This window comes from Anoplophora glabripennis, unplaced genomic scaffold, assembly GCF_000390285.2.
Source record: "Anoplophora glabripennis isolate ALB-LARVAE unplaced genomic scaffold, Agla_2.0 scaffold65, whole genome shotgun sequence".
Lineage (NCBI taxonomy): Eukaryota > Metazoa > Arthropoda > Insecta > Coleoptera > Cerambycidae > Anoplophora > Anoplophora glabripennis.
The window spans coordinates 418,440-490,528 of NW_019417609.1; the positions used below are offsets into that span (position 1 = coordinate 418,440).

Here is a 72,089-nt window from a genome sequence, read left to right on the forward strand (position 1 = left end):
CACATATTACTTTATACTACAATAATCACAATAATTTAATAAATGAACTACAGTATAAAGAAAAATATGTCTACACCAAAACAGCGCCACAAAAATAAAAAAGTAGGTTGGGCCGTTGGACCAGACTAGCGTTTTCCATATTACTTTGACCCGTCAATCCGAATCTAAAGTAAGAATTTCCGGATTATTTCAGGAATAAGTTGAAAACAAAACATGAACTGATCCGGGAATTCTGACTTTAGATTCGAATTTAGCAGGTCGAAATACTATGAGTAGCACTTCTCTGGTCTACGGCTTAGCTCATTTTTGAAGCATTTTTTAATATAAATACAAATAAACAACAAAACACAGGTGTCTTGTAACATGAATATGTATGGGGTCATGGATCTACAGGAGCTTGCTTGCCACGTGTTACGGATTTACGAAGTTACAAGAGGACTAACAGACTCAATCCTGCAGAGTTAGAAGAAGTATAGAAGCCTTCCAACTCAGTCATGTAGTTTCGGACCCATAATGTATCCATGTTCCCACAGAGTCTCATTGTTATACACTCTCACATATTCCGGGTTATGGGGTTAAGGTGAAAGGTGGTTACGGGGCTATGAAGCTACGGGATTATGGTGCCATGAGATTATGAATTCGAATATTTTTCCAATCACTGGTTACTCAGGACAATTTGAAATTTTGAAAACCGCTTTCGAGAGAAGTGCCTTGATGTCAAAACACGAATTAATCCGGGAATTCTGACTTGGTGCACAACCCAAAACACTTTTTTTTTGTTTAATTCATACATAGGAACTACTACTATGTGTGCTGACAGAAGAAGGACAAACATCCAAATGGTTTCTGAAGGCTTTAATCGACGGAGCAGAAACTATGTGTTCCTACAAAATGTTCCAGTAATGCAAAACACGGTAGGTAGAAAAATTGTTGAAAACGTTGGTTTGTATGTTTTATAAATTACTTTTGAATGAAGTCTTTCGTTGTTACTTTGAGAAAAAATTTCTTCTCAGAAAATCTATTTGAAAGAACCTAAAACAGTAAGCCTTCCATAATAATTGAAATTAGTAATAAGTGGAATTCATTTAATTAATCTACGCTAAACACCTACTTCTTTCAGTAGCAATATATCGGCCTTTTTGAGATTTAGTGACCAAATAACAAAATCATTTTCTAGTAGTGGCTTTACATGTGGTTCGTATATCTGAAAGAATTGTCTACTAGTCAATTGAAAAGACTGAGGAGGTAGCAAACGGTGCTTTCTTTCTTATTGATCCACGACGCCGATGCAATATTGGAGTCTAGGATTGTTGACATCAATATGTAGAATTGTGTATTAACTACTCTTCACACCATTTTGTGAGTTCGTATAGATCAGATTGCAATTGTTTTGATAAGAGGATTCTGCAATCCAGAACACTTAGATAAGGAACTACAGTGTGTACGATGCGCTCTTAGTGGAAATGGATATACTAAGAGAAATATCGAACGAGTCATCAGAAAGTCACCTAAATAAAGGGAATGTATATTTGACAAGCACGTGTTTGCCCTAGATGCAATGATGTAAGAGATAAGGCTGCATCTTAAGGAAACATAATATGAATAAAATCTAAAATATCACAAAGAAGGGAACAATTTTTCCCGAAACGAGCAGCAAGGATAGTCTGTTTCAAGGCCCCAGAGTTTAAAGCATGGCAAGTATATGCGGAAAAGCATTAGACAAACAAGCAAGTTAAAGGAGCATAAGTATCACTTGAAGAAGAACAAGGTGAAAAGATCAGCAGTTACAGTACATAGGGCAGACATGCAATAGACCTAACTGATACTAGAATTCTAGTGAGAGAGTGAGAGAAAGAGAAAAGTTTGACCAAAACTCTACAGGACGGAAATAAAAATTCGGCAGATTTCATAAAGACCACGAATTAGAACTACCTAGCATATAGAAACGATCCCTAAATATTAAGGCTCTGGACGACATTGACCAATGACTAGAAGCTAAAAACCAGAATGCCATGAGCACACAATAAATACATAAGCCACCCCGAATTCCGAAATGGTCTAGTTTAAGTGCAAAGCAGTTTAGTGGAACATCATAGAACCCTCCGAGAAGCCAGATATAGAACATCAGTAGGGGCCACTTTATCCATGGATATAGGTAGATCAACTATTAAGGCAGACTAACAGGTTTGTTGTTGTTGATCCGTTTTGTAAGTATTTATGTTGTATCTTTAGAATAACATTGTGATTACCTAAGAAGGAAACTGGTTCAGCAATAATTCTCTCCATTAGTTTAGTACAATATGGCACAGGATTTATTGGCATTTGCTCGCGTCTAGTTTATTTCCTGTTTATTAAACTGCAGTAATAGTCGTTGTTAATCAGGCTTTTGAAAGTTTGGACAATATGAATCTTTTAACACTTTGAATGTGATGAAATCCGGTCCAGGAAAACTGTCAGCTTTGATCTTTTAAAATATCTAAAATTAAATCTTTTTGGAAGACATTTAATAAGAGGTAGGATTCGTGGATAAAGGTGGTTTCAAATGGTTTGCCAATATTTCAACTACCTCAGCAAAAATAGTACACATAATATACTACCACAGTTCCATCCAACTTTTGTAGTAGTGGAGTTGCTACTATAGATGACAGCTAAATATTTGAATGCATATTTGGCACTTCTGGTTAAGGAATTTTCATATTATTTTTGTTTACGATCAGTTCCATTAAATAGTTATTGGAAAAGTGACGATGCTTTTGAAAATAGTCTTCAGATAATCTTGCCGCTATAATTTCGCTAATTTTAGTTCTGGATACCTATAATAAAAGTGATCAGTTTGTGATCAAAGTGTTAACTTTAGATTCCTATCAAAATTATAGAAAATTGTTTTTGGAAAGGGTGGCTCAAAAATCAACGTCAAGCTGGCAAGGGTTGATAGCCTGGCCCACGATTAGTCAGAGAAAAATAAATTCGGCCATGGTAAGTACCTTCGTTTTCAAAATATTGACATTTCTGAAAATGGAATAAATGTTTCGCCTGCCACAGCTACAAAATTAAATATTTTGTGAACCCATTTTGGTACAATATTGTAAAGGAATTTTGTTATCAAATGCAATAAAAAAAATTATGATTTTTACTAAAACTGAATTTAGTTAGTCTGGCTAGTCATGGGCCGACCTATCACCACCTGCTGACTTGACCTTGATTTTTGATACATCCTGTATATTCTGCGTATATGATCTGAATATACCTAGTATTTATTTACGAATGTTTTTTTATTATTTTTTAATAAGTAGAATCGCGTGACTTTAAAAAGCCAAAAATTATTGGGATTGGGGATTAAATTATAAAAAAGTGTGCTATTAAAAATAAGATCAGCTGTATTTCTTGAACGAATTAAGAACGCCGTTACGGAAATATACCCAAAAATAGTACAAACTGGTCACCCTATAAATTTTAAATTTGTTTTAAGCATGTAGATGTTCTTCTATAACTGCTCCACACAATTTAAATTTCAAACATTCACTGTTTGTTTAATTCTTTCACTTCGATTATTCACTTACCTACATTACATGGTGACTATTTTAATCGACTGAGCATTTTTATAATTATTTCCTGTTTAGCCAGCAGTTACTTCAACTCTTGTTGAATCACCCAGTGCATTACAGGTAATTACAGTTTTACAAAGAATAATCATTTTAAAACAAAAGATTAACAATCCTTTTCCATTATTTTACAATATTTTTTTAGTTCACGAGACACCTTTAACTACTCTGAGGGGAAAATCTTGCTTGGAACTGGTAGGAAACGTTGGTCTTTCAAAAATTACGAAATATTTATTGTTATATACCTATTGTGTATATAATATGCCATTATTAATTTTCTAAAAATGCAAATAATTTATTTTCATCATTGGAATAGAAAAATTTAAGTCGTTACTGTTTAGCTATAGTAACAGATGTCCGCCGGGAAGGTATACTACTTTGTTTTGCCGACATTTTGGTAAACATTAGTCTTGACAGTTCATATTTGGCAGTCGTGAAGTACACACGTGGCAAATTTATTATGGAAAAATATTCGATAAACCAACGTGTTTTAAACGTTAAAACATTTTATCAAAATCAATCATCGATTACTGTGACGATGAGAAAGTTACGTGAAATTTTTGGGAGAAACAACGTGCCAGCAAAACGCACTATTTATCGTGTAGTGAATGATTTCGAAGAAAGAGGGTCTGTAGGTGATAGGCCCAAGCATGGACCACAACGTACTGCAAGATCGGCTGAAAACATTGCTGCTGCCCAAGGAAGTGTTCAAAACAATCCATCAACCTCAATTCGACGCCGTGCTCAGGAGCTTGGTCTTCAAATAACAACTTTAGCCACAATTTTGCACAAGGATTTGCATTTGTTTCCATTTAAGATTCAGTTGACACAAGAGCTTCTTCCACAAGACCATTTACGCCGCCGTACATATGCCAATAGGATATTACAGCTCGCCCATGACAACCCCGATATTCATGAAAAAATCATAATGAGTGACGAGGCACATTTTCATTTGAATGGACATGTGAATAAACAGAATAGTCGGTTCTGGGCAATGGAAAACCCGCAAATTATTCATCAGTCACCTTTGCATTCATTAAAAGTGACAGTCTGGTGTGCAATTTGGTCAGGAGGAATCGTTGGACCTTACTTCTTTGGAAATGAAAACGGCGTAACGGTAACTGTGAATGGGGAGCGATATCGTGATATGATTGAAAACTTTTTACCGCCACAACTGCATGCTTTGGGCTTGATTAACATGTAGTATCAAAAAGACGGTGCCACATCGCATACAGCCAGGATTACAATGGTATTACTGCGAGACCTCTTTCCACAACAAGTTATTTCAAGAAATGGTGATGTTGATTGGCCTCCACGGTCGCCTGATTTGACTGCTCCGGACTTCTTTTTGTGGGGATATCTGAAAAGCAAGGTTTATGCAAACAAACCAGAAACGCTTGAGCAACTCAAACAAAATATTCGTGATGAAATTAATGAAATACCGCGTGAAATGTGTGCGAATGTAATGAAAAATGTGCTCAAAAGGGCTCGCATTTGTGAGGCTAACAGAGGCGGACATTTATCTGATATTGTATTCCATACATAATTGCCGACATTAAATAAAACATTTATCAATATAAGATCCATTCTCTTTAATTTAATCAAAAATTATAAACAAACAAAGTAGTATACCTTCCCGGCGGACACCTTGTAGGTGTGATAAATACATATATACCTATATGTATATCGATATCGATAAATATACAGGGTGAGTCAGTTTTTTGTTGACAAACTTTAACAGGAGATAGAACACATGTTTTTAAAAAGAAAAGTCCCTATAAACATATGTCGTAGAAGGCTTCGTTTCCGAGATACAGGGTGTTGAATATAATTTTTTCCTCGAATTTTCATTATAACTTATAAACGAATGCTTAGATTTTTTTCATGTTTGGGGGATAATGCCCATTAATTAAGGGGCATAAAACAAGCGATAAGAATATTTAAAAACTTGCACAGTAGCGGAGTGGAGGGGGTGCTCAACCCTTTTCTTAAATAGAACTTCTACGCCAATGACTATTTAAAAAAAACTGTTTTTTTCATTATCTACATACATTTTAACAAAAATAATGTCCCTTCTTCTGTGTCGAAATTCCTGTGCGTTTCCGAGTTATTTTGATTTTTATTGTTTGATGTGGTACTAAATTAGTAAATTATTTATTGTCAATTATCTCTTTCCAACGTAATCAAAATAAATATTTGTTATATCAAGCCATACTCAAATACAAGACTTTTATATGTTGAAATCTGTTTAGTACACTAATTTTAACAATCCTTATTTATTATGTGCTGCGTAAATACTAATGTACTGCAACTAAATTACAAAAAAAAAAAAAACATTGAATGAACATTTATGTTAATGTTTATGGAGAATTTTTTTGAATTTATAACAATATTTAATTAACAACTTCTTAAAACTTTTTGGCAACTGCACAATAATGTATTGTATGTATGTAATGTAACAGATATCCACTTATAAAAGTCTTGTATTTGGGTATAGCTTGATATAACAAATATTTATTTTGACTACATTGGAGAGAGGCAAAGAATAAAATATTTCGGCTTTTTAGAATTCTTAACAAACCATATTTAGGTAGGTTTCGTTGAAAGAATTAAATATTTAGCCGGTAATTGATAATATATAATTATAATAATAATAAATAATTACTTAATTTAGTACCACATCAAACACTAAAAATCAAAATAACTCGGAAACGCACAGGAATTTCGAAACAGAAGAAGGGACATTATTTTTGTTAAACTGTATGTAGATAATGAAAATAACAGTTTTTTTATAAAATAGTCATTGGCGTAGAAGTTCTGTTTAAGAAAGGGGTTGAGCACCCCCTCCACTCCGCCACTGTGCAAGTTTTTGAACATTTTTATCGCTTGTTTTATGCCCCTTAATTAATAGGCATTATCTCCCAAACATGAAAAAAATCTAAGTATTCGTTTATAAGTTTATAATGAAAATTCGAGAAAAAAAATTATATTCAACACCCTGTATCTCGGAAACGAAGCCTTCTACGACATATGTTTATAGGAACTTTTCTTTTTAATAATATGTGTTCTATTTCCTGTTAAAGTTTGTCTACAAAAAACTGACTCACCCTGTATATACAGGGTGTTTCTTAATAACGTGCATATTTAAGTAGGTTATTCTTGGGTCCATTTTGAGAAAAAACTTCATGTGAACATATGTCCTAAAAGTTTTAACTTTTGAACTACAGGCTGCTAAAGTTTTATGAAAAAACATTTTTTTATGATAACTTTGGTATTACCCTAGATATTTTTTCAGATTAGGTACACGCCTTCTATTCATCGAGATGCATTAACTGATGTACAAACAATTTTATTATTTTTGCCAGTGGCGTCTGTACAGGTTTTGTATTGAATATTTTTGAAGAAAAATATGTTACGCCACTGTTTTTTGTTAAAGTAAAAATCGTTTTTGAAATCCTCATTCTTTTCTGAGCAAATGTGGTGTCTTGAATTATTTTCGTTTGACGTACGGTTTTCGCATAAAAAAATAAATTTTATTTTATTATGGAGTCATTTTAACAAGAAAATAAGCCTCTAAATAGCCCATTTCGAATATACAAAGTATTGATATCTGTCAATAACTTTCTACCTCGATTGTTTTATGTAAAATAAATACAGTTAAAAGTTATTTTTTTGGTGGATACTCAAATTTGATACTGCACAACGTGCTCCAATATTTTATATACCTTTTCTAGATGCTTAAATAAGCAAATTTCAAAATTGTCTTAAAATTACCGCTAAATAACTATGTAATAACAAATCAGGGAAATGTTTATTTTGGGAGCATATAATCTGAGATTAAATAGTCACGTTTTCCACCACTGATTAAATGATAACCCCGTTTTCTTTATCTGTGAGTATTTGAGAACTTTTTTTTATTAAAACCGATAACAATAAAGAGCTTGAAAGTTAATATAAGAGCGAAAGCTACGTCTCGTGAAGAAGCCCTATTGCTATAATTCTGGTACCAGCTGCACTCATGTTAGTTTTTATTTTAGTTATCTTTGATATTTGTATAGTAGGTATATCATCTTCAGTTACACGTAGTTTAGTAATATAAGATGTAATGATACCTTGGAACTTGTAATATTTCTGTGAAGAAATGTGTCTTACGAAAAGTGAAACCTACCCCATTACTCAAAAAGATCAACTTTCAGTGAGTCTGTTTCCGAATATTTTTCTGACATTTCCACTACCACACTCGAAATCGTAATCTTTAAAAGAAGATTGTGTTATTGAAAAATTTGTAGCCAACTTGGCCAAATAAAGAATATTTTTTATTTGATTTTCACAAGAATTAACAACTTATCAAATATTAATTTACAGGTTACTAGAAAAAAAATGTAAATTGTATATAAAATTTTTGTATGTATATTGAAGATTTTGCTACCACACTATTGTTAAAAATGAAAAGAAAACTTTTGTTAATGTTTTAGAAAATTTCGAGAAATTGTCTTAGTATACTGAAAAAAGTATATACCACAAATTATCGCACATAAATTTTATTTAAAGAGTGATTACATTTATTACAGTTACAAAAGCAATATAAGTATTTAAGTATGTATACCTAAGAAGAAAATAGAAATATCTTGAAATAAAACACAAACAATATTGTAGGATAATTGGCAAATGAATTTCAAAAATGCTGTTAAAGATAATTATAACTTTATATGTCTTTAGATATAGTATATTACTAACATTTTGCATTCAATGAGTGCCAGTAAATAAGAAATTTTGAGACCGTATTGATATCTTCCAGTGTTCATTCCCACATTCAACACGTCTGCATGTGATGGGACAGAGTTAAAGCTAACTGGACATACCTAGTAAACACGTACAAGCTACATGTGTAACATAGAACTTTTATTTGAGGTATAATATGTTTTAGTAAATATTTTCAAAATATAAGTTATTTTCTAATACAAACACAGAGGTAGATGTAAATTGTAGGATTCAATATATATTCAATATTATCAAATTTTACTGCAATACAAACAATACCTACCATTTTTGTGGAATTATGCAAAAATATTTTCTAATGTTACGTATTAAGATTATGACAGATCTTCTGCACAAAATCGAGAACTACAATAATATGGTGATATTTTATCAGGCACATTTTTCTGAATTTTTCTGTAAAATACACTATATTTTTACACTATGATTCCCGAAAATGTTCAGTTCCCTATTGAGTAAGACAGCGCACTGTGGATAAATGAAAATAAACAACATACGTAGACATAAAATTCACAAAGCAAATCACATACAAGCTGTTACAAATTCGTTACTCACTACAGGGATCTCGAAAACGGTAAGAGATACAAGCTAGCTTAAATGGGGGCAAAGTTGCGTAATCAGGGGAACAACATTATGCCTCTAAAAAAAAGGCTAACATGATTAGTTTTCGAAATATTTGAAAAAAATCGAAATTTTGGAAATCCGGTTTTGGTTCATTTGGCCTTGTTTGAGGTGACATTGAAAAAAGAACACTTTCTCATAGCCACTTTTTGCCCTCTATCGAATGGCATAATCAATTTTTTTTTATATGTAACGTTTCGTCTCTCCAGGACATCATCAACTTCATTTTTTTAAATACGACCCTAGAAATTTTATTACATTTTTTGCAAGCCTTCATGATCCCCAATACTGTACTGCATCAGCCCGAACCAGATTCAGACGTTTTGTCTCGAAAAATTCATCTTCAGTGTATTCGTAACAAATTTATCTTTTACTATCACTAATAACTTCAATATAAACTGCTATTATTACTTATAAGGAATCTCCCACTTTTTTTTCGAAAAGCGACCCAATTTTGAGTTATTCTTTTCAATTTATACTACTACAGTTAAACATATCTAAAATAACTGTAAAGCACAAACATTTTATTTGAGGTACTTATTACATATTTTAACTATCAAAAGTTTGGAAAAATAATTTTTATCTGAAGAATTCTCATCACATTTTTTTTAGTGTGAAACGATTAGCTTTAAATATATTTTCGAAATTTTATATTTTGTAATATGTTTCCCTGTATCTGATTAATATAATTGTATGTCAATTCAGTAATTTCTGTATTTAATTAGAAAAACCGTTAGCACAAATTTCGTCAGCCTACGTCAAGCTGAAATACTTATTTGAATAAATGTAATATTTTTTCACTTCAAACTCTATATTTTGACAACCTGTGACTTTCAATCCTTGGTTAATTGTTTTTGGGATTAAAATGAATGAAGAAGCAAACTATTGGAGTGAGAGCACTATGTAATAATTAAAAATAAACATATTTTTGCTGATGTAAGTACAACGAAAACTATTAGTTTTTTTTATGTGATATATAAAAAATCTAATCAAACACTCTATGCTCTATTTAACAAACTTTTGTTTTGCTATCAGCAGACCAAACACCCTTTATTTAACCGCAATTGCTTTCAAAATATGTAACTGTTTCACGTACGCAAAACATTACGTCACTTTTAATTAACGCAATTAAATTATAACTTATTCCACACAAAAAAAGTTATAATTACATTAATTCTAAACAGGAAAGAATACTTCCTGTATAATAATATTCGATACCGCTTACATACTACAAAAATAAAAATCACATTACACATTTCTCCCAGGTAGACGCTCTTGCAGCCCGACAATTTTTTCTTAAAACTTTATAAGGCTGTAACGCAGAAAATAGCACGAAAATGCTGTGAAAGGGAATGTTATTTCGAACCCAGGGCTTTCAAAACCCAGAAAGGTTTATGACCCAATATTAACTGTCTCCTATAATAATTTATGTTAATGGCTTTCGGGCCCAGCTTGTAGCTGAGTAGGGAACTCACAAAACGACAGTTGGTATTGGAACACTGTGAAAAGTGGTGGTGCTGTGCTCGCTTTAAACTGTTGAAATTATTTTACAATCGAAAAGCTCTTCCAAAATCACCCAAGGAAACGAATTTGCAGATCCTGAATGAAATGTGCCTGCTCTCGTAATTGGTAAGAGTTTAACGCGGTTATTAGCATGAAAATTATTATAATTAGCCACTTTAATTGGTCTTATATGCGTATTCTAAACGCACCTGGTTTGAATTACTTTTAATTCTTTTATTTTAAATGTGTGTTTGCGCAATTTCTTAATTAATACGATATATAAGTTAGATTTAAGTTAGGCTACAATCTTATTTGAAATGAAATTCGTGTTTGTAAATAGACGGTTTTAGATTTACCTAAATCATTGGAAGTAGAACAGTAATAATTTAATAGGTAGTACCTTATTTAAATATATTTTTTTGTACAGTGGAGAACATTTTGGGCAATCGATTGGCGCCATTACGTTAATGTTTATATTTTCTGACGCGCGCAAAATTGACAAAACGCATGTGCCGTGATTTCTCCAAATCAATACAAGGAATTTGCACTTGCCATTTTATTTGCTTCCATCCTAATGAACTCTCCTTGCGCACACTACATATCCATATTTTTGTTTTTATTGCACATTTTATTTTAAACGGTAAACAAGTGACGTAGCCGTCTGATTTGATAACCTTGAAGAACCTTCTGCACTTTCTCTCAGGTTGTTTTCATACTCGCACGATGCATTAAAAATAGCTGGGTTGTTTCGACTTGCACTCCTGTGTTTTGGTTTCTATAATAATTACGAAATAACAATTGTAGGTGGTGACACATTTACTGTTAAATTGTTACTTATCTTGGTGCCAAATACCACGACTATGAGGTCAGCTTTATTCTTGCTAGCGGGAGCCCGAGAGAAATATGTTTGTCTCATCTTACTATTTAATGCGGGCTTAATAACACTGGCGACAATTTCAAATTGTACATAATTCAAAAAGAATTTTAGGTCAACAGTTGAAACCACTCCGTTTATTCACAAAAATATGAAATAACCGATTGTTTAATAGGTGACGCCATGAAATTGTCGGATGAACTCGCCATTATTAAAAAAATTGATATAAAAATTTCAAACCTAAACGTAACAGAATTGTTATAAAAGTTCAAATACTTATATCTCGGTCTTTATATGTTTAAAAACATATCCGAGGTTCTGCTAAAACTCACCAGATGGCTCCATCTATTATTACTGAAAATAGTTGTGAATGTTAATTTTAAGCGAATTATGGAGCTTGATGATTAACCCCTAATAATTTTCTCAATTTTGGTTAAATAACATTATGCTTTTAGAGAAGCATCTTTATCTAATGTAATTGTGTGAATACTTTACTCGAAAATATTACTTTTATATATTTGGTATGTTTCAAATGTTATGGAACCTATGTTTCAGATAAGAATGTTTCTACCTAAATAAAAAAAGAGAAATATAGTACACGATAATTTATAACTGCATATACATACTGCATATGTCCATAATTTCATAGAGTGGAGATATCCAGGGACTTTTTCAAAATTAGGATGTACCTATTTCTATGTAAACGCTATAAAATGGATATGTTTAGTTATTGTCTGTAATAATTGAGGCTAATATGTAAAAACTATGAGTAATGTAAATGTATATCTTTGACCAACTATAATTTTTATTAGAGTACAAATTTATACACATTAAGTGACGATACAGATAACTAATATTTAAATCTAACCAAATTTTAAACAAATTGCGAAAATGTACATTGAACCATAATTATCATAGAATGTACCCATGCATGGAGAAATTGGAAAGAAGCAAAATATTTTTATTTTTCATTTTGTGGAAAGTCATTATTATTACAAAAAATGTTATGGCGTGCTTGACCTCTATAGTAAGAATTGATTAGAAATATAATAGTTGATTTAATCATTAGAAATTAATAATACCATTATGCGGCTTAAGAAAAATATAAATAGCTAGACAATTTCCAACATCTAATATACAGGATTATAACTTTTTTATAAGAAAAGGAACATTCGCTTTATAACGATGTATAACTTATGGGGTTTTCATAGATAAATAACCAAGATATTGAATATAATTATTATTTTAATAAAGAATGTCAAGTAGCCAAGTGAAACATTTGAATTTTTTCTATAAATTAATTTAATATCCCTTATTTTTAATACTTCTTAACACAACAACCTTTATTTACATAACAATAACAAGAGCAACTAATAAAACAACATATATAAAGCAAAACAAGGTTAAATGGTAAATTTAAGTGCATAACCATTACAATTTCTACATTTCTGTACTCTTTAGATAAAGGACCTTTTTCGTACAAGATATAGAAAATTTTACAAAATTAAAATTAATGGGCAAGTACTATTTAATGACGAGTGAATAAAAATATCAAGGCAGGCTGATTGTCTTAATATTGACATACACTTGATTTGCGATCTCCTAATCAATTTTTCTATAAATTTTATAAAAAAGGCACATTACATACTTCATAAAAACTACAAGTTGTTTCACATCATGTATTTCAAATACAAAAAGAAATCATTATAGTTTTTCCGTAATGTTGAAATGAAATCTACCGTGTTTTTTGTATGAAGTTGTTAGATGAATGTTTTTGCACTACCTATCGAAAACTCATACCTAACGATAAAAAACTTTATTCAGTTAGTAGCAGCACGATCTAAAACTTTCTTCATTTAACCATTTTTCCGTATCTTATAGTTTTCGGGATACCAATCTGGTTAAAATGGCCCACTTGAAATGAGAAGTACCTACACACTCTGTGTACTACCTCTGATCGAAAAGATCACACTGATGCTTCTTAAAACAGTGAAAACGTTTGTTGACGAAATAGTGAAAAAAAGAATATTTTTTCAAATGTGCCTAATGATTGGAGACATAGATGATTTACGTTCACAAAAAATATTACTATAAATCCTTACATCTGGAGTTATATTTGAAGAGTATCTTTAAGGAATTTGGTATCAGCATCATCATTTCAGTAGTCTACGACCTATACCTTCCATTTTTCAGGACAAGGTTCAGCTATCTTAACAACCAAGTTACTTTATGGCATATAAAAAATCCATAACCTCCGTTATATTCTGCACCTTTGCATTATGGCCATTACCTTTCAAGTATAAGATAGCCACTTGGTTCTTAAAATTTTACAGTGTGACGGTAAACGTATACTGTATTAAAAGGAAAATTGCTTTAAAAATAACACGTACCTACCGCTACGTAAATAATATACAGTGTGTGTCCACCGAAGCAGCTGAAGGACGAGAATACTTTTTTATTATTCATTTCATGAAAAATAGAAATTTTTGTTAAAAAATTCCGCTTGTGTTCAAAAGTAAAAAATGGTCGACCTCTATTAAGAAATAGTTAGAAATATTGTGGTTACCTAATAAATACACTAAGTTAATAAATACACAGTACACTAAATACACCAAGTTAATAAATAAACACACTAAACAACTAATACAATATAAATACACTAAATAAAAAAATAAATACAAATAATAAATAAATAATACAAGTTAATAAAATAAATACACTAAGTTAATTAAGAAACGCTTAATATCCAACATATAATATGTACAGGGTGTCCTCAGACCGTCTTAATCTTTGGTGTTAACGACAAACAATTTTTGAGCAGATAGGTATTTCACATTCTGGCAAAACGAATCTGCTTTGTTAAAAAATACTATGCAATTTATTTATAAAAAACTAAGCATGTTTTAACAATAACAAAAAAAAAAATAGTTTCTGCTTAGGCAATGTGCCTTTTTTATTTTATTAAGAAACATTAAAATTTTTCAATGTACCCATCCTTAAGTGCCTTTTTGGGTAAAAATATCGAAAAAATATTTACTAAGAATTATTTAATTTGAAGTACGGGCATAAATTTTTAATACAAATAATATTTATCCAATTTTTTTAAAAATATAATCCGTAGGTATATACAATATTTGTTGAGATAGAATCCCCTGCATCACTTTCTTGGAATTAATCGCACTCGACACCCAAGATAGAAAGACACTGGCGATATTGTAAGGAATGCACCTTACATGAAGAATTCACTACCTGCACAGAATTTTTTTGCTTCTGACAAGGCTGTAGCTTTTTACCTACCTTTTCGCCAAAATTTAAAATTTTCAATTTTTGTTGTTGATATACTTACGAATAAGATAATATAAATATATCCCGTATATATTAAATGCTGAAAAATGATTGGTCATTGATGTATTGTTTGACCGACTTAGCGTATTATTTAAAGGATAAATACGACTACATTTCAAATCATTTTTTGGCAGAGGACATCCTGTATATGGCAATCTAAAAATATATATTTTTATACATTTGAACACAATCATGAACTCTATCATAACAGCAAATATAATTTGAAATATCCTTAGAAGACAAAAGTCGGGAATTAAAATTATTCTCAGCCCCTGGAACTATGCCTCAGTATGTAAAAAATCGATACCATGTGCATACATTTGTGGATAATCATAAACTTAAATGCTAAATTTGCAAGAAATCGCTTAAACCTTTTTTCTGTACCTACATAATTAAAATCATTTTCTTTTTCCAATATCAACACCCTGTATCCCAAAAACAAAGCGTTTCTGGAATTACGTTTATAGAAACTGTTTTCTTAGTTGGAACCTGTATAAATAATCAACTTGTGTTTTCATTCACCCTGGCAGCTTGATATTTTTTAAACATAGTAAGACACATTGAATACATATTTGCAATGAATAGTCAATAAATGAGCGCGACATGTGCAGAAAAATAATTCGCGTTGACTTAATGATTACTTAATAACTTGTACAATCAACTGTTGGGTTTAAAGTAAATTTATTTGTTTGAATACGATGTCCTGAATTAACCGATACTATAATGGATGTTAATTAAGTACGTTGACAAACTCTCATTAGCAATTTTTTGAGTAATTTAGAGATAAAAAGGCTGTACTTACAGACCGTAAGACGATAGATTCATTTTCTAGAATATCCCTAAAGATGCAAAATGATAGCTTAGACTAGTGATTTATCTAATTAAAAGTCCACTAAATTTGGACATAAATATGTGTGATAGTGACAAAAATACTGGTAGTGATACTTTGATAACTATTTTAACTGACACTGATATTTTCAAGTAAAAAATGATTTTGTTCCAAAATGGAGTCATTTTTTGTTTATTGCTTTTTACTTTTCTTTATCTTTTTAAATTTTTTAGATTTTTTAGAAAAAAATGTGAAATAAACTCCATTTCTTAAATAAAGTTATTTGACATTTTTCATTATTCATTTTATGCAAATATATTTTGAAATACAACATAATCATGAATAGTCTGAATATTTTATATTTTAGTACATGCAGTAAAGTGCCAACAAAAATATAGAATAGCTTTTCCTTTACTTTTTCTCTCGTTTTCGAGATAGAAATCACAAACATGTGTAAAAAGTAACCTCGCCAGCTTGACAATACAATAACATCAATAGATGAACGTAAAATGTAACATACAGAGTATCTCCAAATTAGCCTGCAATCTTTCAACAACGTGTTCTACAACTATATAAGATAAAAAATAAAAACATAATAAATAAGATATAAGATAAATAATATGAAAATAGGTATTTATAAAATAAACATAAAAATAAAAAGTTAATGTGAATATAAGAACAAATACATAGTCCCTGTGAGCCTGCCGTTTTTTCCATATTACAACTCTTTAAAAGCGAGTCCCTAAAACTTATTTTTTCAAGGTATCTCCGAAGCAGTATACCTAAGACAAAATGATAGCTTTAGAGTTCAATGATAAAAAAATAATCAACGTTCCAAAGCAGAAACGGTGCTCTTGCGTATTTTCGATAATTTGCACAGATTGGGAGTAAAATCGATTTAAATATTATGTTACGTGCCACAAAAATATGTTTCCATTCTAAACAACTTGAAATAATAAATAAATTTAAATTAATAAATGGTAGATTACGAAAACATGAGTATCGATTATTTAAAATTGGTATGTAAAAATTTGTTAAATCAGAAAATAATAATATTGTATGAAATAAGTTACGATATCAGTGTGATTATAACGCTACAAGAAAAAAACATAATATTTTTATTTCAAAGACAGCTACTTAAAAAAAAATAAATTTAAGCGGGAGCAATAAAACAAATGTATGTGAAGGCTATACTTAATCACATAATAATAACTGATGTCCAAGAGTCAATCGTACACTCCTGGTTCGTACTTTGTATCACATAACATGCTGAAAGATACACTTTCGCAGAATCATAATCTTGAACAAAAAAAAAAAAACGACGTGAATTATTACAGATTACTAAATAAGTAAGATTAAAATACAGTAGATGTACTAGCGGTTACCTGTGACTTATGTCAGAGTTGAAAGTTTGTTTGCTTTTTAATTTTGATTTGTTCACACGCATCGTATATGTCAAAGTACAATTTATTATAATTAAAAATCTGATAGCGTAAGCTTCCTTGATCTGGTACAGTGGAAACAATGAAACAACTATTTTCTTGAATTATATTTTCTCCAAGAAAAATATCTAAAAAACGCATATGAAATACTAGAAGCAATGTGACGAATTTTTGACATCCTCTACACGAATTCCATAAACATTCATTTTCCCATATAAATTAAGATTTGGTATTAAAAATTAGGTATTGAACATATACATTATTTGATTAGAGTAGTGAATTATTCAGTACGTTTAACTAATATGCCGTTCATCATTTCTTTATAATTGTGCATGTCACTGCGGTGTACTGAATCAGTCTTTGTTATAAATAACATAAATGTTATGCACTCCAGGACCTCACATTAGTAACTACTGTATTTCTTTCTGTAATAAAACGTTTTTGACAAACTGTTTCTCTAAAAACTTACTAATAAATAGTTGATTTTAATAAAATAAAAACAACTCTCAGAGACCCACCATTAAGGGATCGTAGCCCACTCAAGAAGTATTTCACCGTTTGCATAAATATCTCTTAATATCTTATTATTATTCACTATCAAACACTTTTTTAGATACCTCTTATTTTTTATTTATTATCTTGTACCGAGGCACCTTAGAAATTATTCGTNTACGTTTAACTAATATGCCGTTCATCATTTCTTTATAATTGTGCATGTCACTGCGGTGTACTGAATCAGTCTTTGTTATAAATAACATAAATGTTATGCACTCCAGGACCTCACATTAGTAACTACTGTATTTCTTTCTGTAATAAAACGTTTTTGACAAACTGTTTCTCTAAAAACTTACTAATAAATAGTTGATTTTAATAAAATAAAAACAACTCTCAGAGACCCACCATTAAGGGATCGTAGCCCACTCAAGAAGTATTTCACCGTTTGCATAAATATCTCTTAATATCTTATTATTATTCACTATCAAACACTTTTTTAGATACCTCTTATTTTTTATTTATTATCTTGTACCGAGGCACCTTAGAAATTATTCGTTTTCTGACATTTTACAATGCCATATTTTCTTATTTATAATGATAAAATAAGCTTTTAAATTTTTTCATTTGCAAATTTTTTGTTTTATTCAAATGGATTCAAACAGACAACTTAAAATTTAAAATAAAAACTGTTCGATTATTTACCTACACTTGAGTATTTACAGTCCAGTAAAAATATTACTTTACTTTTTTTACTGTACTATTTATATAGCTTAAAAATATATATTTCATATATAATTTTATAGATTTTTTATTTATTTGAGTATATTTCCACCTGTGAAAAGATATAAATATTTATGAAATAGATCCTTTGCGCCGAAAAGATCACTCAAGTGTTATTTTTTATAAAACGCCTAATTTTGACTAAACGAAAATCTCAGAGGGCACGAAAATAAGCAATTTTTATTAAGCAACTGATGGTCTAAAACATTATGATTTAAGTTAAAAAAAAATGTGCATGAGGGTTTAAACAAATTTAAAGCCGTCCCTGGTGCGGAGCCAGCTGTACCTGCCGCGCGTCGCAATGCGAAAGTGCTGATGGCGGTTTTAACGTTATAAATTTTGTGTTCGAAAATGCTGAAATTTATTCAAATCTCGTTTAAAAGTAACACAAAAATTAAACGAATACATAAGTTGCTAATAAGCATACTTCCAAACGGCGGTCAAAATTCTGTCACCAAAAACACCACACCACACATTCACTGAAAACTGTTACTGGAACCGAGATCTCTGTACAACGTCAGGATTTGCATCACACTAATAAACATTTTATACGCCGGCTAAGTAATACTGCAACACACAACGCACCTGCACAAGATGCACAGGGTCGGTTTACATTAATTTATGGTTAATTTTTTTACTTAATTTTCTCGAAAAAAGGAAGCATTAAGATTGTCAGTTACTTAATAAAAGTTGACCATTTTCATGCCCTCTATTACCCTTTTCAAGGAACGCACTTATTTCGGAAGCACACTGTATATCGCACTCTTCAATAAGTTGTGTCCATTTTAAAATCTGTGTGTCCGTTATTAGGATTGGGATTGACAGTTCAATTTAAATTAATTTTGACAGTTCATTATTTTTTTTAAAGTAGAAGAAACAAATGAGTAACTTCAGACAATATTTTGAATATATTTACCATCGTAAACGAAACGTTTAATCTTAGTAACGGTAACATGTGAAATGATGAACTTCGGCTTGTATAGAAATATATCCATTACTTGCATTTTATATTATTTTTATATAAATTTTCGTAAAATAAGTAAGAAAGGCGTTTTAATAGGTGTAACATAACAACAACGTAAAAGTACGGTTGAAAGCAAGTGTAAAGGTGTCAGTCATGCCGAAATACAAAACAACCTATACCAACTCAGTAATTTAAATTCTTGTTTTACAACTACCAAAAATATGTATTAGATTTTGATACCCCTCTTCTAAGGCTAATAATAAGCCTAGAGACTTTGTTAACCTATAGTTTTATGATAACTACCGTACAAATACCAGTATTATTATTACCAAGACAGTAATATTAACAACGTGAATTGCAGTTTCATTCATTTATATTTATCGTTATACCATAACTCAACATGTTATGTTAAAAATTGTACTAAAGATTTATTGTTATAGTAACATTCCTCGATATTTGCGTTAATATGCAAAGTTACATATGAATACAAAGTACATTATAATTAAATGCGAAAATAATATAAATCATAATCATGGACTGAATCATAGCTTAATCTCGTTTTTAAAAATATTGGAAAAAATATTGCCTTCAATCAAGCATATCTTCGAGCATACCATAATCTTCAACTGAGTCCTGAACTAAAAATAAGTAAAAACATCTGCATTTAATAAACTTATTCTTGACTGAAAACTGTTTAATTGATTCAAGAATAGAGTAAGTTCATTTACATATACATATATGCAAATAACTATATCTATTTCTCATTATCAATATATTATATTTTCTATGTAAGTCTTTATATTTATATCTATTTCTATAATCGATAAAATCTGGCAGAAACTAAAGGCACCGTGAGACTGCATTTTTCCTGAATAGTCTTTCTTTTTCATCTTGCACACCCTCCGCATACAACGCAATAAATTCACTATGAATTGCACGAAATGTTTTAAAATAACACTTGAGGGATGAATAGCTGTTAGCCACATCTTTTTGGCCGGATTCTCACTACAGGGAAAATTCGGCAGAATTTTCATATTTATTGGGTATACCTACATAGGTATTTATTGGAATTTGAAATATTCCTGACGTTTGTTACAAAATATACCTACGTTAACTAATCTAAAAAAATTCTATACCTAGATTTTGCTATTATCAGCATATTTACATCTTACTAAAGTAATATAATAAAAGTTATAAAAAATTAAATTTGTGTTTCTGTATATCAACTAATAAAAATACTTGTTACCTCTGACATGTTTTGCAAAATTCATTGGCAATATTAAAATAATTATATACCTGTGTTCATCGGTTTATATTAATTGAGCTGCACTGCTGGTACAAGGTACACTAAAATGAACCGATTAACATCAGGTTTGATATATCCTGATGGTGCAAGATTGACATTTTAATTTCATAAAATACAAGAAAACCAAAAACTAATTTAAAGTTTTCGACAAAATAAAATCGTTAAATCATTAAACAGTACCTAATAGTGGTTGTCTTTTAAGGTGGGATGTTAATTTGTAACTTTTAATTTACTTCTGTATAAGTGTTGAATGAAGAGGTGAATTATAAGAAATGTTGAAAATTGTTGTTAATTTTAGATTATAGGCATATAAACGGAACTTACGATAATGTACAGAATTACCAATATTCTTGGTATATATAAGAAACAGTAAAAGATCTAAATGTGAACACGTCAGAAATAAATATTGGATTAGATTTGAAACCACTAACTACTACCATTTATATAATATATAATAATGAGGAAAATCAATCACTCTGTATATCGATATCAGCCAATGAAAATATTGTGATCAATTTTCTCAAAGGTTTTAATAAAATTGATATTCAAGACAACTACTTGAATTCCATAAAACTATGAATATAATATATTACCTAACTGTAATATAAATTAGTTTCAATGAATCTTTTAGAAAAAAAGCAATCTTAATCATCTTAAAAAGAAATTATATACAGGGTGCACTTACTTTTAAGCATAAACAAATATTCTTATAATATTATGATTAGAAGTGTCTGCCACACTTGTATTGGTGTAAATAACTTGAGAACAACGAAGCTTAGGGAAAAAATTGAAGTTATATTTTTTACGTATTTTGTGCATTAGAATATAAATACATTATAATATTTTGTAAAAAAATGCAGTGGCGTAGTTTTTTTTATAAAAATGGGGTGACCCCTATCCAGTAGTACACCACTGGTTCAACCTTTAGAGCTCATATTAATAGGGAATGCAAGGCCTACGACCATACATTATCTGTACCAAATTTTATTAAGATCGGTTAATAGATTCCGGAGACATAAACAAAGAAACCAATTTTCTTAACAACTTCAACACCCTGTATCTCTAAGACGAGACCATTCCAGACCTACGTTTATAAGGCAAACATCTACTATTTTAAAGAGATCTCTTTGCCCTCGAAGTTTCGTGCATAAAATTCGGACCACACTGTATAATTGATTCAGATAATTTACTAAATGCTCACAACGTTACTTATAGAGGTAATAAACATTTATAAACATTGGTACAAATTTTGTCTCCTGAATTTTTATATGCAGGGATTAAACAAGCTCATTTCCATATAGTTGGAGATTTCGCAAGAATAAAATTACGTCTAAAACTGGGGCATATTCTTTTACAAAAAAGCAGGTAAGTCATCAACTTCAGCTTCTTTATTTGGATCTACAGCACTAAATTTATCAGATACCACTTGCTCTGTTCTTTCTATTGAGGAGATACTATTACCTGCAATCATATTTATTTAATTAGACATGAGTGTCTCATAAACGCTTTGAAAAGAAAATTACACGCATCAGCATAATTTTTACCATATCTATGCATCAGTCACTTGCTTTGTTGCCTAAACGAACTAAATTAATATGATCACTGTAATTATTATATAATTTTCAGTTTTTATCGAAATTTTTAATTTTGCATTTCCTTTAACCGTATGTAGCTTATAGGTGCATATAAAGCAATGGCAGAATTAAGTTTTTCTTAAAACCCGTTATAATTAAAACCCTACTTTTGTAGACACTCTGTATATTTTTCTCCCCCTTTATTAAGATGTTTTAATAATAAATAAAATCTATGTATTTGGTAGTATCAAATAAAATTATATTTTCTCATATTTACGTTATAACTGTAGTATATTTTCTGTCATAATTTAGAAAGATTACCCTTTGATATTGAACCAAAATAATCTATAGCCACCAGCTTCTTTGAATTAAAAAAAAAATATCCTTTTCTCCAATAATAAATAAAATTATTGCTTACTAAATATTTATAGGAATATATCATATCCAATATGGAGATGGTGAAAAATCAAGATTTCTAGACTTTAGAAATCTTGGTGGTAAACTCTGAAGAGCACCCCAGAATATTTATACTTAAATCACTCAATATTTTAAAATGATGTACAAAATCGGTCTGAGTGAAAGCAAAAAGTGAATCCACTGAGTGAAATTATTCAGTACAGTTTCAGTCAATATTGGGCATTTTAATAAATTTTACAGTTTTGATAATATTTGAATTAAAATTGATAAGTTAAGCAAAATTTTAGTTGTACTCATACCAATAGAGGAAAATTTCACTCAATCGGGTGTGGACTGAAATTGATACATTATTGAGTGAAATTGAGTGAAAATAAGTCCAACTTTTCTTCCAGTGTAGTTTACTTAATTGTAAAAATGTAATGTAAGTAATTTTAAAGTTATTTCTCTCTTCTAAATCAATGTACTTCACAGTTATAATCTATATACCTATTTACACATTTTAGAAAAAGTTGTAATGGTCTAATTTCTGAATAGTTACCAAAAACATATTGCATCTTAGAATCATTTTGGATTTATTCAATAGTATGTGATTAACTTAAACTTAAAAAAAGCAAAAATGATACAGGTACCTAAGCTCAAAATACTTCACTGATAATGTTTGTCGGTTTTCAGTACATACAAGAGCTAGTGTCAAAATTCTACGATTTTTTTACTGCATCGTTTCTCAATACACAATTCGGTGAACGTGAAAATTTTCCCAATCTGTATCAATCATTTTCTGATATATTTTTCAATTTCAACATTCTGTTAATTAGAAGTCAGTGAGTTTTGGATGTTTAGTTCGTTTTTTTTTGGGCGTAAAATGTTTAAAATGATAAAGATTATTATGACGTGAATACAGAGAACAGTCTGTAGAAACTATTAATAGTTTCATTAACTTATTTTCTCATCTAGGGTGCTAGTGTATTGTGAATTAAGAATTTCCGCATACCTAAACCGAGAGAAGCTCTGAAACCTGGTCGCAAGTAAAATATACTTTCTATTAATAGTAAATAATTTATTCCCTATTGTTATTTTCCAATTACTGGGAGGAAATTGTACATCCTGATGTCCGTGCTAGGAATAAATCCTTTGAAATCCTGCTAAATATTGCCATACACCAACAGCAATAATTATTGAATATAGAGTGAAGATACAATGTAACGGGGGGTTCGTCTCGACTATAAAATATGAAAAAGGAAGCAGCTGGCGTTTTAATTAATTCTTTTTATGTATTCAGATGTAGCCACACCGGAATTATGCATTAAAATGATAACTGCCGTATTTTTATATGTTCTCGTAGTAGTAGTAGTAAACAAGTATAAAAGTAAAATTTATGTAGTTTAGATATATGAAAAAGAAGAATCAACAAGCTGTAAATGCGCAAGGTGTAGAATTTTGAAAAGCTGTTCTATGCTGCTTTCGTCATTAACCAGAAAAAATATATATTTTTAAAAATTTTAATTACACACAGGTGTTAATAATATTTTAAAGCACAGAGCTTTAGTGGAAGTTGTCATGAATTTGTACTTTATCAATCTTTTTTAAAATCACACCACCTTTCAAAATATTCAACATTTTTGCAGCCTATTTTCTGCATATGTGTACTTCAAATGCATAAAACCTGAATTATTTCTTCATATACTTAAATCAATCTCATACAACATGTCAAAACTTGATCATTTATTAAAAAAAATGTTTGAATCCTGACCCTAAACCCTATACAAATAACATTATCATGCTGATTAATTACCTACTAGAAATCACAGTTTACTTATACGTGGTGTTACTGAAAGTAAAGTAACCTTTTAGTAAGCAGAATTTAAAAGAAAAAATAACATCATTTAAGTCAGATCCTTACTAGCACACAACGGCGTCGACAAGGAACAGTATTAAATACATTGTAAAAAAATAACAGCGTAAATTCAAAGGTATTTGCGAGTAAAATTATTAGTGTCGAACTTTGAGTGAACAAAAGGATTTAACGAAGATCAACATATTTTTTCGGTAGAGAAACCAAAAGTCTGTTCAGAAAATAATCGATATTTTTTAATTACACGCTAATGTAGATATTTAGTGATACGCGATTGGCAGCATTGAGTTGGGCATAACCTCCTCTGTAACCACATGTTCTTGTAACGTTGATATCTCATTTAGTTTTCATGATATTGCTATTTCAGTACAACCTGTTTAAGTGTTAGTGACGATTCTTTAAATGTGCGATATTCTGCTTGTCGGTCAATTGAAGATGATCCTCGACCAGGACTTCAACTGTTGATTCCCACGTCCAGAAAGTCAAAGATCTGGTACGTGCAAATCGCCGATTGAAATCGCAGATGTTAGCATCTCAATTAGGTCATGAAATTTTGACTGGAAAATTGAACATGCATAGTGTTGCAGCAAAATTTGTTCCTCGTTTGATGACCGAACAATAGAAAGAAAATCTCGTGGACGTTTGTCGGCAACTCCTTGAGCAATCCAATGACGATGAAACAACAAACAAAAGGATCATAATGAGAGACACCCCAAGAAAGCACATCAGTCTCGATCCAATGTTAAAGTGATGCTCATTGTTTTTTTCGACTTTAATGAAGTTGTGCATTTTGAAATATTCTTGTCTCAAGGTGAAACAGTGAATCGTGTCATCAAGACGTTTTACAACGGTTATTTGAAAAAATCCGAAAAAAAAGAGCAGAATTATAGCGAGACAACTAGTGGTTCTTGCAGTATGACAATGCACCTGCACATTCAGCTTTGTCAATTGGTCAGCTTTGTAACAAAATCATATTACTGTCCTCCCTCACCTTTTTTACTTACCAGATCTGGCTCCTTGCGATTTATTCTTACTTCTGAAATTAAAATCAGTGCTGAAAGGACGCCGTTTTGAAACTATTGATTATCAGCCCTATTCTGTAACTCCTAATCGAATAGAAATCTACACTGAAAGAAATGCGTTTTATTCTTTATTAGAATTCTATATACCATTATAAGACCATTGTATACTATATGTGACAGTTAAACAGGTGAATATTGGATATAAAACGCGTATTGCTAGCACAGTTGTATAATGAATATAAACCTTATTCTTTATTAAATTATTGTATAACTAGTATACAACGTTTTTTATACCCTTTACGAAATAATAGCAATAATTGTTATTAAAGTGTTCCATATCGTTATTAGAACATCTAGTACTGGTTATAAGTTTTATAATAATAAATGTATTAAACTGTTGTTACTCTGTATGAGTTAAAAACATGTCATTAAGTTTTCAGAAGTTTTATTGGATAACTGTAATTACAAGCTAAGGTTCTAATGTAAACATACATGAAACATACTTTTAAGCATAAAAAATGATGACAAATCGCTCCCAAAACTGTCCAGTTTAATTTCTTAGCAACGATGCACCCGTATTTTCTTGTATTACATGAGAATTTGCACTATAACTCTTCCACCTTAAGAATGAAGCATCCCCAGAAAGGTTGAGCTTCTTTCCATATAATTTTATTTCCTCTGGTTGATTGACTTTATACCCATGCTCTTCTTTGTCACCTTCTGTTCCTCCATCTTATGTAAAACATAACATCAGCGATTTCTAATAGGACCTACAAAATAATAATTTTTAAGATTTAGACAAGATTTACATTTGAAAAAACAAAACAATTACAAGCCATAAAACAGTTAGATACTTACATAATAATTTTCCAGTTCACACAACGCGATATGATCATGTATCCCACAAAACATGTGCATATACTGTCCATTTTCATCAAACTAGACGTGTGTAAGTCGATGCACAGTGGACTGTCAGAAATTTTACGATTGTTGTATTTTCTCTTCTTGAGTAAAGATAATAAAGACGTTGTGGTTTTGTGTGTTTATTTTGACAATGGTTGAACATGTATGGACAATAAAAGTGGACTGTATAAGATAGTTGAGTACCGTTCTGCTTCATGCATAGCATGCTACTGAAATCTTAGAAGGGAAGGGATGAGCTCGTGCGGCGAACCCTAAATCAGCGGCTGGAATAGCCAGGTTTCTTATTGAGTCGGCGCACTTCGCTCTCGGGTCTGACATGATTATTATTACAAGACTATGAATATAACTTAACAACGATCATAACCGATTATGCACCGAGAGGTGACGATCACTTAACCATTATAAGATGCGTTTTACACGTTAAAAACGGAAACATATTCAGTATAAGAACGAATAATTCTGTTAATACAATTGTTATATACAAATTCGGATACTGGTCTTTATACAACAAATCTTCCCTACTATACAACTGGAATATAAAGTCTATAACACCTAATAATGTATAAGAAATTCATTATAACCTTTATTTCATAGATGCATAAGATGTATTAAGCACCTTCCAGTTAAACTGATCGAATAATGAGTATGGAGATGATTGCTTTTTTTAATAAAAGTTGTATATTGGTTATAAAAGTTTTAATATGCGCTATACACATTATTCTAGATAAACAGTTTAATAGGCCCATTCCTTTCAGTGTATAAAATCGAATCGAGATGAACCCATCAAATCGGAATTGGGCAACATCGGTATTCTATAACTTGTTTCGACGGCTACTATCGAAGTTGTTGGTAGAAATCGACCTCGATCGGTCAAACTCTGTCGAAGTGGTAATTTTAGATATCGAGATCGGGTCACGCATGCGTTGTTGTGTTAGATGTGTCAGTTAAGCATAACCTCGCAACACAACAGATCTTTTTTCCTTTTCTTGTTTTAAATCACAGAATTATAAAATATTTGTACGTCTAGACGTACGTGTATAGGTATATTTTTTATTTAGTTATCTAATTTGTGCATGGTTTATAATATTCTCTATCAAAGAGCTTAGTTTTACCATGAAGTAAAATTTTGTGCAGCGTAATGAAATCCATGTAGTTCAGCTGCTCTGTAGAAGTTTAGTTCTTTATTGGAGTCGGAACTGATATCATTAATATTTTTTAGTACTGACCTCGAAAGATTACATCAAAATGAATGTATTTTTAAATTAAACTAGGTATACAATCTAGTAGGTACGTACAATTAAGTTTACCGAACATGAGATTTACTATTAAAATACATCTGCAAGTCAACTGTGCGTAAATTCCACTTTTTATACCTGCGCTAAATCTTGTAAAAGGCACATTTATCTTATTTTTACAGCTAATTTCTAACCTCTCTAAATGTCACTTGGTTATTAAAGTCTATAATCGCAGAGCAATACATTGTTGCCATTACGCTAAACCGGCATCGAATCGAGGTCTCTACGATTTGTAACTTCTACGATTTGAGTTACAGAATACCAATTTTAGGAAACGATCGACGCGATAGATATTGAACTTTACGAATTGCGAACATTTCGACTCGATCTGAGCATTTCGATGCAAGTTGCAGAATAGGGCTGATTATCAAAGCAAATTCGGCCATTTTAAATGAAGTTATCCAAAACTGCTTCGCGAAATGGAAACGCTGCTAGAAATGGAGTACGTACTTTGAAGGAGACAAGGACCACTAATGTACAAAATTAATAATAAAGATTAAAAAAATAATTTTCGGTAATGTTCTGAATAGATCTCGTATATAAGAATGAGAACATATTGTATGAAAATCACTCCATTCGTTGTTAATATTACCCATTTCTGAGGGAACAGAAAATTGTGTACAAACAGATACCACTGGCTAATTAAAAAATTATTCAGTGTTACCATTGGATGTGGATTCGCTTTAACAAAAAATTGTGTTGATTTTGACTGAAAATTTATTCAATTTTTTTATTGTGTTACGTCAACCCATAGTTAACAGTTGGAACAAATTACAAATTGTTGACGATGAACCAATAAATACTAAACAAATTTCACGGTTCTTAGGTAGCAGGATGCAACAAGATTTATATTTGAGGTTTGTAGAAACACTATTTATACCTCAGCAACTGAACAGTATGGGGAAGGTCAAAAATATTTATGCAAGATACCATTCCATGTCATAAGGCAAAACCAGTCAGAAAATACATAGATACAGGAAAAACTTTCGAAATGTAAATCCAATAATGTTAAAAGAGAGTTAACCACAGAACAACTAAAATCAACTTAAATTATATATTATTGGAGTCACGTGAAAAGTTTTTTAAAGGCCAAGGGAGGTCTGTGGTTTTATTTTTTGTTGAAATTCTTTCCAAAAATTGACGTTTAACAATTTTTAAATACGTAAAAAATATTGTGGAAAACTATAACGAAAATGTAGTCTAGTCTAGATGTAACATCAATGATTTTTACTTGTCCAGAAACACATTTTTTGATTAGAAGGGGGAGCAGTTTGAAAGCACTGACCAAATAAAATTGATTGTAAAATGTAGGAATGGTCACGAAACTTAAACAAAATATAAAAGTTCGTTCAACTTTACAAAAAATGTTTGGCTTTAAAATAAGTTAAAGTTCATAATAATAAGGTATTTACGAACTTGGAGATTTATTTTTAAAACAGCTTGTAAAAATGTAACTTAGTAGAAGTTGTCTAGAAATGGCAGAAAATACTTTATAGTGATACGCACCACTGTTTGAGTGTCGCAAGTCTAGCCCTGTCTAACCGAGTGATACTGCTTGTTGTCAATGGTTTATATCGAGTCCAATATCTGAAGCAAATTTCAAACGAATTGATGAATATGTTATACCGTGAATATAAACAAAATGCTGTGGCCGCAGAAAAAATGTACAAAAATAATTTTTCCCTCCGTCATGAATCAAGTGTCGCAGAATTGGTAATACTTTCAAGGAGTATTGATACCGATCCGATACATCCGCGAATGGCAACATCGAATATTTACTGTCAAGCACTGTAATAAAAAATGTGGTAAAATTTCGTGAACTTTCCATGGTAACCTGATGCCATGGTATGTTCAAGTAAAATTCATGTATAATCAATATATACAGGGTAGGAAAGTACCGATGGTCTATCTGAATTTACGTGGGAGCGATAAAATAAGCCATAGAAATCCATGCGATAGAGAAGGATGGCTATAATGAAGGCTTCTCTTAGTCACCGCCCATTTCGCCCTTCCACAAATAAGATCCACTTCTTATTTGTGGAAGGGCGAAATGGGCGGTGTCTATTAGACGCCTTCATTATAGCCATCTTTCTCGAGCGCACGGATTTATATGACTTACTTTATCGCTCTCACGTAACTTCTGATAGACCATCGGTACTTTCCTACACTGTATTTTAAAGGTTTAAAGGTGTAATCTTACATAAATGTTACACGAATTTTACTTGAACATTCCATGGCAACAGGTGACAGGTTCGAGGAATTTTGCCATACTTTTTATTGCTGTGTGTAACATGTGACAATAAAATGTCAACTACAACAGTTTTTAATATGTCCGCATTGTTTTAAGTAAAGTCAGTATTTATTAATTTATTTCAGAATTGGCCTTCTTGAAATTTAAATATTCCACGATGGAGTTTAATTTAAATATCATTCATTAACAAAAATCAATATACGTAGGTATATGAAAGTGTATAATGTTTTCCTTTTCATTTAGTAGAAGGCTCCCTAGTTAAATACGACTAGCAAAATGTCAAAGTTAGTTTTAATTACTGCCCATCCAACAAAAAATTACTTATTTGTTTTCCTTTCCACATCGAGTGTTTTAATATTGACAAGGTTAAGGAGGTTAAGGAGGATCTATAAAATCTATAGGTATCTATAAAAAATAATTTTTAAAGCAAATCTGGTAGATTCTAGAATCCAAATGACTTTCACACACGTTTATTCAAATCAGTTTTGACTGGCGAAAACACAGTTATTAAAAGTATCCCATGGAATACCTTGACCTATACAAAAGTTGGTGTGCATAACTGGTAACAGAATTCAGACAGTGCATGTCATGACACAGCGTAATACCATACCGACCTACCTTAACAGACGCTAAGATTAATGACATTGCGTTTCCGAAACACAGCTTTGAGCTAAAGCTTTGCACAATGCCATAGTATGTCTTAGGTAAATAGTAAACACGTCAGAAATCGATACAATCTTAAAGTCATTGTCCCGCTACTTATGGAGGTATTCGCGCCTCTTTCATTGCCAGTATTCGCCTTGCACATTAGCAATCAAGGCAATTGGGTCAGTCATGCAACATGCTAAAAATTATCGAAACATGATTTACCTACTTTCTTATTCTTCACATGCCGTGATCGATATATTGAAGCCAGTGAATGAGAAGATATCGGTTCAGATTGTAAACACGCTTCACGTTCAGTGGTCATAAAATATTAAATTTAATTTGTACAGTGTGGCTCAATAAGAACCATAAGAACTCTAAATTTATAGTACCTGTAATAGGGCAGTTATTACTATCCAACTATGATTCACATTGTTTACAAAATATAAATAATAATTTCATTCTCAAAATTTCATAAGATTGTTTTTATTTTCAACTCGATGCATGTTCAATTTGTCACTCAAAATTTCATGGTTAGACCCAATTGAGATGCTACCTCTTCCGAAATTTATCTAACAGTCAATCGGCGATTTGCAAGCACAAGATCTTTGACTTTGTGAACGTGGGACTCATGGGCCGTGAACTCAAAGGCCGTCATGGGCGAGGATCATCTGCAATTGCTGACGACGACTTTTAAATCGTGAAAACCATTCGTAACATTGCGTAAATCATCTACGTAAGCTTATTTCAAAAGTTGAAACGTTTCCGTGAAAATGTTTTCCAGTTTCGAGAAAAATTTTACGTTGCATCGTTGTTCCGGAAAATCACACATTTCAAAAATCACCACTAACACTTAAACACGTTGCACTCAAATAACAATATCACGAAACCTAAATGAGTTATCAACGATCCAAACATGTGGTTACAGAAGAGTTTATTCACAATGCAAATAAGATCCAATTCTTATTTGTGGAAGGGCGAAATGGGCGGTGACTATTAGACGCCTTCATTATAGCCATCTTTCTCTATCGCACGGATTTCTATGACTTTCTTTATCGCTCTCACGTAACGGCCGATGAACCATGGGGACTTTCCGACCCTGTAGAATAGTTGCCCAACAAAATCATTAGTTTATTTCTCTTAGTGCCTACAGATTAGGGAGTTGCTCTCTTCTGGTAGATACAAAACAATATTTTGTGTCAGTAGTGTAGGTTATATCTCACTCACACATAAATTTTAAATGAAAATAATGAGTTGTGGTGCCGTAAGCAACTAGTTTGCAATCTTGGAGAGATCGTTTAAAGAGTAAATAAGTTGATATGCAAAATCTCGATTATGCTTTTTTGCAAATAACATTAATTTGCGAATTGCATTTTATAATTCCTGCTAACTCATCACATTGATGATACGATAAAGACTTTTTGTACTGACGACTTTCATTGTTTCACTTGTTTTTTAATAATTTTCTCAGTAAAATACACGTTTCCTTAATGAAAACTGAACTTTTATCTAAAAAAGGTTTAGCGATTTTACTGTCTACTACACCCTATTTCAACCATAAATATTCACCAGCTTTTGTGTAGTATGTAAATCAAAGACAGTTCCAGATTGTCACAATAAGTTTAAACCAGTCTCGTTATTGTTAGTTTTAAACACCATTTGGCAATTTCAAGATTTTGATTATTGAAAATGCTTATTATTAATGCATTCTACCTGTCATTAAAAAATGCCCTCGAAAACACCATGTATAGTTATAATTTTTACAACACGCTTCGACATAATTAATAGATATCTTAACAACGAAATATAATTTATACTTTATTTTTACATTTACATAAGGTTAAACTGATCGATATAAACAGAGCAATTACATGCAAAATAAAACGATATTTTATGCATTTTATGCATGAGAAGATACTCTGATAACAATTCCTGTTCTGGTAATATTTTCACATTGGCAATTAATACTGTTGTATTACTAAATACGGCAGCCCATATTTAACTACTGCAGAAATAAACTTTCAGTAATTTATTTAATTGGATGTTTTGGTTAGATAGGTTTATAATAAAATAACTAAATTGGACATTCTACTTTGATTATTTACTTGAAGTTCTGTTCCTGTTATAAACTAGGTAGACATATTTTCATCATTTTACAACTGTAGTTAATAATTCGGTATTTACTCTTCTTCCTGCAACAAAAATTAACATTTTTTTAAATAGATCAGTTGGAAAACGTTTCGTAGTCTATGGGTGTAACATATTTCATCTTAATAACTTTGAGGACAGACGGAAGTGAAAAAAATTGAATCATGTATTGAAAACTCAATTGTTTCTGAAATACAGTGATCAAGTTAGACCAGAAATATTATGTCTGAATAAATGTCTGAAACACTTGGACTACATTTTTTTAATTTTGCATGTGAAAAAAATGAACAGAGTTTAGGACAAATAAATATATATTCTCTTTATATTGTTCTACATGCTTACGAAGTTAATAAGATGCAATCTTTTACACCTTATCACATATTTTTTAATTAAATATGAGACATTATTTTCAACGGTATTTACTTGTTATACTTCATACATTGTTTTTCTTTGTTTTAGTTATTTTGCCACGATGCAAATTAAAGCATTATCAAAATAAAAAAGATGTAAATAAACTCCTATTCCACAAGAATCAGTCGGAGGTTGCTTTTAAACATATTTTTCTTTCTTTTAAAATATCGCTATTAAAAGTAAATGTATCAGCTTTCCACTTTCATTTACTAAAATTATAAAATGTGATAGTTTATAATTCAGATAGTCTTTAGTTTTTTTATATTGTTCCCTTGATGTTCACTAATTCTGACACTTAGAAGTGTCAATTTTTTACCGACATAATGTTTATTGGGCTCATAGGAAACAATATAATGAATTTTTTTAGTTTTTATCACTAATTTTTTATCGAGTTACGGATGAAATAAATCGTTCTATGTTAATGGTACAGCTTGACAAAATTCACACCTGATAATTTCAGTTGTGCAGTAGTAAAGTTACCAGATAACACCGGAGCTCATTCTCTGTCCTACTATTAAAGTCTTCTGTCCTAGTCACTTCTACTGTGGGACGCATCTCGCGGACAGTATGAGTTTAATCAAGACTTTTGGTATCAAAAAACATTGTTTGACTTCGTTGTATAAGATTTGAGCAAAACGTTTTTAAATTTACATATTTGTCGCCACGGTAGCGTAGTCGGTCGAGAGTGCGGTGGCAAGCGGTCAGACTTCCTATTCTGGTCCGGGTTCGATCCGTGGCATCGGCACTGGCAATGGCGATGGATAATGAGTGTTTGTCCGCATTTTTTCAAGTGTAGCCCCCTCCGCACAGCCTTTGGCTTTGGATTTGGGGGTTATCTCATTTCTGTGGTGTCTTTTTATGTATTAGATAGTTTAAATCTACAAAATGAAATAGAATATTACAGGTACTTTTTTCAATAATTCGATAAAAAAAATACAAAATTAAAAAAAAAAACTGTTTTACGGCTTTACAAGATATCTACATTCTACATATTTGCAATTAGCGAATATCAAAATGTTACAGGATGTCCCCAGAAATAAGTACCAAAATTTAACCACCTCTTGAACTCATAGAAATTGTAATAACTTTTGTTCGATAATTGTTTCAAAAACTGGAGCTTGAATCGATAATAAACATAAAGAAAAGACAAAAATAGTACTTAATTACTGTTAATATTTGCTATTTATACAAACAAATTTAAGATAGTAGATCACTCCATAAAATATTAGCATATGTTAATTACCAAAATATATTTTTTTAATCCATAAGCAGCTCGTTAGCGATATTTTAATGCCAAATGACAAAGGTTATTGCTTTTGAGGAGCTAATATGTGGGTTAAAATTTTGGCACTTATTTCCGGGGCATCCTGTATAATCAGGGAGGATTAGAAAATTAAAATAATTAAGAACTTGCTTGAGAAAACGAGCATATTAGCATATGAAACTCTGTGAAAATTTCGAAAGAAGAAAAAGAAAACTAAAGTAATCAAAACGTTAGATAAATGTGTTTTTCTACAAAACTGTTAAAAGTGGGCTTTTTAATTGTCATTTTTGATGTTAAAAATGTCATTTTTTGACACGCGTGTTAAAAGTAAGTTACTTTTAACGTTTGTGTTAAAAATAACTTTCTTTTAACACGCGTGACAAAAAAATGACATTTTTAACATCAAAAATGACAATTAAAAAGCCCACTTTTAACAGTTTTGTAGAAAAAATAGTGTATGATATACGTGTTAAAAGTGATATTATTTTGTTCGTGAAGTTAAAAAACTCGCTACGCTCGTTTTTTAATCATCTTCACTCACAATATAAAATCTTATTTTTAACACGTATATCATAAATAGCTATTTTGCTATTTAGCTTTTTATCAGTACTGGTTGCAGATCATCAAAGATGAATGGTAGATTCTAAATCAAATGCAATACATGCAATTTAAATGTATTCAATAAATATTGTTAGATGATATCTCATCTGTCTATGAAATTAGATAAACAAGATATGAATGAAACAGTTACTTTTAACAATGTAACGAAAAGTAAACGCAGAAAATAAAAATGGAATTTAGAAATTAAATATACAGTATGGTGAATGTTTTGCGGTGAAGCACTTTGCTGCTTTTTATTGTGAGATTTAAAGTAACCAAAAATTATTTTATTAAATTTAATTGATCATTGTGAAATAGGAGTTTAGGTATTTACCTATTATGCTACAGATGTTTCATTTTTAGCGTGACAAAATACCCAAAAAGAAGGGAAACTGCGAGAGAAATAAAACCTTTCGTACATTATTTTTTTACATGTGCTACTAATTTCAGATACCAGATCACCCGAACCCCTACAAATTGTAATGGGAATCAAGATGGAATTTCTGCCCCATATCGTGCCACAAATCAATCAACGAGCAACAGGGGAACTGCAGAGAGAACGAATCGAGTGCCTGTGATGTTCACTAGATTTCTGAAACCATTGAAAGGTCAGAGCGCGGCACGGGCCATTTATTCAAACGGCATGTAATAGCATCTTCTGCCTCTGGTCCTCCAACGGGAAGTTAACCAGACGGGCCAAACTGGTTTCAGAAACAACAGTTGACCCGACAAGAATTCAGCTTATTCCACCAATACACATCTGTTTAGTCATGTAGGTTTGACAGTTGCTATATCTGAAATCTTGCAAATACACAAAATCGTATTTTTGTCATGGTTTTTTAGTGCCCGGAAGTAACAACACTAGAAATAAGGAGAAAACAAAATTATAATATTTATTATTTTCGTACAGAATTTCATAGGTATTCCTTTGGAATATATTTGATGAGTTAAATCAAATTATTAGTTTTTTGTTATTTTAATTTGAAATTTTGTTCTATAATTATATTTTAGGCGAACAATCACTAAATGTATGTTGCCATACTGTTGCCGCACAATAGATTGCGAATTAGAATAGATAAAATTCTGTAAATTCAATCATTTTCACGTCTTCATCTTAAGGTATACAGTGTGTCCAAGATAAGGAACTACCCGGAATTTTAAAACTTTCTAAACGGCATATTGTTAGATATGAGAAAACACAACTTTTTTCTAATTTGAGCCACGCCGTATCTCTTACCGTTTTCTAGATTCTAATGCTATCCCATCCTTACCTTGGACACGATGTATAGATCTCCTCGATAATTGGAAAAAATAGATAATATTTCTTTTGCAAAGCATTCAAAATAATTTATACACCAAAAACATCAAAAGGTAACTGCATGAAAATTTAGTTTCTTTAAAAACTGCATTTATATTTAGTCTATAACCGATGAAAGTAAATTACTACAAATTAATTAAAGAATTTTAAAAATGTATAAAGAACGCATCGTGACGTCATTTAGTGCGACCGAGAATACAACCTGTTTCTCGGCGATCTTCTCATTTTACCTGGATTTGGAATAATTTCTCATATTATTAACCAAGAAAGAGGAAAAAAAGAAGCCTTTGGGACTTTAGGAATAATTTATGCAATAATAGTTATTGGACTTTCAGGATCTGTAGTTTGAACCCATCATATATTTACTGTTGGAATAGACCTCGATACTCGAGCTTATTTTACTTCAGCAACTATAATTATTGCTGTTCTAACTGGAATTAAAGTATTTAGATGATTAGCTACTTTACATGGAACTCAACTTTTCTATAGACTAGTCTTTCTTTGAGCCTTGGATTTGCATTTCTATTTAACAGGAGTAGTTTACAATTTCCAATACGGCGAGATTAAATCTAATCTAAAGAAATGCGCATGAGGGGAGCCTTGAAGCAAAGCATTAGTTGGATGTCTCTCGACTCTTGTTACTTGCTATTAACCGTTAATCATTAATCTTCTCAATCGCACTAAATGACGTCACAAATTAGCACGGCACCCATTTAAAACATTTATTTTTGCTCCAAATTTTAGTACTTAATCACTATATATTATAAAACAAAGTCCTCCGCCGCGTCTGTCTCTCTGTCTGTTCACGATAAATTCAAAAACTACTGCACCCATTTTCCGAGAGTGGTTCTCGAGGAAGGTATTAGTATATAATTTGTTAAGTTTTTGTATACATTAACGATATTTGTTGGAGATGTCTGTAAAAAATAAGCCGTCTGGGAGCTTTCAACGAAAACGCTGCCTAAACCCTTTGAGATATAACAAAATAATGTATGGTGGAATTGTGTATCTTATATAGGTCTACAGAAAAGTCCACGATGGCATATGTCTATCTCTTAAGGATAACATACTATATCCATTTTAATACTTTAAAAAATGGGCAATTATAAAGCGGTAATTGGAAAGCTATTTACACAAATACGGTATTAATCCTTATCATTTTAAATACGTTAGTTGGCTTGAGCATTTCATGAAGATTATTTTTTCCCTTTACACCATGCAAATTAAATGAATACCTTAGGAGATATAGCAAAATCAAAATAATGCGCAACGAAATTAATTTCGTGTCGCCGTGATTCGACCGGGCCGCGCGGGCGCCCCGTGACCCCGCGCCTCGCGTCCGAGCCGGGGGGGTCCGAAAGTTTATGTAGTGTATCAATGTATGGTGGAATTGTGTATCTTATATATGCCTACAGAAAAGTCCGCGATGGCATATGTCTATATGTTAAAGATAACATACTACCTATATCCATTTTAATACTTTAAAAAATTGGCAATTATAAAGCGGTAATGTAAAAGCTATTTACACAAATACGGTATTAATCCTTATCATTTTAAATAAGTTAGAGGCTTTAAGCATTTCATGCACATTATTTTACTCTTTTACACCATATAATTTAAATGAATATCTTAGGAGTAATCGCAAAAAAATTACGGACGCGAGAATAAAATTCAAGCGCCTCGCTTCGCTTGATGCGATCGCCGACCCTCCCCCCGCACCGTCTTGCCTACTGTTTAGCTAATAAGCCGAACGATAACGCGCGCGTGATCCTTTAATAAACTGACTTGGAGCGAATGGAGGTGACGACTGACGACTGTGTTTTCTTTCTGGGTGTTGTTGGAAAGTTATAATTGCGTTCGATATTTTAAGGTCACATTTTTGTTTTGTATTTGTTGTCTTTAGGTAGTCGGAACATACATAGATACTTGCAAACATACTTTTATTTCATTGAGTTTTAATAATTTGTTTGTTTTTTTCTTATTGTGAATCATTTAAAACTTCATAGTCGCATTTTTGTTTCGTGTTTGTTTTCTTTAGGTAGTTAGATACCTAACTACTTACTTATTAATTAAAATTGATAGTCCTGAACATAGGTACTTTAATTTAATTCGTTTTGTTTTCACATTGTTGGTAGTTACCTATATTGTTTTAAATTTAAAGGTTTTGCATTTTTAGTTTTGAGTTCGTTTGTTGTCTTTAGGTATATAGATATATCGTGAATTATTTTAAAATTAATATTAGGGTCGCATTAGATGAAAGATGATTGATTTTTTGTTTGTTACGATTTAACTCAAAAACTACTCAACCAATTTTACCGAAAGCTACATCTCCTCGGAGTAACATAGGCTATTTTATATTTGCCCGTGCGAAGCCGGGGCGGGTTACTAGTTATTAATAAAACTCTTCTATCTAGTCTTATTATTCTACATTCAACTTGTGAATGATGTCAAACTTTAAAACCTAAAAAACTATACTATAAATCAATTTCGAAAATGAAATAATTTGTTGAGATATTACATGAAGAAATTGAATATATTCGAAAGCCCTAATATTTCCAAGTTTCTAATATGACTTAAGTTAAGCTTCAAACAATAATATTTAAGTTATTAAGTTAAAATGCTTAGTGAAGATTTAAAAACAGTATAAAAAAGGTGCACAAAACCATCTCATTCTAATTATTAATTATAAATACTCAACTTGTGGGGGCGACATGACGATATGCCATCAGCGGCGCTATAATTAAAAATTACTTAAACAAAAATATTCTGAAAACTGTATCGGAGCAGACTGAGATGGCCAGCGCGGTTGCCAAATTTAACACCACTTGATTTTTTCTTACGGAGAATTTTTAAATGAAATGGTAGTGAATGCAGAGCCAATAGTATGAACTGGATTTCCAAAATTTGGGTGGAGATATTTTATTCAACATGTTTCAGAATGTTAGATAAAACAATTCTTATGTTCGGAATAGCGCTGACTTGCCGGAAACAAAAAAAAAATCTTAAAGTTAAAGAAAATATTAAATTTTACTGCGGTTAATAAAATATTTATTGCTTTAAAGAAATGATCCTGAATATATTGTGTCCAAGGTGGGATCAGCTATAAAGTATTCCTAGAAAGGTTTCTCTCATCTTACTGAAATGGGTATATTGCTGTATAAAACATCCATGCATTCTTAGAAGTGATCCTTCAGGATGATAGGTTCTTCAAAATAAAAACATCGAAAGGAGAATAAAAAGAAATTCGTTTTATACTAGCAATAAGAACCTTAAAGTAAAGATTATTACTTTTACTATTGTTATATATACCTAAGTTTATCTATTGTAGATTAACAGTGTAATGTTTTATGCAGTGAAATATACAGGGTCGGAACGTCCCCATGGTTCATCGGCCGTTACGTGAGAGCGATAAAGAAAGTCACAGAAATCCGTGCGATAGAGAAAGATGGCTATAATGAAGGGGTATAATAGTCACCGCCCATTTCGCCCATCCACAAATAAGAAGTGGATCTTATTCCATATGGTCCAGATGGAACAGGTATCCCGAATGAATCTAGGAAACAAATCATTGATATCTTAAATATAATTCTATCATCAGAGCAAGTTTGTATCCAAATATAGAAAACTTGCGTTAACAAAGCTTTTTTAATTACCAATCAATCATATTAAAATGAATGTTTGACAAAAATCAATCTAAACGTTAGCGGTAGAAAATATAAAGCATTTTACTTTAATTTTTTACCCATATCAGACGCAACTACAACAAACCTACAAAGAAAATGGAAAATTAACTGTTACAATATATAATATAACGCACATGTCCATTTTACCTCAGCGTTAATATTATTATGACATTAAGTGTAAGATACCAGTGCTTTTAATGCAGACCACAACAGCGATTAATATGAACCCACGCTAAGACAATGACTCATTACTATTAAGGATAAACTCATTGGCAGTATTAGGTCATAAAAATTAATAAAAAACTAAATATATTCCACATTATAGCATATAACAGCAGCTTTGTGGCCAGAGATGTTTTTCTTTCTTAAATAAACTTTTAATGCAAAAATGAGCTGTTTAAATTATTATACGAAAATCTAAATTATAACGCAAAAATTTTCTGTTTTGAGCAGTGAATTTAAAAGCGATAACATTAAAACTAAATAAGTCTTTAGTATAGATACTAAAAAAATCTCGTCAAAAATAAATTTTTGAAATGCAAAATTTAAATTAGTTAGAAATAGCCAAATAATGCAAGTAATAGGTGGTGGGTGATTCACAGATGGTTACAAAAATTAAACCTCGTATTTTTTGGTAAATTATCTAGGACGCTTTGTTAAAAAGATACAGGGTAATATTTTTAATTTTTTTAAATAATTTAAAAACTAGTAAGCGCAATAATTTGAAATCGGGACGTATTTGTATAAACATTGCCCAAAATTTGAGGGTTTTTCCTAAGATTTACATGTTCCAGTGGCGGAGATACAGGGTGGCATATTTTTCTAAATAAAATAGTAGGATACTGCTTTACGCCGATAACAACCATGATATTTTCAAATTCGTCATTCAATTTTCTACAAATTACTACACTATTATCTTTTTCGAAAAAGCCTTATTTTCGCGTAAAACTTAAAAAATCAAGTGAAATCACTTCTACTTAAATGACATGACAAGCAGTAATCATTCGGTTATTTATTTGAATAAAGAAATTAATAACATTAGTCATCATTTTAATGATTTTATTTGAGTAAATGATCAAATATATCTCCATTTCTACAAACACAGGTCCGACATCTTTTTAGTAACGAATATGTAATTTGTTCGAAATTTATCGTTGCTTGAATCTGATGAAAAGCATTATTTATTCTTTCTCTAACTGCTCAGAATGTCAAAGTTGCTATCGCAGCATACTACGTAATTTTAAAAAGTATTACATTCGAATATCGAAGTGTGTTCTCAATTCGTTTTTTAAGTTTTACTTGAAAATCAAGGTTAAATTTAACGACGCGTCGTAAATAAAAATTTTATAGGAAAGACTGCCCTTAAAATTTACTAAAGAATACGAGGTTTCATTTTTGGTCGCCATTTGTGAATCACCCTGTATAAGTATTCTTAAGTTACACCTATTAAATATTTAAAAGAAGCGTTTTTAGGAATTTATTAACCGATTTTGAATCTAATAGAAGTATTGATTTGAAGTGTTATTCTATTCTCTCTCTCTCTAAGTTCTCTATTCTATTTAAATAAAAAGTATGCATAATATTAATGTTGTAACTGTATGAAATTATTTTTTAAGCTATTGAATGCAAGTATTTGTATGGAAGGTCAATTTACAATGTACGATTACACAATAAATGTAATATGAAAATTGGTGTTATAACAGATCAATCTGTCCTAAGTCTGTAACATACGACACTTATAATACAGTGGTCATTTGTCCCTAACCTTTAAGAGTTGGACTCATCAAACTTTTATGGTTTTAACATATAGAATGTCCCGTTTTTAAAATAACAAGTTCCATGCTCAAGAAAAAAATCTAGTTGGTGTATTCACAACCTTTTTCCTGATAATTGAAAATTAAATAATGTAATCATCCAAAGAAGTATATTGTATGTTTGTTGTTCTCTCATTACTTCTGCCAAAAAATCTGAAACAAAAAAACAAAAAAACAACTACTACAATTAATTATTTCCATATTTTACTTAGGATTGTTTCTTAGGCAGCCTCCCTTATATGGAATTACAACTGTTATACTAAAATTATATATAACCATTGAACATTTAGAAAAAAATTACATTTTTAAACGACAGTGTCAATAGTTGTTGTTTCTAGTATCTAATATCAACAGGATTTTGACTGAGGGGTTACCTAGATATGTTTTGCATATCTAGGTTTCTGGTATACAGTGTAGAAAAGTACCGATGGTCTATCAGAAGTTACGTGAGAGCGATAAAGTAAGCCATAGAAATCCATGTGACTCTTCTATCTAGTCTTATTATTCTACATTCAACTTGTGAATGATGTCAAACTTTAAAACCTAAAAAACTATACTATAAATCAATTTCGAAAATGAAATAATTTGTTGAGATATTACATGAAGAAATTGAATATATTCGAAAGCCCTAATATTTCCAAGTTTCTAATATGACTTAAGTTAAGCTTCAAACAATAATATTTAAGTTATTAAGTTAAAATGCTTAGTGAAGATTTAAAAACAGTATAAAAAAGGTGCACAAAACCATCTCATTCTAATTATTAATTATAAATACTCAACTTGTGGGGGCGACATGACGATATGCCATCAGCGGTGCTATAATTAAAAATTACTTAAACAAAATATATTCTGAAAGCTGTATCGGAGCAGACTGAGATGGCCAGCGCGGTTGCCAAATTTAACACCACTTGATTTTTTCTTACGGAGAATTTTTAAATGAAATGGTAGTGAATGCAGAGCCAATAGTATGAACTGGATTTCCAAAATTTGGGTGGAGATATTTTATTCAACATGTTTCAGAATGTTAGATAAAACAATTCTTATGTTCGGAATAGCGCTGACTTGCCGGAAACAAAAAAAAATCTTAAAGACAATATTAAATTTTACTGCGGTTAATAAAATATTTATTGCTTTAAAGAAATGATCCTGAATATATTGTGTCCAAGGTGGGATCAGCTATAAAGTATTCCTAGAAAGGTTTCTCTCATCTTACTGAAATGGGTATATTGCTGTATAAAACATCCATGCATTCTTAGAAGTGATCCGTCAGGATGATAGGTTCTTCAAAATAAAAACATCGAAAGGAGAATAAAAAGAAATTCGTTTTATACTAGCAATAAGAACCTTAAAGTAAAGATTATTACTTTTACTATTGTTATATATACCTAAGTTTATCTATTGTAGATTAACATTGTAATGTTTTATGCAGTGAAATATACAGGGTCGGAACGTCCCCATGGTTCATCGGCCGTTACGTGAGAGCGATAAAGTAAGTCACAGAAATCCGTGCGATAGAGAAAGATGGCTATAATGAAGGGGTATAATAGTCACCGCCCATTTCGCCCATCTACAAATAAGAAGTGGATCTTATTCCATATGGTCCAGATGGAACAGGTATCCCGAATGGATCTAGGAAACAAATCATTGATATCTTAAATATAATTCTATCATCAGAGCAAGTTTGTATCCAAATATAGAAAACTTGCGTTAACAAAGCTTTTTTAATTACCAATCAATCATATTAAAATGAATGTTTGACAAAAATCAATCTAAACGTTAGCGGTAGAAAATATAGATAAAGCATTTTACTTTAATTTTTTACCCATATCACACGCAACTACAACAAACGTACAAAGAAAATGGAAAATTAACTGTTACAATATATAATATAACGCACATGTCCATTTTACCTCAGCGTTAATATTATTATGACATTAAGTGTAAGATACCAGTGCTTTTAATGCAGACCACAACAGCGATTAATATGAATCCACGCTAAGACAATGACTCATTACTATTAAGGATAAACTCATTGGGGGTATTAGGTCATAAAAATTAATAAAAAACTAAATATATTCCACATTATAGCATATAACAGCAGCTTTGTGGCCAGAGATGTTTTTCTTTCTTAAATAAACTTTTAATGCAAAAATGAGCTGTTTATATTATTATACGAAAATCTAAATTATAACGCAAAAATTTTCTGTTTTGAGCAGTGAATTTAAAAGCGATAACATTAAAACTAAATAAGTCTTTAGTATAGATACTAAAAAAAATCTCGTCAAAAATAAATTTTTGATATGCAAAATTTAAATTAGTTAGAAATAGGCAAATAATGCAAATAATAGGGCGTGGGTGATTCACAGATGGTTACCAAAAATTAAACCTCGTATTTTTTGGTAAATTATCTAGGACGCTGTGTTAAAAAGATACAGGGTAATATTTTTAATTTTTTTAAATAATTTAAAAACTAGTAAGCGCAATAATTTGAAATCGAGACGTATTTGTGTAAACATTGCCCAAAATTTGAGGGTTTTTCCTAAGATTTACATGTTCCAGTGGCGGAGATACAGGGTGGCATATTTTTCTAAATAAAATAGTACGATACTGCTTTACGCCGATAACAACCATGATATTTTCAAATTCGTCATTCAATTTTCTACAAATTACTACACTATTATCTTTTTCGAAAAAGCCTTATTTTCGCGTAAAACTTAAAAAATCAAGTGAAAACACTTCTACTTAAATGACATGACAAGCAGTAATCATTCGGTTATTTATTTGAATAAAGAAATTAATAACATTAGTCATCATTTTAATGATTTTATTTGAGTAAATGATCAAATATATCTCCATTTCTACAAACACAGGTCCGACATCTTTTTAGTAACGAAAATTTGTTCGAAATTTATCGTTGCTTGAATCTGATGAAAAGCATTATTTATTCTTTCTCTAACTGCTCAGAATGTCAAAGTTGCTATCGCAGCATACTACGTAATTTTAAAAAGTATTACATTCGAATATCGAAGTGTGTTCTCAATTCGTTTTTTAAGTTTTACTTGAAAATCAAGGTTAAATTTAACGACGCGTCGTAAATAAAAATTTTATAGGAAAGACTGCCCTTAAAATTTACCAAAGAATACGAGGTTTCATTTTTGGTCGCCATTTGTGAATCACCCTGTATAAGTATTCTTAAGTTACACCTATTAAATATTTTAAAAGAAGCGTTTTTAGGAATTTATTAACCGATTTTGAATCTAATAGAAGTATTGATTTGAAGTGTTATTCTATTCTCTCTCTCTAAGTTCTCTATTCTATTTAAATAAAAAATATGCATAATATTAATGTTGTAACTGTATGAAATTATTTTTTAAGCTATTGAATGCAAGTATTTGTATGGAAGGTCAATTTACAACGTACGATTACACAATAAATGTAATATGAAAATTGGTGTTATAACAGATCAATCTGTCCTTATATGGAATTAAAACTGTTATACTAAAATTATATATAAACATTGAACATTTAGAAAAAAATTACATTTTTAAAAGACGGTGTCAATAGTTGTTGTTTCTAGTATCTAATATCAACAGGAATTTTGACTGAGGGGTTACCTAGATATGTTTTGCATACCTAGGTTTCTGGTATACAGTGTAGAAAAGTACCGATGATCTATCAGAAGTTACGTGAGAGCGATAAAGTAAGCCATAGAAATCCATGTGATAGACAAGGATGGCTATAATGAAGGCGTCTAATAGTCAACGCCCATTTCGCCCTTCCACAAATAAGAAGTGGATCTTATTTGTGGAAGGGCGAAACGGGCGGTGACTATGAGAGGCCTTCATTATAGCCATCCTTCTCTATCGCATGGATTTCTATGGCTTACTTTATCGCTCTCACGTAACTTTTGATAGACCATCGGTACTTTCCTACACTGTAGAAGAATATTATTTGACTCCATTTGAAACCTTTAAAATAGAGTAAAAATTGCGAAAACTAATATTAAAATACATGTTTTATTTAAAACATATACTTACTTCATATTATTTCTTAGTTCTGTTGGTTTCACAGTGAAATCTAGAGTAGTTTGACTTGGCCTAGTCCTAGTAGGTACATATATTACAGAGACCAGAGTATTTAGCTACAGAATTTTACATATTTTTGACAGTTGACACCTCACCCCATATTATGAAGACAAAACAAAATTAGTTTTTCTAACCTAAAAAAAATATTTTTCGTCATATCAACAATTGTAAGAGTAAATTTTATTTATAGGAGAAAATACTATTAAATAACACCATAAGGCTATCAATTTTAAATAAATGTACGACGCCCGCCAAGAAACTAATTAATAATTATTTATTTATTACTAGATTCTACTGTAGTAATCTCTAAAGTATTCATTTACTATAAATACAACTACCTACGTCTACCTAACGTCTGCTTTTCAATAATTCTTTATCTTCGACAGCAGAGGTGGATAATCAGGAGGAAAAATAAAATGAAAGTTCCGACACTGACAATGTTGTGAGAGCTAACCGTTGTGATCTACTTATGAATTAGAAAAAAAAATTGGAGTTTTGCCCTTCCAGTTTAAATGGAAATTTGAAAATACAGGAAAAATTGTTATAATGATTTTTTTACTATAAATCTTATATTTTGCACCACAACAATGCAGTTTGCCGAATACAACCCTCAATAATCTTTCTCTGCTGCAGAACATAAAAGAAAACAATTTGCTTAGGTAAAAAGTGCCAGAAGTGGTATGACGAATATGACGAAAGCTTTGAAGATCGTTCCATAAAACCTGCTCCTAAATTAGCATTGGTGTATAATTGTATACACTAATGCAAAAAATTAAAGGGTCAAAAGAATTTCCGAAATTTTTCCGTGATTTTTGACAGACTGTATTTAGGTGAAAAATGGTGGTATCGGGAATTAAAAAAGCATTTTGAAGCTCTAAGATTATAGTTTTTAGATAATTCGGTCGAAATTTGTTAGGAGCTATGATTAAAATGGAAAAAAAAAATGTTTTGAAGGTTTCTCACATTTTTACCGCAAATAACGTTTAAATTGATGAAACAAAAAAATTGAAAACTTTTTTTTTTGGTTTTTTTGAAAAACCTTCCAGACATTAAAGAAAACAAAATCCAATTGTTTCCAGCACGATTCGGCTTTTTTGTCCTATGCTCATCAACTTATATTTAAATTTTTGAGACTAATTAACTTTTGTGCAATCTGTAATCACTTAAATATAGTTTTTTTTTCAAAACTACCCTTTTTTTTTCTCTGAAAAAAAATTAAATTTTTTAGCTGAAAAAAAAATTGTATTCAATGTTCGTGTCTAAAGTTAGTTGAATGTATCTAAGGGATAAGTAAAGCATCAAAATTAAAGTTCTGTGTAAAGTGTACTATGTACTTAAATATAGTCCGTTCCATTTTACAATAAAAAGAAACTTCAACCAAATATCGTTTTGTTGTAAAATGGAGCGGACTGAACGGAGTCAAGTGAGGCAACATTAGGTACATATCTTTATAAAGAAGTTAATATACCTACTAGTAATTTAAAAATACAAATAAGAAAATCCTTATTTATTTTGTGTTCGCTTCTACCGACCTTTATTTTTATTATTTTTACCAGTAACAATGAGAAGTATAGCATTAAAATCACTTAATATTTTTATAAATTCACCTACTATTTAACCCCGGTTAAAAAATAATGGATTCTAATATTTATTCTTTACTTAGACACTTAATATTACTTTATAGATATAAAATATGAAACTTGTTTTTAATGTAGATATAACTCTACAAGTAATATAATCTAGTTGTATAATACTCTTAATTGATGTTAATAATGAATACTAAATGAGGAAATAGCGCATTAGGCTCTAAACTATATTTGTCGTTTTTAATTTGAATACGTTTTTGTCCATTCGACGGTATTCTTTAATATGAGACTTAACACGAAGGTCATAAAATTTTAGCAGGCGCCTGCCATCGCAACGAAAATGAGGAAGCAAGGAAGCAAAGGCGACGCTAGATCGGGAAGGGGGAATAAAGGATTCTCTAAGGAGCCTTCAGATTACAGAACTCCAAGGACTGGCACATAACGTTCCTTAAACGTTGGAAGCGTGTAGGAACGCGCAACATCCAGTAGTGCGCGGGAAAACAGGGCGTGAGACGCGATCGATCGAGCATCAGGGGTCCGTTCAACGCTGAATCCCCTCCCATCATCTATCCCGACGGTGTCTCAACCTCAGCTTGCTGTCACAAGGCTCGCCATCGTCCTCTGTCAACAAGATGCGCGATTGTTAAAAAGTGCAACTTTTACCAGTGACTTCAGACAAATCCTTCTCACCTGAACACGCACGGCCACTCAGGTATGACTCACTTTTTATTTATAGATTTTTTTAAGGTTCGGTCGACACCATATGTTACTTGGCCGTTAAACGCAATCCACCGATTCGTAAAAAGACCAGCCGTGGCTAAAGGATTATACTGCCAGCAGTAACAATTCTAATAAACGTGACATCATAAATTGGGTCATAAAAAACTCATAAACCTAATTAAGTACCCTATAAAGTCATCAACTCCACACTAAATTTTTGAGCCTTTGATTTTATTAAAGTATTTTGGAATCATTGGAAAGAAATAAGCGTATACTTATACGCCTACATTATAACCTTCTTTTTTAAATTCTCTCTATTTTAAAGTAAAGAATCTTCGCCCTTAAGTTTGATCTCGGCATCGATTAGGTTTCCATTTTATCTCCTGGTGATGATTATTAAGAGCAATGCGTGCGCTTCAAAAATCTCTAAGAATCCATGACATTGCATTTTTAATTGCACAGCGATAACAGCTTTAGATACTTTTTGAATCAATTTTCTTATAAGTACATATATTATTTATGATTATTTAGAAAATTCCATATCAATCACAACACAAACTAATAATGTAACTCACAAACTAATATACCTATATTGAAACTACGAAAATAATATTTATTAGTTTTCTGTTATACAGAAATTATTTATTTTTATAAATTAAACTAACAAATCATAAAAGGATGAATAACATTCAACAAATATATATTAGATGATTCAAAATATATCAAGTAAAAAAAAGTTGACGAAGTAGGTACGCCAAATTTGAAAATTCTTAAGTGTTTAAGTCACCGCGTCACATACCCTTTCTATTGCCCAGTTATTATTTCCAGATGTTTTCGAAATCCTAACTTATACTTGCTCATTGGCGTTTATAAAATCGGTATAATCCTTTTTTTAAGTATAGTATTAAACTATACTTACCAATTTTGTATTTTTCTTTAAGACTTTTCCCTTAAATTAGTCATCATACCAAAATAACTAACCCCTCAAAGTATTAGTCGTTATTATAATAATTGGCATTACACTTTCCATATCTTCATATTTCAACATGGTCTACATATTCACGCTCAATATGTAACATAACTACATTCCACATCCTAATTGAGATATGATATCAAATGTCTTGGTCTTACGTTATATCCACTTGCATGTGAATATGGATGTACAAGAGTCATGTCCCGTCTTTATATAAATATATTTAAATTGAAATTCAAGCTACTCACAACCTTAATTCGTCATCTATATTCTGTTCAGAAGTAAGTTGAGCTGAACTGCCATATTATTTACATTTAAATGAGCCACTGTTTTTGTATTAAAATAGCTCCTTTACACATCTAAACATATCACATTTTTTCCAAGAATAGTACAGTTATATCATTTATTATGAAATAAATAATAAAAACCAATAGCCATCTTCTGATTCCAAATTTCTGACTTATAAAATTCAATTAAAGTTTAAAAATCCATATAATTGTCACCCACAATCAACCTACCACAGTATGCCCTCGAGTCTATTACATATCTAGTGGATCTATCGGCATCGCTCAAAGCAAATTATAAATTAAACAACTGTAATTTTTTATTTGGTAGTTCTCATTCTACATTATAATTTTATAAATGTAAACCAGAATGTACCTACGTACCTAGTTGTACGTATGACGTACAACCATTAAAGCAAACCGGCGCCTATCTACAAAAAAAAACATTAGTATGAAAATTTAGGTATATAATCAGTCCTAAAATGAGGACAGGCACAAGCTGGAAGAAAATTCTACATTTGCATTGTGCAGTTATTAATAGTTGTTTGTATATTTTATAAAATTGTGTAACGACATTCTGCGTAAGTATAATTGTAGCTGTTTCCATTTAGGAACAGCTATGTTTTCTGCGTGTAATAATCTGAGAGCATACAGTCAATCGAATATTTATTTTTTTTCTCGTAGTACAATTAATTAATACTAATTAAACTATGAGAGCGTCTATATCACATTCTTATTTAAAATATTGCTTTGAAAATTCATCTACGATACGCCCCTCAAACTAGATTGTGGGCTTTATATTTACTCGAAAACATACAAGTGAAATTATTGTATTTTAAAATATTCGCCGATATCTGGACAAATAAAATCATCAAGAAAACATCTATTTACCTAAATGCAGGCTTTTTTTTGTTCAAGAGTATAAATTAATTCTTCTTTCTGCAGTTTTGGAAATCATTGCAGATAAAAAGTTGGTTAAAGAGTAACAAAACTGACTAATTTAATGATAAACTATCTAATAACTTCTCGGTAAAAATAATCCCATAAGTTTGGAAGTTTAAAAATGCTAGATTTTTGGATTTGCTTTTATTATTTTTAAGTCTAGATACCTAAAGAGCTACCAGAATTTGAAAACATGTCTATAAGGCCATTTGTCAGTGCAATATTTTTGTTTGTAAAGTGAATAACTTTATTTTTAGAAATTAAAATATATTAACATTTTACGCAACCAAATTCTTCCCTTTACTACAATTTTTTAAATTTAATTCATTCTTTACACACGTATGCAAGCCACTGGCGAAAGGAAGAAGTGCCTTCTGCTTTTATTGCCAGATCTCATTACTTTAAATTAGAATAATAAAACTCATTGAAATAAATAACATAATTAAGACTAATTACATATTTTATGGTGTTATAATTTTGTAATATCTGTACAATAACATGTATTGTGGTAGTTGTAATAATTGTAGCTCTAATACTTATTGCATAAAATAATACCTCAACAAGAGGTGTTTTGGTTTAGTTTAATATCTAATAATTTGATATTCGAAAATATACCACATCACACTTTCAGATTCATAGATAATTATATATGACATTACATATGCATCTCAAAGAACAAATAATTACTATAGGTATAGGTAGTTCCATAAATTATTCTGCTCTTACGTTTCGCACGCACGAGTGGGTTTCTCACCGCCATACCACGTGCGCGCAATTCCATTTAAAAAAAATGTATTCCATCGAAGGTACAAAAATTACATTGCTATACGATAAACTTGCCAAACATTCGTCAAACACAATATGTCAAATATTTGCAGACTATTTGGTAAAAATTTAAAGCGACAGGAGTATCATACACATGATATACAAATGTACATATTTATAATTGTTCTGCACGATATGTCAACAGTTTGTGTACACTTATCATTTTTTATGACTATGGTCATTACAAATTCCACGCTGACGAAATGGACCATAGTGTCATGAACGTAGCAGGTGCCACATACATTCTCTTAATGCATAGCCAATATTTAACAAATGAAGACTTACTTTCGATATCTAGCATGCACACGTACGGCATTTCTCTACGTTCGACAAATATTTGGAATGTGACTGCATCATCTAGGGTCAGCTTTAGAAACAAACATTAGTATTACTTAGCACAAAGCAATATGAGATGGAAAAAAGAATTGCACTCCCAGTGTATATTACAAATTATAACTAGAGCACACATAATAATAATAACATAATAGTAATAATAATATAATACCTTATAGCAATAATATATTCTTCTTTTGTAAACACAATTTGATTATTTGGGCACGGAAAACTTTAACTGAAATCTCATACAGGTATTGTATATTATGTATTGTATGAAAAATCTACTGAATTGGAACTGTAGTAATTAGGTGTGAATGTATAGTAATTCACTGCTAGTATCGATGTGACATACTGTATTGAAACATTTTTAAAATAACATTAGGAAAAAACATCAAAACTTATGGTAAAGATGTTTGTCCTTGTTGATTCCTATAGAGATTTATGATTATTATTTCAGATAGCAGAAGAGCCATTAGTTTTAGGTTGAAATCGTCTGGCTTTAATGCTACAGAATGTAGAATGCTGTTAGCCTAAGAACGTTGTATATGCGGGCGTTTTTATAAACGGATTATTTCATATGTTATCGTCATTTCACAGAATTCATGTGGTTCTTGTCACTGGAAACTGTAACTTTACCTAATAAAAAATAATTTAAAAATATGACTTTTGTTATTAACAGAATTACTCAATAATTTGAGAATTTACTTGTACATACCTATTGTACAACTTTTTTATTTAAGTTTAGATGAACATATGATTTATCATGATTAATATTTAATTTTTAATCTAATGAAAATGTTGTTTGTGATATTGATAATAAACCTTTTAATGCAGATTTATTATAATTGGTTCTTTTCACCGGCAGAAAATACACATTATATGAGAAATAATTACGTGTATCAGATATTATAAACTTTAAAAATATCAGACAGTGCAATTCATCTTTTAATATTCGACAGAAAATTTTAAAGAATCGTGAAATGGTACCTATTCAAAAGTCAAGGGCTTGCTAATAATATTATCTAATTACATTATTTGTTTCTGTTAAATTAATAATTTTTAGCATCAAAATTTGTATTTGTAATATATTTTTATTTAAAAAAAGATAAAGGAGATTGATTATTCCGTTTTGAAACGACTAAAGAAATAAGAAACGAGTAAATTAAAAATCTCTTATTTAAAAAATTTACATTTTTTTGAGAACAAAATTTCTGCTTAGAAAAATTTACCTGACAGTACTAAAAAACAGTCCGTACTGTCTATGTATATACTTAATTTAATAAGGTTGTATAATAATTAAAATCAAATCAAATCAAATATACCTATATCTACTGAAGAAAATATAAGTGTAATTTAGTTCTTCTAACTACCTGAAGATTTGCTATGTCTCTATAAAATACGGTATTAAACAAAATCAAAAAAACTTTCCACACAAATTAATTATGAATACTGTGTGAAGTTATTTCTTTATGGATTAGTTTTAGTTATTTTCTTTATTTACATAGGCATTTTACCACTTGTGATAAAAAAACAATCGGTCAAGATTTATTTTTTGTGAAAATAGACTTGTATGACCAAAATCTCACACTTAAAAAAGTAGACAAAGAGAAAATACGATACGTATTTTCTAGTTTTTTAGTTAACGAAACTATTTTCATTAAAAAAATAACCAACAACTGACCCCTTTTGCGCAAGGGTTATTTCATAATTTTTTTTCACGGGTGACAATATACCTAAATAAATAAAGAAAAAACAATGACTATGCAACTTTATTTTTAAATTTCCGCTAATCCCTAAAAGGCAAATGGCAATGATTAACATTTCCCCCATATGATACGTCACTGTATACCGTATGTTTTATTAATCAACATTAAGTAATATAAGTGCAGAGATACAATGGGTCACCTGCACCATGTTGTCACATCACATACTATCACACGAACACGTATAGTCGCTTTACATGAAAATACTTTGTGCATACTTAAGCCCGAGCTTAAATGTTTAGGAAGCGGCAATTTTTATAAACACATGTGAAATATACCTTAAAGAAAGAAAAAAGAGAGAAGAAAAGAAGAAGAAGAGAGAATAAATAAATATACAAGTGATATAAAAGAGTGATGTTCTATAGCAATTAACTATTTTCGTCTTTCATATTTTCCAATAAATATTTTTAGTAGAATTATTAGCATTTGAAAATTATTACAAATTTTAACAGACCAGGCAGGTGGGTACATTTTCCGTTTTTCATAAATCATTTTTTATATCTGAAATAATTTTTATTTATTCTTTTTCTATCGCCTGTAACTTTGGTTTGAATAAACAAACTATCGCTCACCCTATAAACATTACCGAGTTGTGAATTTATTATAATTTCATCACCAAACACCTCGCACAATTTCTACAAAATCATGAAGACCTATTTGAAACGTTGTAATATAGAGAGTGTATAACGAGCGAGAATTATTCAGGTGACATTGGAAGGACTATAACAGGGAATAGGATGCCCTGATATTGACGTTGCTTTGGTCCCGCATTCGGCGTGGAGAGCGATGAATACGGGGATGGTGTTTTCAAACGTGGGAACGGGGGAAGTATCCTGTCAGTCATTGCCAATTGCCAGTAGCGAATGAAATGGCGTCGACGCAATTTCAACACAATAAACCCCGCTTGTCAACAATATTGTTTTCTCTAATGCTTTGCGCATTTCGCTGGATATTTTTAATTAAAACATAAAACTGAGTAACACTGAAATAGCTTTTGTTGCGTTTCAAAGGTGTGGAGAATATTTAATCGATAAAAGACGAAACCACGCTGTCACGGTTATGTATTATAACTCTATCTTATTTACTTATTTTTTGAAGTACCTATCTGCATTAACTTGTACAATATCTGATAGAACATTTTTTTAATTGCAATTCCTATTATTTTTAGAACTATGTAGAAACGCCTCAATTTATTTACAGTTATACCCAAATAATTTTATGTAGTGAAAGAAAGAATGCCGACAAACAAATTTTTAAGTTTTGGGCGGTTATTGCAAAATATGGAAATGCTTCATCTTACTTAAAACCCGTTACAATGGCTTATTGGTATGTCGTCGTGTCGGTAGGTGTCCTATCTGAGTGAAACTTATAGGAGAGAACACAAGGCTTTGTGATATTTTTGTGAGTTTTCCAAAATTAAAATAAAATTTCACTTGATGTTTTTGAAACACTGCTATCATTTTGATATTACTTAGAAAGGAAAATACAGCAACAAACAAGTGATTATCAAAGAAAAAAAATTGAGAGTTTAACAAGTACCGTAGGGGAGACAAGTATTGATTACAATAAAAATAACACTAATCACCTTGAAGTCTAAAGTATTTGAAGTATTTTCTTGTAAATTTTCGCAGTATATTCAAATTTGATCTCCGATTTTGATAAGTGCCGTGTTAGAAGAAAAAACTATTTTATCTCAAGTGAAAAATATTATTTTTTTATTCATTTGTAATTAATTGTGTGTTCAATTTAATTCAAGATGAACGTAAAATAAAGCAGATTATTAATATTTTATTTTGGTTGTTTCGACATAGTAAAATATGCAATTGTCTGCCGCAAAGAGGTTGATATTCATCAACTAATATGTTATCATTTTATTTTAATTATTTAAATATTTTTATGTATGTATGTATAAAACTTGTACCGTTGAAATTATATTAATTGTAAATTTGATATCTTTAGCTTTCTTCTTAAGATATGAAAATTAGTTTAAGAGAGAAAAAACATCATTTTCGTATTGACTAAACTGTTAAAAAAACTTACTTTTGTACATATGAACATAAAGAGTAAATATCACAAACAGTGTCATCTGATACAAATGACATTTGACCTGTGTCAACTGTAATGCATTATTTTGAGGTTGCAAATGGTAATAACAATACATACCCAATGCCCTACTTTAAAATATTATATTCATTAACAAAACAACAAAGAAATAATATACCATTATATGTAAGCAAATAACCAACATATCAAAAGAAAGAAACGATAAGTGCGAATAACAATAAAAAAATGAAAAGTGGAAAAAATTCTAATATTACTAATCATAAATCTACAAAATATAAATCAAAACTGATTTTAAAATAAATGTAGATATATTTTTTAAGAATCTAGAGCTCCTTAGAATAGTAATTCATTCAAATAAATACATTTTTTTTAAATTGTCATCCTGTAGTACAATAGAACATTAGTTATAATACTGTGAAAGAAAATCGTATTCAATTGTTCTAGGAATTATAAGTGCACATATGAGTGTCTAGATATCATCTTGTTAATATTTAGAATGGTTGAGATGAGTTGAATAAAACTTTCGAGCCCTAAGGATGGTGCAAAATAACACCGAAACGTTTTAATGATTTGAAATATAGAGTTCTTTTACATCTTGACCTTTATATTACTAAAACCTTGATTAGGAAAAATAAATAGGCAATATTTAATCAGTAGAATTTGATATATCTATCTTCTCAACTGTCTAAGAACACTTTGGCTTTGTTTTTTTTGCATATGTGGCAGTGGCAAATTAACTGCCAGCTCTTTAAACATTAAAAAATTAAAAGAATGATTCCTTATCTCTAAATCCATATCCTTAATCTCTAAATCCTTTTCTCTAAATCGATAAGAGTTAGACCTTCGTTTTTGTGAGAAAAAATGAGGGTTGTATTTTAAAGAAATTTCCAATATTATTATACAGGGTGTCCCAGAATAACGTGTACAACGGAAGACCACAGATTCGTGGACTCAAAATAGGTAGATTTAGGCTAATTCACCTATATCCGAAATCGCTTCGTTTGGCCGCTAGATAGCCTCAAAGTTAGTGAATATATTTGGAATTTTGTAAATAACTCGAATACGTATTATTCGATTTTGATTATGTGGATTATTGGGCTGTGGACTTTTGCTTTCAATCTGCACATTTCGGTGTTATACAGAGTGTTTTTTAAAACTTACAACTCCTACAAAATTGATGTATGGTTATAGGTGTCCCCCGGGAAGGTATACTACTTTGTTTATAATTTTTGATTAAATGAAAGAGAATGGATCTTATATTGATAAATCTTCTATTTAATGTAGGCAATTATGTATGGAATACAATATCAGATAAATGTCCGCCTCTGTTAGCCTCACAAATGCGAGTCCTTTTGAGCACATTTTTCATTACATTCTCACACATTTCACGCGGTATTTCATTAATTTCATCACGAATATTTTGTTTGAGTTGCTCAAGCGTTTCTGGTTTGTTTGCATAAACCTTGCTTTTCAGATATCCCCACAAAAAGAAGTCCGGAGCAATCAAATCAGGCGACCGTGGAGGCCAATCAACATCACCATTTCTTGAAATAACTTATTGTGGAAAGAGGTCTCGCAGTAATTCCATTGTAATCCTGGCTGTATGCGATGTGGCACCGTCTTGTTGATACCACATGTTAATCAAGCCCAAAGCATGCAGTTGTGGCGTTAAAAAGTTTTCAATCATATCACGATATCGCTCCCCATTCACAGTTACCGTTACGCCGTTTTCATTTCCAAAGAAGTAAGGTCCAATGATTCCTCCTGACCAAATTGCACACCAGACTGTCACTTTTAATGGATGCAAAGGTGACTGATGAATAATTTGAGGGTTTTCCATTGCCCAGAACCGACTATTCTGTTTATTCACATATCCATTCAAATGAAAATGTGCCTCGTCACTCATTATGATTTTTTCATGAAAATCGGGGTTGTCATGGGCGAGCTGTAACATCCTATTGGCATATGTACGGCGGTGTAAATGGTCTTGTGGAAGAAGCTCTTGTGTCAACTGAATCTTAAATGGAAACAAATGCAAATCCTTGTGCAAAATTGTGGCCAAAGTTGTTATTTGAAGACCAAGCTCCTGAGCACGGCGTCGAATTGAGGTTGCTGGATTGTTTTGAACACTTTCTTGAGCAGCAGCAATATTTTCAGCCGATCTTGCAGTACGTTGTGGTCCATGCTTGGGCCTATCACCTACAGACCCCCTTTCTTCGAAATCATTCATTACACGATAAATAGTGCGTTTTGTTGGCACGTTGTTTCTCCCAAAATTTTCACGTAACTTTCTCATCGTCACAGTAATCGATGATTGATTTTGATAAAATGTTTTAACGATTAAAACACGTTGGTTGATCGAATATTTTTCCATAATAAATTTGCCACGTGCGTACTTCACAACTGCCAAATATGAACTGTCAAGATTAATGTTTACCAAAATGGCGGCAAAACAAAGTAGTATACCTTCCCGGCGGACACCTGTTATAATATCCGTTCATAACATTCCCTCTTTTCCTCTATTTTTAATTTGATAGGTGATACCATTTGGAAGTTTTTGGGCCTCTTGTAAAATTTTGATTACACCCCAAAAATAATTAAAATCGAATAATACGTATTTGAGTTAGGTATTTACAAAATTCAAAAAAATTTCACGAAGCGATTTCGAATATTAGCTTAAAACTGCCTATTTTGAGTCCACAAATCTGTGGTCTTCCTTTGTACACGTTATTCTGGGACACCCTGTATATCGGTAAACCTATTCGCTTTATAATCAAATCGATAGATAACCAAATATTATTATTTAGGCTCTCCATATGAATATCTCCTAAGTGGCATTACTTAATTAGGTACTTATATATTTTAAATTTACAACCTAAACAAGTCAAATATATTATCAACAATAGGGTAGTTTCCATAAGTGAAATTGCATAGAAAATGTTCATGTTGGTAATTCTGTCATGGTTTATTATGTTACTAAGTTGACAGTGTCAACGACGGCCTATAATAACAGCTTAACTGAAAATTTACGATATATTGGGTTTAATCGTATTGAATCGTTAAAGCAGAAATCTCATATACGGAGTATTTTTAGAAAATAATAGAACATTATTTTTTAACTTTATTGTTAATTTTATACACTGTTGGTCTTTGTCTCCTTCAATATACTTCCCTCCCCTATTCACACACTTTTCTCAGCGGTAATTCCATTTTGCGTAGCAGTCTTGGATAGTTTCATTTGAAATAGTCTTTAAAGTTTGTGACTTTGCTTTGATATCATAAATAGCCTGAAAACGGCGTCCTTTCAGCACTGATTTGAACGTCGAAAATAAGGGAAAAAAATCGCAAGGAACCAGGTCTGGCGAGTAAGGAGAGTGAGAGAGGATAACAATCTAATCTTTGGCACAAATCTGACGACTTGACAAAGCTGAGTGCGCATGGTCGTCTCGTCACAACTCTGGTCTCTTCTTGCGGATTTTTTCGCGTAACTGTTATAAATTCACATGGTTCACTGTTTTACCTTGAGGCAAGAAGTCAAAATGCACAATTCCATTAAACTCAAAAAAACAGTGAGCATCACTTTGACGTTGGATTTAAACTGACGTCGTAGCCGTAGATCCAGTTTTCGTCTCCCGTTGCGATCCTTTGAATGAATGTTTTATCACATTGGATTGTTCAAGGAGTTGCCGACAAACGTCCTTACGATTTTCTTTTTGTTGTTCGGTCATCAAACGAGGAACAAATTTTGCTGCAACTCGATGCATGTTCAATTTTTCAGTCAAAATTTCATGGCATGACCCAATTCATGACATTGCGTACGATCCAAAGCTTCATCCCTGTAAGTTTGTTTTCCCCAGTTTCAAGCAAAATTTTAAGTTGCATCGTTGTTCCAGAAAATCGCACGTTTAAAGAATCGTCACTAACACTTAAACACGTTGCACTCAAATAAGAATATCATGAAAACTAAATGAGATGTCAAGAATTCAAGAAGATGTGGTTACAGAGGAGGCTATGCGCAATGCAATGCTGCCAACCGGATGTCACTAAATATCTCCATTAGCACGTAATTCAAAGAATTCGCTTATTTTCAGAATAGACTTCATGTCTGTATGTTTATGTCTATCGGAATCATAGTTAATAAAAAGAATCCGTCTAATGCTCATGAAATTTGCATTTTAGGAAATGCATGTTATACAAATTTTTTATCAGAAATTTGAAAAAATGATAAATTACCCCAAGAAGTTATATAACGTTGTCATAAAGTTTTAATCTAGTAAATATAGATATTACTAAATAATTTATAATTTCAGTATTACCAGCGAATCAGACATATAACAGAAAAAGAAATCTAAAATTGGTTATAAAGATAAATTGTTTACAGCCCATAAATTAATGAAAATGTAAAGTGCTTTCAGTGTTATTTTTAAATTAGAAACTCAAGTTACTGGTAATTAATGGCACCGAGCTTTCAACACATCAAGTTTATGTTTTTTTTATTTTTACCCACATGTTCTCCATATATTACAGCCTTATATAAAAATTATCTCGGGTGCAGTTTTTTCTTTTTGTATACGTGTAATTATAAAATGAATGTTAATAACGGTATTTGATTTGAATATAAACATCCGTTTAATGCAAATTTGGATAAAATCGAGAAGCATTTTTTCGATTCAGACACTAAATATAATGTTATTGGAAATTAATTTCCATGTATACATATAACGTGGGTTGTGAGTGTTGGATTAATATAAAAATTATAGGTACTTCATTAGCAGTCTCTTTGATTCAGTGTTGTAATTCTAATTTTACACTGAAAATTTAGTTTCTGTATAATTTGCAAATACCAAGTTCTGTCCAGTCGTAGCTTTTATACAATTGTCAAAATAAGAGCAAACATACACTGATATACGAATCTATATCACAATTCAGTTAATATTTACGTTTAATTAAATGAATCTGAGTATTGTAATTTAAAAAACTATCGATTTACGAACCCATGTGTATAAAACCTTTTCAACATTATTCAAAGAATCACCATTTAAAGTTTATCGTCATAAACTCGTGCAGTTACTTAACATCCTGTATAATACTTATAAAATTTTTATAAATCATGACATAGATAGATTCATGTATCATATTACTTTTTATAACACAAAGGTCGAATACTTTTTGTGAAAGACCCTTCAATTGCACTATCTGGGGGCAAATCCAAATAGGTATATTTTATTTGGAGGAGAAACTAAAACATCCTTCTTTCCCTTAACTTCCCTCAAAACATCACGGTCAGTATTTTTATAAAATTACATTGAAAGTACACATAAAAATACTATTCTCAATTACTCCAGAGCCTTCATAAATGATTACAAGTTACGGACAAGTAATTTTGTTTGGAATAGAAATTTTATTTCCTTTACGTTGAATTTCTTTAAAATTAGAGCAGTAAGATCAAGATTATATTAAAACGCAATATTCTGTTTCGCCGACTGTGATTGGTTTAATTTTTTACAAGATTATATTGAACCAATCAGCGATTGCATTATTTCGAGGGTAAACGTAACGGTTTGTCATTGTTCATTGTAAATGAAACATTAATATTGTGACGGTAGGATTTAGAAATTTTTAGATGACAGTACCACAGTGCGATATTGGGTTGCCTAGGCACGGCGGCGGCGGTCAAGTGGCTTGTAATCATTTATGAAGGCTCTATACATGTATTTTGTTTGTTTTTACAGACTATTACATTTTTTGACCGAAACTCCCCGTTGTTGTTTAGATAGCAAAAATATTAATAAAATTATTCAGATATAATTATTTTAGTCATAATACATACCTATATGTATTGTGAAATATGTTTTCTAAAAAATACATTTAGGTGCGGCACCATAAAATGTTTGAGAAGAAAAATTTTTACATTAGTTTTTGATAAATATTCGTCATTTTTATGATTTTCTAAAATTTCATCTTATATGTACTTAGGTACCACATGTTTCACAGAAAAAATTTTTTCGTTTTGTCATAAGAAACAAGAAGTATTAATTTTATAGTATTGCACAAATCTTTACATCGTCATATCTTATCTCACATGTCACATTGAATTTACATCTTTAGTATTATGTCAATGCTAATTTATAAAAAAATGTTTAATAAACTTTAGTTGAGCTTCTATAAAACAAATTGTTACAGTTGTGTGTTACTGGTTCAAGTAACTATTCCGTTTACTATACCAGTGTGAACACAACATAGAGAAAATATAATTTTATACCGGCAAGTAACTCTCTTGCTTCTTTACTGGCTTCATGTAAACGGGCCTTAAATTATGATACAACTTAAAAGAATATATGAATTGCCACTTACAACAAAAATGATTTACGTTAAATTCTAATCCTACTTGCCTTTTTTGTAGTTAAATTCTACTGTACATTCATAACAATCAAAATATTCCGGTGCAAATAATATTAATATTTTACTTTTATGCGGAAATAACATCATATGTTTGTTCATTATGATATTAAAATAATGTACAATTTAATACTGCCTGTCAAATAAAACTGTACTGAAATGTTTCGAAGTGATACTTAGTTTTTTTTAATATAAGCTGAATACCTACTTTTCGATATTAAGTATTTAATTCTAGATTTCGTATTGTAACAAAACACATATTTATATAATCACCATTTCGAATTTCAATTTCTATTCTACTCCCAATTAGCTGTTACAAATTGACAAACATATATTGATTCTAATTTGTATATATTTTTTTGTTGTTACCTCTGAAAATACCTAGTATAAAAATCTTTTCAATCTACTTGTAGGTGACTATATTATTACTTATATGATACTAGTTTTCTTTTTGTTATATAATAGTTATAAAGAAAATAGGCACTTCTAAGACCTTTTGCTCGAATAATATAACAAATGAAGTTTAACAATTTCTTTTTTTAGGTTCTTACACAGTACAGTATCAACTAGACACCGAATTTACTTTTGCTCTAGTCAAAACAGATAATGATGACTACATGAATGAAGTGAATGTAGATGAACACAAAGGAAGACCACAAGGTATGAATAACGTTGCTAGATTAAGTTTAATCCGTCCCTTTTGCGTCAATATTTCTGTGATAACTCTGGAGTACATAATTCTGAGTATAAATTGAATGTGACCATCTAGATATGTCAGCTTTTAATAAAATTTTTAAAAAAAAACTACAAAAAAAGAAAAATGTCCAAACACCTTAACTTCACCTTGTTTGAAGGCGTATTTTGATGCCAACTCTTTGGTGAATTAAATACCAAAAAGTATTTATGTGCGGCCACTTATTCAGTAATATAAAGAAATTGGAATTTTAGAGAACATCTTTTGAAAAATGGTGGAATAAAATGACAATTTAGACATATTCTTCAACAACAATATAACTAAAACTAACTTTAAACTAAACTCGAAATGAGTATAGAGTATATTATTAATGAGTATACGGTACTATTTTTTTTAAAAACATTTCAAAGTTCTTAACTGAGGGATTAATTTTACACTATCTATTATCGATTGACGTACATTGTATCAGATAAAAATAGCACATCTCTAAGATAAATGGTAATTAAGATATTGATGGCTACACTCTGTTCATAAATTAAGAAATTCATTATTCAAAGCAAATATAATTTTGAAATTTATTTCTCTCTCTCTATTAATTTCTCTGCATGGCTGAATAAGTAATGTTAAACCCTTTTAAATGAAATGTCATAAAACATATCTTCTGAGTCAGTCAGTCTTTTTTTATTGATGTAAAAAGTAGAGTTAACGTTAGTATCTATATTGTACTGCTAATGTTAGGAAAAAGCGATCCCATCATGCACTTAAACTATTTCTATCTTGATTTATAAATTTCAAATTGAATGTTGCAATAAAAATAAACTTGGGTAATAAGCATTGAACTAATTGTAAGTACCTACCTGGTACAAAAATCTAAATGACACATAAGTGTCATCATACGATGAGGTTAATTTATTATTACTTTGCTTAGGAAAATATCCACATCTAGTTGTAGAGTTTATAATCACTTTTATCCACAAATAAGAAAGGTGTATAAAATTGTTAATAAAGGGCAGTTTATTAAAGAAGAATTAGCTTTTGGACCACAAAAGAATATAAAATGTGGGACAAAATTAAAAGTTTAAGTCTAATAATTCCAAATCCTAATGTTTATCAACGATTTGTTAAACTACTTTGGGGTCTAAATTATGCAGTCCATCTTCATGTATTTTTTTTATTCACTCAATATTTATCTATTTTAGCACCCTACAAATAGAATAAAACAAAATTAAAAATGAATTAAATTAATTTTTTTAATTAAAAATTAATTTTACAATTTTCTCTGAATTTAGTTAGCACCGGGTCTTCAATTTCTTCATTATTTTTTTCAGAGATAGCCTACTAATTTATTTTCTTAGGAAATCTTTCATATAATCATTTCGTTTTTAATCTTGTTTCTCTGGTTTTTAAGAGTTTTGGGCTTTTCTGTTATTAACTTATTCACGGATACAGGGTAGGAAAGTATCGATGGTCTATCTGAAGTTACGTGAGAGCGATAAAGTAAGCCATAGAAATTCATGTGATGAAGAATGGGTATAGTGAAGGCGTCTAATAGTTACCGCCCATTTCGCCCTTATACTATAAATAAGAATTGGATCTTATTTTAGTGGATATACAGGGTGTTCAGTTTTTCCTGGGCAGGTACCAACTTCATTTTTTTAAAAGGAAACATATTTTTATGGCATTGTGGAATTCTACGTGAAAAATTAACGGGCCTTTGTGTTATGATCCCTATTAAAATATTGATAGTTTTCCAGATAATCGACTTGTCATTTTTTTTCTTATGTTACGTCACTTCTAGTAGTTGACATAATTATGATTGTATGACAGCTAGAAATTATTTTTTTTTTTTCAGGAACTGTAGAGTGAAGATGGCTCTTTCAAAAAACGTATCAAAAGTTGACCTGCGATATACAGGGGGCAAAACAAAATCGTGATAATTTGATAATGATAACCTGATAATTTATAATTTGAAAAATCTCGTCTTTTCAAATAGAACACCCTGTGTTTTATGATTTCATTAGATACCTTTCTGTAGACCCTACAATTTTTTAATAGCTTTCCTATACCTAGTTTTTGCAAAAAAAACATTTTTATGTAAAATATCGGATTTGCGCCCGCTCCTTTGTGGGGAAAATTATTGTAAGGGTATTTATTTTAAGTTAGCTTGCGATTATGAGTATACTTTTTTCAAAATTCTATTCATCCAAATTTTTTAATCTCCAATTTCACTAATAACTTTCCTAACTACGGTAACGGTGCTTGATTTTCAATTGATACGGATGAAAATTCTTCTTCAATATTTTATTTGTCAAGCTTTTGAAAACTCCAAGGTTACTACTAATTTCCTGGCACTAATATTTGGATTTTCAACAGCAGACGCCACAACTTTAAACTAAATATTATCGTTGTTACTTTCATGTCTCCTGGTAGTTTTCTCATAATTCGCATTTGCTGTTCATTCAAACCATTCCTTCACATTTTCAAAACAGTGGGAATCTCTGTAAATTTGGATTATTTGCTTTGTAAATACGTGCTGCTAGCAAACATTTCCCATATTTTGCTAATTCTTAATCACTTATAGCGATTTTATGGTTTTTTGTTTTTATTTACAAATAAATGGTAACTTTCCATAAAGACTTATTTATTAAACTAAAATATCGAAATTTTTCAGTTATTAATTTTTATTTTAAATAGTGTAGCTAGACAGCTAATAAATTTAATAAAAATAAATACCCTTACAATATTTTTCCCGACAAAGGAATGGGCGCAAATCCGGAATTTTACATAAAAATGTTTTTTTTTTGCAAAAACTACGCAACTTAGGTATAGGGAAAGCTATTAAAAAATTATAGGGTCTACAGAAAAGCATCTAATGAAATCATAAAACACAGGGTGTTCTATTTGAAAAAGTCGAGATTTTTCAAATTATCAGGTTTGGCACGATTTTTTTTGCCCCCTGTATATCGCAGCTCAACTTTTGATACGTTTTTTGAAAGAGCCGTCTTCACTCTACAGTTCCTGTAAAAAAAAATAATTTCTAGCTGTCATACAATCATAATTATGTCAACTACTAGAAGTAACGTAACATAAGAAAAAAAATTAAAAGTCGATTATCTCGAAAACTATCAATATTATCATAACACAAAGTCCCGTTAATTTTTCACGTAGAATTCGATAATACCATAAAAAATATAGGTTTCCATTTAAAAAAATTGAGTTGGTACCAGCCCAGGAAAAACTGAACACCCTGTATATGCAAATATATTTTCATTTTGTGCAGCTCGGGAAAGTAGGCAACTCTGTAGAAAAAAAAATTAAGTTATATCTTTTATTAACCTAGATATTGGACTTACGCGCGCCCACTAGGTGGACACGGTGTATATATTCATTTATAATATATAAACATATATAATCATTAAAGTATCTTTGGAATATTACATAACAATGTAATGTAGGAAAAGCTCAACTTGAGATTTATTCCATATATAATATTCACTTTTCAGTTTTAAATCTCTTATCATTTTTTCAATTGAATGTTGAACTAGATTATTTTTCTTTCTCATTTAGAAACGATGAAACAGTAATAGTACTATCCACTGAACATATATTTCAATTTTTTTAGTTTCACTACCATTTCCACTTAATTATTAGAATTAGAATTAATTAATTATTATTTATTTTATTTATTTTTTATTATAGAATTAATTAGAATTATTATCACACTTGCCTTATTTGTTTTTGGTGTTTCTAACGTAAACCTAAACATTAGTTTTCTTTATTTGTATTACTATTCAGTGAATTCTACAAAGGACCCTGTTCATTTTACTTCCTGCTTTTAGGATGTTGTAGCACATTACACTTTTAAAAATGACACTTTTCAATTAATCAAGTCTGCACTTGGATATATGCCTATAAAAATATAAATTCTATTTTCATATAGAATAGTAGATGAAATATTTATATATTTCACAATTTCACAGAGTCCCAATAATGTTTAAGTTACAAAATTGTATTTAAACTTTTTATTATCAAATTAAAAACTGTTTTTATATCCTATATATTTTATATTTTCCTAGACCTCGTTCTCAATATTATAATAATTATCTTGTATATTTTTATCTATAATGTTAGATCTCTTTCCCAATATCATAGTGATATAGGATTTGATGTGTATATGCCTATTGATACCAGAGTTATAACCAAAAGAATATAGTTGAAATAGTTTATTGTTAAAATTACAGTAACAAACTACTAACGCTGGCGTGGGCTGTGAATATTTCAACATATACAACTAGCCCTTTGATCTTAATAGAGCTTCGCACGGTAGTTCGATTTTTTGGACCATACATCAACTAATACGAAAATTAAAGCCTCTACCAATCAGGTTCCCTAGATCTTTTAAAAAAAATTGTAAATACCGCAATTTTTGAAAATTCTCTTCCGATTTCAAAGTAATACATATTTACAATTCGAAAAACAAATGAATGTTGCGATTTGAATACAGAAACTAAATAGGTCATCCTGTATATTTTTACATACTTTATTATACAACTAGAGTTTGGCACTTTATTGTAACCAAGGTGAAGGCTCGGTGAATCATTGAGCATCCGTATAATCGTTTCATGAAACTACTACACAAGCTATAATAATCATAGAGATATATGCTTCACTTGCAACAAAAGGAGATGCTAATGAGTTTTTATTATTTTATTTTTTAGTGGCTCTATTAACTCACAAATATTATTATCAGTATCTTAGAGTTATGAGTTTCTGTAACAATTGAGGACTGATTTGAAACTACCACCGATATTTGACCAATTGATTCGTGACCTTGTACTTGTTGAAAATACGTGACCAATTAAGTGGTTGACTATATCTGATAGTTTGAAAACTGTTTGACATGGCTGCAGCAACAAACCAATGATTTCAAGTTTTGTCTTTGTCTTTGTAACAATAAAGGAGATAAGAACTCTCTTTTTGATGCATTGTTTTGGCTATGTCTCTTTTGTATTACTTTGTATAATTCTAAGTAAGCAATCTAATAGAATACGTAAAAATATACAGTGTATTCTATTAAAAAGAAATACAAATTTGGTTTACAATTTCCAAACAAACCAAACGAGAAAAGGGATGTTATGCGGATATCCCAGAATGTGCAGTTCGTAATCCAAAATCTAAACAAAATTCTTGTAGAAAGAACAGTAACGAAAACCCAGACCTTAAATAAGAAAATGACAATCAGCCTCTTATAAAATAGGTTCCTCTTGTTACAATGTCTGTTCGAATTTCAAATCTAAGTGAGAGATAGTTATAGGTATCTATACGTATTTGGTCTTGAAGTTATTATAATGTTATGAAGCAGAAGACACTGTTTAACAGAAATAAAAAGTATGGAATTGTGTTATCTTTTTAGTAATGAATTAAGATTTAACTGATATGTTTCAGTTCATGTAATAACTTGATAAAAACATATAAATATAGACTCTTCGAGCAGTCACCAACGCAACGGTCGATTTTATTCGATAATTGATCTTGAACTTGAACTACAACCTGCATTTCATGCCTCATTAACAGAATCAATTTTGACCTTTGCAAATATAAAGTTTACACATTTTGAAGTTAATAGATTGACGAGTATAATAAGTTTACCTAGATTGTTATATCTATTCAATTAGCTAATCTGTTGTGACCATAAATTTTAATAATATTAATAAACCTTCATCTGTAGAGACAATGTATTCCAAGCACAAGTAGTAAATTGAAGAAAACGTTTCTGTCAATGTGACTATAAATATGTACATCAAAATTCTATCGAGCTACCATATCCCTATAGGTAAAGTGAAACACCATTATTTATAACTGTTCACAAATAACGGATAAATATGTATTGTTATCTATAGTTATTTCAAATTACTCTATTAATATTCTCGAAGTGCTGTTTAAGACAATACAGTTTACTAGCATCTGTACGTGGTACTGATAGATATATGAAGTATGGAAATATGCTGATTATTTTATATACCTAAGGTTGTGCTGTAAAGTCCACATAAGTATACAGGGTGGTCCGAATTTTATGCAGGAAACTTCAAGGGTAGATAGATCTCTTTAAAATAATAGCTGTTTGCCTTATAAACATAGGACTGGAACGGCCTCGTTTTAGAGATATTGTGTGTTGTGTTGAAGTTGTTAAAAAAATTAAATTTTTTGTTTATATCTCCGGAATCTATTAACCGACCTCAATAAAATTTAGTACAGATAATGTATGACAGTAGGCCTTGCATTACCTAAAATATTAGCTCTAAAGGTTCAACCAGTGGTGTACAACTGCACAGGATCACCCCTTTTTTATAAAAAAACCTACGCCACTTTAAGTAAACAATTGTTTAAATTAACTATTGCATATTTCTAGTAGTACACAAGGGCCGAAGAGCGGAGCTCGCGCTTGAAAATGAAAAGTTAAAGATTTACCTCACACGTGCGATTTTATTTTATGTTAATATGTTGAATAATGTACGGCTAACAGGCGCAAAATGTTAAGTAGCTTAGGATCTAAACGATGAAAATATATATTTTATTAAATTGTAGGTAATTGTGCTGGCTAATCTACCGTAATGGAATATTTTATAAATATATATAAATATACGTCCAAAAATTAAAAAAACGGTGACGTATAAAATTGGGGTGACGTATAAAACCTTACCAAAACTGCAAAAATGAAGATACTTTAATTTTGCAAATTGCTTTTGGTTTCTGCATATTTACACTATGTGTGTACCAAATTTCAAGTGTCAGCAAAGCTTCGAACAAATTTGGCAAAGTTTCGAGTTTCAGATGCCGATGAATGTATAACACCTTATAGAACAAAAAGTTTTCCTCTCCTGATTTTCGGCTTTAGCGTCATTATTGTATATATATTGAACTATAGTTTTCGAAAGTTGTATCACTTTTTGTTTATAATTGACATTTTTACAGCAACTTAAAAAAATTGGCGTTTTATACCGTTTTTTCAATCTCACGGCTTTGTCATGTCCTAAGCATTTTTTCGTACAAAGTCATCCCGCTGAGTTATTTAAAGAAAACTACCAAAAAAATTTGAAAAGTTCTACATAAAGATGGTAGAAATCCGTACCATTTACAACCTGTGCAAAATTTACTTCCGGAAGATGCAGAGAGACACTTGAATTCTTGTCAGTGGTTGTTAGAGTCACAACTTAATCCAGAATTCTTACTAAAAATACTTTGGATCGATGAAGCTACGTTCAATCCTCATGAAATTCGAACAAGATCTTTTCAAGGCGAATTTTCTGTGAAAGTGTGGCTCGGAATAATTCGCAATAAAGTTTGTGGACCTTTCTTCTTGATACCATCAAAATTCCCAATAATTTATAAACTCTCTAGAAAACCATCTATTTGAATTATTACTTTCAAGCATAACATAAATATTCTTGTAATATTATGGTTTGAAATGTCTGCCACAAGGGAACTGTATTGGTATGAATAACTTGAGAACGGCGAATCTTAGGGAAAAAATTAAAGTTACCTTTTTTACGTATTTAGTGCATTAGAATATAAATCCGTTACAATATGTTGTAAAACATACAGTGGCGTAGGTTTTTTTTTATGAAAAGGGGGCGACCTCTGTCCAGTTATACACCACTGGTTGAACCTCTATAGAGCTCGCATTTGAGGGAATGCAAGGCCTACTGTCATAGATTATCTATACCAAATTTTATTGAGATCGGTTAATAGATTCCAGAGATATAAACAAAAAATCATTTTTTTTAACAACTTTAACACACTGTATCTCTAAAACGAGGCCGTTCTAGACCTATGTTTATAAGGCAAATACCTATTATTTTAAAGAGATCTATCTGCCCTCGAAGATTCCTGCATAAAATTCGGACCACCCTGTATAATCTTAACTTTTTATAAATTATAAACCAAAAGCAATAAACAAAGTTTAAAACAAGGTTGCAAGAACTCTTCTGAGAACGTAACGTAACGTAAATTTTCTTTTCAGAGCATGATGATCCATGGATATTGTACTTGAATTGACAACAAATGGACCAGGGATAAATTACTAAGCAGTTAAAATGGTAAATATTATTACATCTATATGTATATATTCACAATAGTTTAATTTTTAATTAAAAATAAATTAAATTACCAAAGTATTTTCCTCAATTGCATGTAAATTACATTTACATATTTCATTACATATTCAGTATTCAAATTATGCGATTAAAATTTTTTCATTTATACCTAAGCATATTAAATATATGTTTAAAGATTTAATCATTAAAGAAGAAAAAATAATATAATATTAGATCCCAAAATTCTTAGTTACAGAGTATTTTTTTCCGAAATTTTTCCCCAAAATCTATCAACTTTAAGGAAAGTTACTGATAGTTGGCTTGCAGAAAATTTTTACGACGTGGTTTTAAAAAAGTCCATTAACATTTTATAAAAAAAGGTTCTTCTTCGCGATACGCGTATATGGAATAAAGTGGTTGGAGGTGTTTTTTCGTTGCACCAAAGTTGAATTTCATATCATTTGTCGTTTCTTAAAAACTTAAAAGCTCCATTTGTTTTTTATTAATGGCTCCTAGATTTTCCAGAGCTGTGTCATTACAAACCTTTTCTTGAATCGATTCAATCTAGAGGACGGTGAATTTTCAGCCAATTATTGGCAAATAATATAATATAAATGTAAGTTAACATTACTCTCAGGCTTCATGCTTTCCAAAAATAAGTCTATATATGTATTACAGAAACGAATTTAAAATATGGCCAAGTCAGTGTTATCCGGAATCCCAGTTACAACATATAGAAAATATTGCAGTGATAAAACAAGCAATTCAATTAACTACAGTAGTGAAGTAGATTTCATTCAGATTTCATATTTCTGCTCAAATTTCTTAACATGACCGATGGTCCTAAACTTCCATCTTTGTTAAACTTTTATGTTCCTTTTCACAAATGCCAGAAATATTAATTTATTAAATATACATTTTTGTAGAATCTCGCCCTTTAATAATTAGGTATTTATCAAATAATGATAATTGTGTTGATACACTGTCATCAGCATTAAATTTTTTAAAATAATATTACATCAAGCGATTACAATTGTATTTGTACGCCTTCACTTTTAAATTGAACTTTGTTTTGTATTTCATTGTTTCTATTTTGTAGTAGTAACTATGTTTTTATATAGGTATTTGATAGTTTATTTCTGGAAATATTATCTTGTCAATGGATCATCAAATAAAGGAAAATATTAAGAAATTGAAATTATAAGTACCAATACTATGTTTTCTTAGGGAAATTAAGAAGCATTATTTATCTAAGTATCAATATATAAATAACTAATTTGGTGTTGTATACACTGAAAAAAGGATTTATTTGGACTAAATGAATATCGTTTGCCATGAACTAATTTTTTGCCTAGTTTTGGATATTGCCTAGCTTATATAGTGTGAAAAGTAACTAATAATAAGTTCATAGTTTTGTAATAAATCTTATTTGAATGTTAATTTATTTTTACTGTAATATTACATTTCGCATCTTTATTATTCATCTACATATTTTAAGATGCAGATGACATAAGATTATTAGAAATATATCTTAGCTTAATGCGAACTAACAGTTTTTCAGTGAAAATAG

The 72,089-nt window shown here is 30.6% G+C and overlaps 1 protein-coding gene and 2 long non-coding RNA genes across 3 annotated transcripts in view; all 3 read left to right on the plus strand.

Moving 5' to 3' along the window:
* Positions 1 to 4,140: 4,140 nt before the first annotated feature.
* On the plus strand, positions 4,141 to 4,806 carry LOC108904416. The gene has a single exon (XM_018706967.1). The coding sequence runs from the start codon at positions 4,141 to 4,143 to the stop codon at positions 4,804 to 4,806; it is 666 nt and encodes a 221-aa protein (XP_018562483.1).
* A 5,699-nt stretch (positions 4,807 to 10,505) lies between these two features.
* LOC111692422 lies at positions 10,506 to 35,767 on the plus strand. The gene is made up of 2 exons (XR_002763224.1): positions 10,506 to 10,628; positions 35,391 to 35,767. It is a non-coding gene; the product is annotated as an uncharacterized LOC111692422 (long non-coding RNA).
* A 12,001-nt stretch (positions 35,768 to 47,768) lies between these two features.
* The window catches only part of LOC108904426, a 28,731-nt gene continuing 4,410 nt past the window's right edge, over positions 47,769 to 72,089 (plus strand). The window contains exons 1-3 of the long non-coding RNA XR_002763225.1: positions 47,769 to 48,138; positions 62,276 to 62,392; positions 70,447 to 70,522. This is a non-coding gene — a long non-coding RNA (uncharacterized LOC108904426). The remainder of the gene's footprint in view (positions 48,139 to 62,275; positions 62,393 to 70,446; positions 70,523 to 72,089) is intronic.

Bases quoted from the DNA above. Each gene is read 5' to 3' on its own strand.
- LOC108904416 (XM_018706967.1), top strand. From the start codon at position 4,141: ATGAGAAAGTTACGTGAAATTTTTGGGAGAAACAACGTGCCAGCAAAA.